This window comes from Leucoraja erinacea, chromosome 7 (genome assembly GCF_028641065.1).
Source record: "Leucoraja erinacea ecotype New England chromosome 7, Leri_hhj_1, whole genome shotgun sequence".
Lineage (NCBI taxonomy): Eukaryota > Metazoa > Chordata > Chondrichthyes > Rajiformes > Rajidae > Leucoraja > Leucoraja erinaceus.
In genome coordinates, this window is record NC_073383.1 from 39,363,894 (window position 1) to 39,424,841 (window position 60,948).

At 43.9% G+C, this 60,948-nt stretch overlaps 1 protein-coding gene across 10 annotated transcripts; it reads right to left on the reverse strand.

Moving 5' to 3' along the window:
• Positions 1-32,660: 32,660 nt before the first annotated feature.
• zdbf2 (zinc finger, DBF-type containing 2) lies at positions 32,661-52,493 on the reverse strand. 10 transcript variants are annotated; one of them, XM_055638322.1, is made up of 9 exons: positions 52,353-52,493; positions 48,723-48,802; positions 47,912-47,996; positions 46,936-47,020; positions 42,590-42,635; positions 41,021-41,120; positions 39,727-39,865; positions 36,085-36,212; positions 32,661-35,550 (listed from the first exon to the last, which is right to left on the reverse strand). In XM_055638322.1, the coding sequence occupies exons 5-9, from the start codon at positions 42,594-42,596 to the stop codon at positions 32,817-32,819; spliced, it is 3,108 nt and encodes a 1,035-aa protein (XP_055494297.1). In that variant the 5' UTR covers positions 42,597-42,635; positions 46,936-47,020; positions 47,912-47,996; positions 48,723-48,802; positions 52,353-52,493; the 3' UTR covers positions 32,661-32,816. The 10 variants fall into 10 exon arrangements, with proteins under 10 accessions (XP_055494297.1, XP_055494298.1, XP_055494296.1 ...); XM_055638323.1 differs by lacking the exon at positions 47,912-47,996; XM_055638321.1 differs by lacking the exon at positions 46,936-47,020.
• Positions 52,494-60,948: the final 8,455 nt, after the last annotated feature.

Below are 60,948 nucleotides of genomic sequence, written 5' to 3' on the forward strand. Positions count from 1 at the left end.
AGGTGCAGAGGAGAATAGTGTAACTTCCTAGCTAATATCTCAGTGTCTCCATTCAGATCCAGTAAACTCAACACAAATCAGATTACAAAAAACACCTTCCAATTGCCCTTGGTGGTTGGGTTGGCCAACAACACCAAGATAACACGTCTGTGGGGGAGGAGATGTCTGGTAGAGTCAACGCATCTTTTCCTGTTTCGTGATTTTAAAAGATTCTAATTCAATTTCTCTGATTTATGACCCCTCAGATCTTCACAGTTTCAAGACTCAAAGGCTCGACGTCCCCTGACAATTAGTGTCAAGGACCAGGAGACAGCATTCATCAAGAGGCTGCTAAACACCTGACTCAGCTAAACTCGCAGGCCTGAAATAATTACATTATAGAAATGTATTGAGAGAGGAGGATTCGGTGATAGGAAGAGTGATTCCGAGAATAAAAGCGATGCATTTAGTTGTAAGGGAGCGAGGATGTTTCCAAGAGGGAGAGGGTGGAAGATTGGAGAGAGGGAGAGAGTGCAGAGGGCTGGGGAAATACAAGGTACTCACTGCAGCAAGATAACTGAGCTGGAGAAAGCAACGGGAACAATGAAGGAATATCAAGACATAGACGACCCAAATAAACAGACAGAGAGATTTATATTGCCAGAAACCCTCAAGTTGGAAGTTGATTCAAAGAGTGGACAGAAAATTAAATTTGTATCCTTGCTGTGCCATTAATAACGTCCAGCCTTCATGCAAGATATCCATGCTGGTTTAACACTATCACTTGATGTAATATTTTACTGATGAAGTAAATAATTCATGCTCTGTCTGTTGCTTATAACCCACTTCACGTTTATGACCCCATAAACCTGGATCCCTGCATTGTGTTGATAGATTTTCTCTTCTCCATCCTATCTGCTACCTGATCAACCTTTGTGCCCAATACCTCTGAGTTAAAATTCTCAGGGTTCAAAACTTTCCCTGGTTGAAAACTGCATTTCCTAGATAAAGAGAAATAGACGAAGCATGTGTGTGTTGCGCAGCATAGTTTCAGTAATTGTCAAGAGTCAAGAGCGTTTAATTCTCATGTGCTCCTGATATGAAATGGAACAATTAAATTCTTACTTGTTGCAGCTTTATGGCCACATTATAAATTGTTAATTATTCTAAGTAAACTTGTCCATGATAGTGCAAAACCCAAAGCACGTTGTGCAACATTAGTAGCGCAAAATCCATAGCAGTTCAATGCTGAGGTAGGGTTGTGGCTAAGATTATGGAGAGTATTCAAGAGCCTGATAGTTGATGGGAAGATTCTGCTCTTGAATCAGGATATAACAGTTCATAGGCTCCTCTCCCTTCATCCTGAGGGTAGCAGCAATAAGAGAACATGACCAATTGGTGTGGGTCTTTGATGATATTAGCTGACTTTGTGAGGTAACACTTCCTGTAGATCCTTTCGATGGTGGGGAGGTCAATGCCAGTGATGGACTGGATAATGTCCACCGCTTTCTGCAGCCTCCTTCATTCTTGATCATTAATCCAGCCAAACAATAGGGAGAGTGGGATGAAGACAAGTCCAGAGCAGGAATAGCCCAGGCATCTCAATGTGGAAAGCAGCAGCTTGGCTGTGTAGATAATGAATGCCCTCACTAACTTCCTGGAAATGAGTTAAAATTACTAACTAACTCATGAATGGCCTCATTAACTTAACTTATTTGAATTGAGCTCATCAGCGGATTTCTTCTCAGAAATCACATGGCCATTTGAAACCGTGCGATTTCAACAGGCTTTAATTTCAGAAGAGGTCGAATGATCCCATCCTGCCGAAAAGAGGAATGTCCCTCCTTGTGCGTGCAAGAAACATTTTATAGGCTGGGTTGAGGGCTAGCTGATGAAAGGGTGATGTGGGGGAAGGGAACAGTGGAAGCTAAAGGCCGGGCATGGCATAGTGACAATTTAAAACCACTTTTAATGAAACATTTCCTTCTCTTTGTAAAATGGGTCCCTGATGGATGGCACTTTGACAATAGGCTGTGAAACAGCCTCTGTTACAAAATGCAATGTCAATTACCACATGGAGAAAATGAAGGTATAAAACACTTAGTAATTGAATCCATCCATCAGCCAATTCGTCAGATCCTCTGGAGCTGTTTGCCTTTCCAAATCTGCCAAGGACCAGTGACAGCAATCCCATTGCAACTTGCCTCCAGGAACTAAAGGCTAATCTCTGGGATCCTGCTCTAAACATACAATTAATCTGTTTTTTAATCCCCATGCCCTTTGATGTTGCGTTTATTAATTTTAAAAATGGAGGAGATGCTTTTGTGTGGTAAGGGCTGGTTGGCTCACAGACATGTTGGAGTTTGGGCAGTCATAATATAAATTTCCATGAATATCCTCCAAGAATATTGGTAATCCCACCCTAGAGGTAATAAAATGATTAGTATAGCAATGCTTGCCACCATTCATTATCACACTAGCTAAGTCATTACTAAATAAATATGCTTCACATGTAGATGGGTCAAGTGTTTGCCTATACCTTCCTTGCATCGCACCCACCCAGATCCATAATTTCCACCGGCCTATTTCAATGACATGCTCCTTAATGTGTTTGTGCTATAAGGTCAAAGAGTCATACAGTAAAGGATAGGAGCAGAATTAGGCCATTCGGCCCATCGTCGAATCATGACAGATCTATCTCTCCCTCCTAACCCCATTCTCCTGCCTTCTCCCCATAACCCCTGACACCCTTACTAATCATGAATCTATCTATTTCTGCCTTAAAGGAAGACTTGGTTTCTGTCGAGAATTTTGCAATCTCAGGAAATCCTGAAGCATTTGGACAGGATGTTCACAGCCTGTCTCTTCTACTGATGCTGAGCTTCTGAAATTCATATCTGCTGTTAACTTTATTACACTTCCCTCTACCCTCTTCCAACCCCTCTCAGTGTTCCATTGAAGAAATCCAACACAACTCTGGGTGATGTCCTAGAAGGGACTGCAGATGCAAGTTTAAACCGAAGATAGACACACTGGAGTAACTCAGCGGGACAGGCAGCATAGAAACATAGAAGCATCTCTGGAGAGAAGGAATAGGTCACATTTCGAGTCGAGACCCTTCTTCAGAAAAACTGGGTGAATTCTACTCTCTCTTGCCCTGGCTCCTGCCACCCTCCTCTTAAGCATGAGTTCATTCAAAATTGTGATGTTCTGGAGCCAGTTTACACCTGAATGTGCTGATATTTACCAGCAACAGGAGCTTTGTAAGATCTCTCACCCTGTCCTCAAGCTTTGAAAACAGTTGAATCTTGAGGGACATTCCTTCTTCCCAGATATATTCATAAGTGATAGGAGCAAAATTAGGTCATTCAACCCATCAAGTCCACTCCGCCATTCAATCATGACCGATCTATCTCTCCCTCCTAACCCCATTCTCCTGCCTTCTCCCCATAACCCCTGACACCTGTATATTTCACAGGTGTAAAGGAAGTACCGACTGTAGCCATTTCCAAATTTCCCCAAATCTTGCCATTTAATTGTTCCCACTGTGGAGAACATTGGAACAACCTCTGACAGGATTCTCTCAGCTTGCACATGGAACAGCTTGTAACATGTCAACTTCAGTTACAGGAATCAGACACTCATCCTGGCTAATTATTTTGCACAGGAGGATGAATCTTAGAATCTTGCTGTGGAAGGGTTTGTTGGGGTAGAAACACGGATAGAGTCGAGCTGAATGATTTTGGTGTTCACTTGTTTTGTTTTCAGTCTCCACCACATAGAAAACTCCATGTTGATAAAGGGCAGTTAAGCATATGCAATAACCTTAAATTATTTGGTTTAACATCTATTTCAAAATTTCTGATTATATGGTCATAAGTACCGTGCATAACTCAAACAAAAAAAGCTGTGATCATCTGTTCTTGTCCTGCTAAGGTATATTGAATCTAATAACAACACCTTCTTGTGATAGATTGCAAGTACTTTACTTTTTTTCATTATTGGATGGGAATTATTTGACAAAACTTTAACAAAAGTGTTACTTCTTAGGAGAATGTAATCGCATTAACGTCTCACATATCATTTAAATATGTAGGTAACTAAGAGGTTTGATAAATAAAAACAGGGTGGCGGATGTTGTCAATGTGGACTTCAGCAAGGCCTTTGACAAGGCCCCACAGGCCTAGAAGGTTACGTTGCATGGGATCAAAGGCAGAGCTAGCTTATTGGACACATACAATTGGTTTGATGGTAGGAAGCAGAGGGTGATGGTGGAAGGTTGTTTCTCAGACTGGAGGCCTGTAACCAGTGATGTGCCTCAGGGATCAGTGCTGGGTTCGTTCTTCATCATTTAATTGAACGATTTGGATGAGAATGTAGAGGGCATGGTTAGTATGTTTGTGATTACACTAAAGTAGGTCGTATCATAGACAATGGAGAAGGTTATCAACAATTGCAGTGGGATCTTGTTCCGGTGGGCTAATGGGCTGAGGAATGGCAAATGGCATTCAATTCAGATAAGTGTGCGGTGTTGCATGTTAGGAAGTTAAACCTGGGTAGGACTTTCACAGTGAGCAATAGAGCCCTGGAGAGTGTTGTAGTTCGTAGCTCCCTGAAACAGGCAGACGGGGAGATGAAGACATTTGGCATGCTGGCCTTCATCAATCAGGGTAATGAGTACAGGTATTGGGACACTATGTTGCAGATGTAGAAAATGATGGTGATGCCACACTTGGGTGCAATTGTGGTTATAGGATTGACGTCATTATACTGGAAAGAATGCAAAACAATTTATCAGGATGTTGCGAGGACTGTTGCGAGTTGTAGGGAGAGGTTGAGCGGGCAAGGATTTTATTTCTTGAAGTGTAGACTGATGTGTGAACTTTTAGAGGTGTACAACATCATGTGCCTAGATATGGTGAATTTTTGACAGATAAAGGGAATCAGTGGGTTAGGCAGCATCTGGGGAAGGAAATTGTCAGACAACATTTTGGGTTGGGACTCCTCTTTAGATTGAAAGGAGAGATAAGGGGTAGAAAGAGGTGAGGAGGTGTGAGGCAAGAGTTGGCAAGTGGCAGGAGGGTTTAATTGGCAGATAAGTCAGGTAGGGGAGAGAAGGGTGGAGATAGTAACCAAATCTGGGGGTGATATTACTGATTCACAGATCCAGAGACCGAGATTTGATCCTTACCTTGGGTGCTATCTATGTGGAGTTGTACGTTCTGCCTGTGATCGTGTGGATTTTCTCAGGGTGCTCCAGTTTTGTCCTACATCCCAAAGACATGCAGGTCAATAGGTTAATTGACCAGTTAATTCTTGCTGGTGTGCATGTGCATGGTGGAATCTGGGGCAGCTGCTATTACGTGGAAACTAGTAATTAATGGTCAATGCACACTTGATGTGCCAACGGGCCTGTTTCCATGCTGTAGCTCTCTATAACTGTGACCTAGGCTTGAAACATGTGGAATGTTAAGGGCCTGTCCCACTTACGTGTCCTTGGCATGCAAATTACATGACCTCGTGGTTGCGTTGAGGCGCACGGGCATCATATGGCCACGTGGGGCCGGTCCCACATAGAAGCATGAAGGGGTATGTAGTTGTGCGCGACATCGCGCGGGAAATTTTTGTAGTGAATTAAATCTTTGCGTGCCAACGGCCTGTCGCGGAACTGACGGCCCAAGTGGGACAGCCCCAAGAACCTGGCGCGACGCAATGTCTCATCTTCAACAGCAGCAGAAGCCGGCGCACGATCGCCGAGCTCGGCCTGGGGCTCACGGCCGTTGTGGTCCGGATCCACCCCCACTTCTACTCCCAGAGCGGGGCCAAGAAAATTGAAGATAGACACAAAATGCTGGAGTAATTCAGCGGGACCGGCAGCATCTCTGGAGAGAAGGAATGGATGACGTTTCGGGTGAAGACCCTTCTTTTCAGACTGAAGAAGAGTTTCGACACAAAACATCACCCATTGCTTCTCTCCAGAGATGCTGCCGGTCCCGATGAGTTACTCCAGCTTTGTGTCCATCTTCAAATGACGTCACGCGCTCCAGACGGCTGTGCGTACGCATGTAATCGTCCCCGACCTTCGCGGGACCGTCGCGGCTCAACACGACCACGAGGTCGCGTAATTTACGTGCCAAGGACATGTAAGTGGGACAGGCCTATTATACTCTCTCCTTTGTGTTGAGGATAAGAGGACACCTCTTCATTGGCATTTTTGATTACTTTTGTGCACTTGTGTAACTAGACAGCTGTTCCTTCTCTCCAGAGATGCTGCCTGTGTAGCTGAGTTACTCCAGCATTTTGTGTCTATCTTAGGTGTAAACCAGCATCTGCAGCTCCTTCCTACATCTAAATCTTTTTGTTTTCACACAGGCTCTCGACATTATGAAAGAAACTGATTTGTTAATCTTGCGTATAAAGTGCATGACTTTATATATGCGTATATATTGGCACATTTTGCCTACTCAGTTAATTTACCTATGGCCTTCCACTCAATGAAAGTATTTGGAACGATCTGCAACTCGGAATAACCAAAATTCCAGGGTGAAAGCTGAGGCTGTGGTACAGATCAACAGGAAACTATTTGGAAAATAAAGAATCAACTTGTCATCTCTAGTCTTTGCTGCCTAGCTCCAAATCAATTTAAAAATCTGGTCTGAAAATTAGTACCAATTCCTTATGCGTTTATTTGACAGTGGTCCCTTTTGTGGAACCTCAACAAATATCCACAGGAGATCCATGCAGTCCAATATCCACTGGTGTGTACCTGAGGAAGGATGTGCCGGCTCTGGAGAGGGTCCAGAGGAGGTTTACAAGAACGATTCCAGGAATAAGTGGGTTAGCATATGATGGGCGGTTGACAGCACGGGGCCTCTACTGACTGGAGTTTAGAAGGCTGAGGGGGGACCTCATTGAAATTTACAGAATAATGAAAGGCATAGAGTGGATGTGGAAAGGATGTTTCCGCTGGTGGGAGACTCTAGGACGGGAGGTCATAGCCTCAGAATTAATGGGCGCTCTTTTAGAAAGGAGGCGAGAAATATAGAAAATAGATGCAGGAGTAGGCCATTCGGCCCTTCAAGCCAGCACCACCATTCAATATGATCATGTCTGATCATCTAAAATCAGTACCTCGTTCCTGCTTTTTCCCCATATTCCTTGATTCCTTTAGCCCTAAGAGCTAAATCTAACTCTTGAAAACATCCAGTGAATTGGCCTCCATTGTGTTCTGTGGCAGAGAATTCCACAGATTCACAACTCTCCGGGTGAAAAAGTTTTTCCTCATCTCAGTCCAAAATGGCCTATCCCATATTTAAAAATAAATTGGATAGTTATATGGATGGGAAGGGAATGGAGGGTTATGGTCTCAGGTATATGGGACTAGGGGAGATTATGTGTTCGGCACGGACTAGAAGGGTCGAGATGGCCTGTTTCCGTGCTGTAATTGTTATATGGTTATATTCTTAAACTGTGACCCCTGGTTCTGGACTCCACCAACATTGGGAACATTTTTCCTGCATCTAGCCTGTCCAATCGCTTAAGAATGTTCTATGTTTCTATAAGATCCCCTCTCATCCTACCAAATTCCAGTGAATATAAGCCCAGTCGGTCCATTCTTTCATCATTTGTCAGTCCCGCCATCCCGGGAATTAACCTAGTGAACCTATGCTGCACTCCCTCAATAGCAATAATGTGCTTCCTCAAATTGCACCAAAACTACACACAATACTGCAGGTGTTGTCTCACCAGGACCCTGTACAATTGCAGTAGGAACTCCTATACTCAAATCCTCTCATTATGAAGGCCAATATGCCATTTGCTTTATTCACTGCCTGTTGTGCCTGCATGCTTACTTTCAGGACTAAACTTCTTCTTTAGTCAGAGGGTAGTTAAACTGTGGAACATTGCCACAGAGGGCTGTGAAGGCCAAGGCAGTGGATATTTTTAAGGCAGAGATAGACAAGTTCTTGATTAGAATGTGTGTCTAGTGTTATGGGGAGAAGGCAGGGAAAATGGGATTAGGAGGCAGTGATCAGCCATGATTGAATGGTGGAGTAGACTTGATGGGCCAAATGGCCTAATTCTACTCCTATAACTTGTATTCCTTATGAACATCACACTTCCATTGATCACCAACAATAACTGTTAGTTTCTTGTATATTCACTTGTTGTGTTGTTGTGCTGAGACTACAAATAAAGCAGCAGCATGTAAGAATTCCTTTGTTCCTGTCCCAGTTTATGTAATGATTAAGCACTCTTGATGTTTGACATTTGACTATATCTATACATAGTCTCCAGTTCGGTCCCTGACAACTTTGCTCAGATGGTCAATTGCTCTGTCCTGATGATAATTTACACTAACCACACTATGGCTGATGTTAAACTAATGATCTGTAGCTATCTGGCTTTACATTTCGCGATGGAATGTTGTCCAACATTTTATAAAAATGGTGCGATCGAATCTCAGAACCTTAGGCCAAAATTCAGACATTGGACAGAGGACTTCTCCAGTTGATGTTGAAGATCCCAATTATTACACTTAAAGCAAAGTTCAATGCTAATTTAATATTAGGGCGTAGATTCCTCCCTAAACCAGCAAGATGTGACCCAATCATTCTTCATTGATTGCTTGTGGGATCTTCTGCTGCCCATTTTGGTTCCTGCAAACTATGTAGATAAATCAATGTGTCTGAAGCTCTTTGGAACCTAACATAGAAACATAGAAAATAGGTGCAGGAGTAGGCCATTCGGCCCTTCGAGCCTGCACCGCCATTCAATATGATCATGGCTGATCATCCAACTCAGTATCCTGTACCTGCCTTCTCTCCATACCCCCTGATCCCTTAAGCCACAAGGGCCACATCTAACTCCATCTTAAATATAGCCAATGAACTGGCCTCAACTACCTTCTGCGGCAGAGAATTCCAGAGATTCACCACTCTCTGTGTGAAAAATGTTTTCCTTATCTTGGTCCTAAAAGATTTCCCCCTTATCCTTAAACTGTGACCCCTTGTTCTGGACTTCCCCAACATCGGGGACAATCTTCCTGCATCTAGCCTGTCCAACCCCTTAAGAATTTTGTAAGTTTCTATAAGATCCCCCCTCAATCTTCTAAATTCTAGCGAGTACAAGCCTAGTCTATCCAGTCTTTCTTCATATGAAAGTCCTGACATCCCAGGAATCAGTCTGGTGAACCTTCTCTGTACTCCCTCTATGGCAAGAATGTCTTTCCTCAGATTAGGAGACCAAAACTGTACGCAATACTCCAGGTGTGGTCTCACCAAGACCCTGTACAACTGCAGTAGAACCTCCCTGCTCCTATACTCAAATCCTTTTGCTGAGAACTTCACTCTGCCTTCTTTCCACCAACCAGATCGTAAATTAGTCATGGAAAGATCCAGCTCAGAAACAAGCCATTTGACCCATTCCGTATCTCTAAATCAAACTAAAAGATTCACCAAACTATCAACCACCCCTTTACACTAATCCTACATTAATCTCTTTTTTATTCTCCCCACATTCTGATCGACTCCCTCCAGATTTGGCCACTCACCTGCATATTGGACACGGTTTACTGTAGACAATTAACTTGCAGGTCTTTGGGATGTGGGAGGGAACTAGAGCACCTGGTGGGGGAACCCACACTGTCATGAGGAACATGCAAATTCCACAGCTAACAATGAAAGTGGGGATTAGTAACATAGAAAATAGGTGCAGGCGTAGCCCATTCGACCCTTTGAGCCAGCATTGCCATTCAATATGATCATTGATGATCATCCAGAATCAGTACCCCGTTCCTGCTTTCTCCCCATATCCCTTGATACCATTAGCCTTAAGAGCTATATCCAACTCTCTCTTGAATACATCTAGTGAATTGGCCTCCACTGTTTTCTGTGGCAGAGAATTCCACAGATTCACAACTCTCTGGGTGAAAGAGGATTGAACCTGGGTCCCTGGTGCTGTGAGAGAGCGGCTCTACTAGCTGCGCCACTGTATCTGTGAGAGAGCGGCTCTACTAGCTGCGCCACTGTATCGTAGTTATACGCTGGGTGTAATGAAGGTGTAGGGGAGGTTTTATGAAGATTGGTAACCAGATCTCATGGAATTGATGGGAAGAGGCTTTAATTGGACCATGACCTGAAAGAGAGAGGAGGAGACTCGAGGTACTGTTCAAGGGAATATAGTAAATACTAGGAAGGGGCCAAAAGTTAAAAGGGTTGTGGGAAAAAAAGGGAATAATTTTCTGAGAGATTTCATCGTTTTGCCATCTTTTTAGAGTGGCATGATGGCACAGTGGTAGAGTTGGTGCCTTACAGCGCCAGAGACCCAGGTTCGATCCTGACTACGGGTGCTGTCTGTACGGAGTTTGTATGTTCCCCTTCCCGTGACCACATGGGTTTTCCCTGGAGGCTCAGGTTTCCTCCCACACTCCAAAGACATACAGCTTTGTAAGTTAATTGGCTTTGGTAAAAATTGTAAATTGTCCCTAATGTGTAGGATAGTGCGGGATCGCTGGTCGGCGCAGACTTGTTGGACTGAAAGGTCTGTTTCCACGCTGTATCTCTAAATTAAACTAAGCTGACAAAAGCATCCTGGTCAAATGATCTCCTGCTGCAATGCATCACTCTGAGATTATGTCTACTGAAGTCTGTTTTTAGCAGCAATAAAAAATCTACAACCACCAGCCTGACTCTTGACCATCGAAGGTAAATTTGATTACACAGAAGGCCATTATCTGATTTCCTGTTATCGGAACCATGGCATTTTCCAAACCGCTTTTACATCAAGCTAACCCAATTATCCGGTTCCGTCTTATCCAAATTCATTAGACTCCAGCAAGGCTTGGACAGCAAAACAAATGTCTTGGCAGGAACGATGGCAGAGGGGAGTGACTCATCGACAGTCTGCTGCTCCCTCTGCTGGAGCAGGCGATGAAAGACCTTCTTCTAGATGGCGCCTTTCACAATTCAAAGCACGTCGCCACACATTTGCTTTCAATTGTTGTTATTGTTGTAATGAATGAAATACGGCATTTAATTTTCACACACATCAATGTTGCCAGAACGGCAATATTGCTTCCAAATGGTGCCCACCCCAGGTGACAATTTGTGTGCTAGCCACAGGAGCAGATCTACAAAATCATATCGCAATCGCTCCACACTCTGAATCTCTAATCTCTATTCTACAGTAAGGATAAAGGGAAAATCTTTAAAACCGAGATATACCCTGCAGAATGTGCTCGAACTCTTGTAATCACGTATTGTCTTTCTGCTGATGTGGCCCTTGGATAGGGGCATGGAGCAACAGGTACGGGAAGAGTTTTCCCATGTATATTGAATGGTGCAGGCTCAAAGGGCCGAATGCCAACCTAATTTCTAACAAAACTGTAAAATATGTTTAGTGTCTTTCTGAGGTCGCTAGCATGCAACAAAAGCTTTTCCCAGTATCTTGGTACATGTGACAATAAACAAAACTGTAATATTTTAGTGACTGAGGTCGCTAGAGAACTAAAATGTTGTGCAAAACCTTCCACTCCGGTTAATGGACCTGAGAGGACCCGATGGATAGGGAAGGATTGGAGAGATATGGGCCAGACGCAGGCAAGTGGGTGGAGTTCAAGCTAAGCTTGGTCAGCATGGACAAGATGGGATGAAGGGTTTGTTAGAAACATAGAAAATAGGTGCAGGAGGAGGCCATTCAGCCCTTTGAGCCAGCACCGCCATTCATTGTGATCATGGCTGATCATCCCCTATCATTAACCCGTGCCTGCCTTCTCCCCATATCCCTTGACTCCACTAGCCCCTAGAGCTCTATCTAACTCTCTCTTAAATCCATCCAGTGACTTGACCTCCACTGCCCTCTGTGGCAGGGAATTCCATAAATTCACAACTCTCTGGTGAAAACGTTTTTTCACACCTCAGTCTTAAATGACCTCCCCTTTATTCCAAGAACCTCATGATGTATTGCTCTGCGAGGGGCCAGATAGGGACTTGGCTTAATGCCTCTTTTACAAATCTGCACTGCCAATGGCGCAGAACCCCTCAGTGCTTCATTGAAGCCTGAGGTTTGAGGCCCAGGAATAGGTCTCCACTGTACACCAATGTGAGTGTAGACAAACACTGGAACCACCAAGGCTTGGATGACCATGGACCAAGTGCTGGTAAATAGATCAGTGTGGATGGGTGTTGGATGGCGGCAGGGATTCGGCTGCCCAAAGGATTAGTTACCACTTTGCAGGGTCTCAATAGACATTAGCCACTACACCAGAGCTAATGGCTGGAAACACGGGAGGGACATCTCAGTGTGGGACAGAATGTGTGGAGAACACTGGAGTCAAAGCCCCATTCTGACCTCAACTTAGGCAACTTGGTCCTTTATAAATAGGGGGGATGTTTGCAAAAATGGTGCAGACAAGTCGACTGACAACATCACTAGCCTGGAAGCTAACCAGTAACTTCACTGCTCCCTCTTCCTCCTGTCCACAGACAGAATGAATCAACCCTATACTGAGAACAAAACAGATGCAGGAAAATGCTGATTAATAACAGAAAATAACGGAAAGACTCAGGGCATAGAGCAGTTGCAAAGGGAGGGAGATAGAAAGAGAGGGAGAGGGGGACAAGGAGAGGGAGAGGGGGAGAGGGAGAGGGGGAGATGGAGGGGGAGGCAGGGATAGAGAGGAAGAGAAGAGGGAGCATATATATATATATATAGAGAGAGAGAGAGAGAAAGAAAGAAAGGAGAGAGAGAGAGAGAGAGAGGGAGAGAGAGTTAGCCAGCAGAAGTTTAACATACAGAAGTCATGTCTGGAGTGGAATGGATGAAATGTAAGACTTTAAACATGTCACTCGTGCATTTTTTACTTATAAACTGAATAGTTTTGGTGGGGAGCAGGATTCAGGTAAGGGGAAATTTAAGATATTAAAGAGAAAGGATACTCTGGGCTATCAAAATGGCTAATGTTAACCAGAGTCCATCGCTAACAATTGAAGAAAGCGAATGGTATGTTAACTTTCATAGCAAAAGGATTTGAGTATAGGAGCAGGGAGGTTCTACTGCAGTTGTACAGGGTCTTGGGGAGACCACACCTGGAGTATTGCGTACAGTTTTGGTCTCCAAATCTGAGGAAGGACATTATTGCCATAGAGGGAGCGCAGAGAAGGTTCACCAGACTGATTCCTGGGATGTCAGGACTGTCTTATGAAGAAAGACTGGATAGACTTGGTTTATACTCTCTAGAATTTAGGAGATTGAGAGGGGATCTTACAGAAACTTACAAAATTCTTAAGTGGTTGGACAGGCTAGATGCAGGAAGATTGTTCCCGATGTTGGGGAAGTCCAGGACAAGGGGTCACAGCTTAAGGATAAAGGGGAAATCCTTTAAATCCGAAATGAGAAAAGCTTTTTTCACACAGAGAGTGGTGAATCTCTGGAACTCTCTGCCACGGAGGGTAGTTGAGGCCAGTTCATTGGCTATATTTAAGAGGAAGTTAGATGTGGCCCTTGTGGCTAAAGGGATCAGAGGGTATGGAGAGAAGGCAGGTACAGGATACTGAGTTGGATGATCAGCCATGATCATATTGAATGGCGGTGCAGGCTCGAAGGACCGAATGGCCTACTCCTGCACCTAATTTCTATGTTTCTATGGAAGTGAGAGGATGAAAGTTATGTTAAAAAATTATGTTAAAAAAAAAACTGAAAGCACTTTATCTGAAAGCACACAGCAAGTGTAAACGATGAATTAATGGCATAAATAAATATAAATGGGGATGATTTAATAGCTATTACAGAAAAGCAGCTGCAATGTGATCAAGAAATTAAGCAAATGGTAATGGATAAAATGTAGCCTTGATTATAAAAGATGGCATAAAGGCAATAGAGAAAAGATAGGGCCAGACAGAGTCATGGCAGGTAGAGCCACTGCCCCAGGGACTTGGTTTTAATCCTGATGTCATGTCCTGTCTGTGTGTAGTTTGCAAGTCTTTCCGGCTACTCTGGTTTCCTCCGGCTGCTCGTTTCTTCCCACATCCCAAAGCCGCGCGGGTTTATAGATTTATTGGTCTCCACAAATTCCCTCTAGTGTGTTGGGAGTGGATGTGAAAGTGGAATAAGATAAAACAAAGTGGACGTGTGATCAAAGGTTGGCGTGAGCTCAGTGGGCCGAAGGGCCTGCTTTGATGCTGTATCTTTCAATCTTTCAATCAATCTTATCTTGGAATATCAAGACAAAAAATAGTCCTTGTAACAGGAAGGAGCAAGAAACATTTGTAAACCAGCATCTGCAGTTCCTTGTTTATACATTGGTTGGAATTGTCTTTAGGCCTCTGAGACTGTAGTGGTAATGTGGGACACAAGATTAATCAGAAAATTAGAGCAGCATGCAACAACGGGGATACGGAATTTAGCAGCAATAGCCTGGAAGTCAAATTTATTGAATGTTGAAAGGTTGATATCTTTTTAGAGGTTAATATGTTGAGGGAACAGAGCAGTTTGGTTCTATTATTGTGTAATGATAACTACAAGCTTGCAATTAAGGGATCCGTGGGGAAAGGTGAACACAACATAACAGAATTTTATAAGATTGAGAGTGATTTTGTTCAATCTTGAATCAGTTTTAAATCCAAATAAAGCAAATCTCAAAAAATTGAGGCATGCGTTGGCTGTGGCAGATCAGGAAAATATAGGTATTAATACGTATGACTGGTAGGGACCCTTATTCATGTTAAATGCACCGGCTAGCATTTAAAAAAAAAATAATAGTCAACAAAAAATATATGCCCTCTAAAGTACAACGGGAAAATAGGTTTGGCCATCCTTAATATGAGTATTTAGTATTAGATCAAAGGAAATTGGCAAAAGGCAGTAAATCTGAACATTGGGGAAATTACAAAATTCAACAATTAACTGGAAACGAAATTCAAGCTTAATTTTCATGAGTACATTAGACTGTAGAACCTTATGTTGTTCTGTTAAAAGGGAAATATTTGCTAAATTAACTTACATTTTCAGATAGAATAAATTGTACTGGGGAATAGGAAATGGCAGAAAAAAAATAAAATTAATATATTGCATCTGATTTCAGTGAAGAAAATATAGAAAGCCTCCTACAGAGAGTGGAGAGCAACAGGTCCAAGGATAATGAGAAGCTGAAATAAATTAGCTTTAGTTAAAAGGTGTGACTGAAAGTTGATATTCCTCCCATCCACACCATGAGAAAGTGATGTGTAGGAAGGAACCGCAGATGCTGGTTTAAACCGAAGATAGACACAAAATGCTGGAGTAATTCAGCGGGACAGGCAGCATCACTGAAGAGAAGGAATGGGTGACTAGAAAGTGATGATTTGCTCTCCATGATTTTGAAAGAGGTGACTTTAGGGATAGGGAATGCACTGAGAGTCGTCTTTCAAAATCCAACGATTCTGTAACAATTACTACAGAGCTTTACTCTCTCCCTCATTTCATCCGTTATCATCACACCCATTCTGCACCAGTCTGGTGATGTGGCCCTGGGAGCAGGGTACAAACACTCTGAGCCATCCAACTTGCAGTGAAGTGTTCAGCGACCAGTGGTGCAGCGGTAGAGTTGCTGCCTTGCAGCGCCAAAGATTCGGGTTCAATCCTGACTATGGGTGCTGTCTGTATGGAGTTTGTATGTTCTCTCTGTGACCGCATGAGTTTTCTCCGCGTGCTCCGGTCTCCTCACACACTCCAAAGACGTGGAGGTTTGTAGGTTAATTGGCTTTGGTAAAATTATAAATTGGCCCAAGTGTTTAGGATAATACTAGTGTATGGGGTGATCGCTGGTCGGCACAGTGGGCCGAAGGGCCTGTTTCTGCGCTGTACCTCTAAAGACCAGGGAGGGTGTGATGGATTAGGGTTGTGGCCACTGTTACGGGTAGCTCTTGGGTGCACAAGGGACAGGAAGGAGATTCTGAAGAATTATGGGATGAGACTCTTCCTGACAAATGGGGAAGTAGTTGCAGGTGAGACCTAGGAAATATGTCTAGGTCTTACCTGGAGCTATAGTGTCACCTTCCTGAATCCAGGACAGATAGTGATTTAGGCTAAAAGTGGCAGATTAACCTACCATTTGTCCTGTGCTCTCTCCTCCCCTCCCCATCATCATGCTTCCTTCATCATGACACACAAAGCAAAATACTGCCGATGCTGGAAACCTGACAAAATCCGCAAGTGGGGGAGCTGCTCAAGGGGACAGGCAGCAACTACGGAAGGAGAAACAGAGTTAGTGTGGTCAGCTTTTCATCCAAACTGGAATTCTGAGAAACAGAGAGGGGGAGAACATGGAGAACAATGGGAATATATGCAAGAGAGGGGAGTCCAGGAGAGACTGCCTGAAACGCAATGGTAGTGTTGGGAGAGGGGAGAGGTGGCCTGTTAATCACAGTTGACGTGCATCACAGTAGCTCCATTCCTCTTCCACCAGCTCCATGTCGATGGATTCCATGGAGGAAAAGCTGCTGTCTGCCTCCGTGCTTGGTGAAGGTACTGGGGAGAGTCTTGGGACCTCTTCGTAAGTGGATTGTGGCAGATGGAACCCAGATTTTGAACCCATTCTTCTCTATAGATCCATTTCTTATGCCCCCATCTATTGATCCTCATTGTCCTATTGACCCTTATCCCTCATTGTCACCTTCTCTGAGAACCCTCAGAACACCTGATGGGCACATGCCCAAACAACCCATGGGTCTTCACACCTCTGATGAAGGATCATCAACCTGAAACATTTATTTCTATTCTATCACCATGGTCTGCTCAGTGTTCCTGGTACTCTCTGTTTTTGTTTTAGGTTTCCAGAATTTGCAGCTCCTTTTCACATCGCCTTTAGAAAAGATCAGCTGTAAATAAAAACCCATCACCACCACCTTCTCTCAGCCAGCACCAGCAGCCCTTGTGCTTGTCACCCTGCTGTATAACGTTAACTCTATGACTACCTCACAGACATTCCCATTGCCCTCTCTACACCCCCAGCCTTCTCAGCAACATGTTTCATTTCATTCTCTGAATCTCAAATCTCTCCACAGATGCCGCTGATCTCCTGCCTCCACTGCTTTTGTAAGGGGCCTTCTCTGGATCAAAAGGATGGATGAGGTTTCGGGTCATGAGGGAAATATATAGGATTGAAGCACAGAGTCGTTTACCCATAGTAGGGGAATTAGGAACTAGAGGACAGATACAAAATGCTGTAACTCAAGCGGGATGGGCATCATCTCTGGAGAGAAGAAATGGGTGATGTTTCAGGTCGTGAACCTTCTTCAGACTGAATATAGGCTTAAAGCTTCTTAAATGCAACTATCATAACTACCTCACATCAGTGTACTTAAAATAACTGATCGTCTATTGAATATTTATTTGTTACGCTGTTGTACTAAGGTACAGCAGCAGCAAGTAAAATGGAATTGTTCTGGTCCCAGTGCATATGATAATTAAGTTGAGTTTATTGACATATGCACAAGTACAGTGAGGTACAGGTAAAATGAAAATCCCAATCCAGTCTGAAGAAAGGTCTCGACCCAAAACTTCACCCATTCCTTCTCTCCAGAGATGCTGCCTGTCCCGCTTACTCCAGCTTTTTGTGTCTATCTTCGGTTTAAACCAGCATCTGCAGCGGAAGTGAAGAAGGGAACGAAAATGTTGCCTTAAGCAGCACTACAGGCACATAGACTCAAACATTTTTTTACACATAAATTGCACATACAATTAAAAGCAAAAGATAGTGATTAACATGTGTGAAATCTCTCCAGATAAACCCACCGAGCCAGACCCTGGGAATAGGTTGTAGAGCAGTTGGATTCTATGGTGGAGTTGGGCGAGGAATGAGATTTTCTGGGTGACTGCATACAAAAAGGTCAGTGAACTCCCTCATAAACGCATGATCCCAGATAGCATGTTACTTCTGTTGAGCAAGACTTTCTCAGTTGCAATGGGCCAGATCACGTTGGATCTGTTCTGTCAATTCCCTTTCCACTTGCGGAGGGTCAGAGAGGCAGCAGCATTCTGAGCCTTTATTTCACTTGTTGAGTATTTAACTTTGAGTGTAGGATAATGTTAGGCTTTACAACAGGGCCACCATGTGGTGGTAAGAGATCCTAACAGCCAGCACAGAGGAATACCGGCACAATTCCTGTGCATCTTCAGAAAGACCAGAGAGACCACCCCCCCCCCCCCCCCCCCCCCGGACACTTATTATTTTTTATTCAAATCGTTTGCTATGTCGCTCTTCAAGAGAGATGCTAAATGCATTTCGTTGTCTCTGTACTGTACACTGACAATGACAATTAACATTGAATCTGAATCTGAGATGAAAGTGCCACTAGCTAACTGTTCCAGCAGCTTTTTAACCATGACCTCGCGTGCTGTCTGTGTGGAGCTTACATGCTCTCCCTATTTACCCCAGGTACTCCATTTTCCTCCCTTATCCCAAAGACATGCTGACAAGTTAACTGGCTTGTAAGTTACCCCAAGTGTAGGCAAGTGGCAAGAGAGTCAAATGGAAGCTGATGAGCATAGCAGAGAGAATAACTGGCAGGGTTATGGAGAATATCTTGGAATGATACAGCACAGGGTCAGTCCCTTTGATCCACCAAATCCGCGCTGGGCAGCAAACAACAATTTAGAAGGAAACAAGAGAGGAATGGGGATGATGGGATTGCATCTCTGGGAGCTGCCGTGAACTGAACGGGCTAAACGGCCTCATGTTATAATAAGTGAACAGAATCTGCTTACATATTCCATGTGGACACTCTTCTCATCAACACATTGAGGCCAACTTGTATTGCGTTACAGGAAGGATGCAGAGGTTTTGAAGAGGGTGCAGAGGAGCTTTATAAGAATGTTTCCTGGATCAGGGGGTAATGGTCACAAGGAGAGGTTGGATATGCTGGAATGGTTTTCTCTGGAACACCTGAGATTGAAGGAACACCTGACAAAGTATATAAAATTATTAGGCATAGATAGGGTAGACAATCAAAACATTTTTTTACCCCAAAGAGATTTTATGCGTAACATTAAGGGGAAAAGGATAACTAGAAAGATAATAGGACCCCATAGACATTAAAGTGGTCATTTCTGTATGGAGCTGCAGGAGATAGGCAAGGTCTTCAATGAGTATTTCTTCTCTATTTTTACCATGGAGAAAGACTGGGGAACATGGAACAGTTGATAGAGATATCTTGAGGGCAGCCAGTATTATGGTCAAGGAGGAGCTGGACATGCAAAGTTGTATGAAGGTAGATAAATCTTCCAGGCCTAATCAGATATGTCCAAGGGCACTGTGGGGGCTAGAGAAAATTTTGCAGAAGCCCTGGCTTAGTTCCATAAATCATCATTAGACAAAGAGGGGCGCCGGAAGACTGGAAGGTGGCTAATGTCGTGCCTCTATTTAAAACTGTAAGGGCTGTAAGGAAAATCCTGGAATTATAGATGAGTCAAGAGAATTCTGAGAGATAAGATATACTAGACCAAGTGTGGACCCATTGGGCCCGATCCCCCAACACAGTATTCCACCACTCACCCATAGCCCCCGATTGCGCAGGTGCGGCTGACGGGTTACCGTTGTAACACCAGAGATCCCCGTAGTGACGCAAGTCACTGCAACTCTCACCAAACTGTGCAGGCGCGTTCAGCCGGGAAGAGCCTGTGTACCACGTGTATATAGAGCGTATGAGGCTGCAGCCCCTGTTCCATTCTCTAAAGGAGCTGCTCCTTGTCTTCTGGTTGCATTTCTCACCCACCATCCTCATCTTTGGACACCCTGAGTGTAAGGGAGAGGGTAGGGCTGAAGATGTCCTGGTTGGGTTGCTCCTGGGCCTGGCCAAGCTGGCCATCCATGACTCACGGCGTCAGGCCTTTTCTGGGTTTACGTCCGCGCCGGGTGGTGTTAGAGAGGGACGATGCGCTGTCCACCGGTACCCTGGGGAATTCCCGGGATCGCTGGGCATCGCGGGGGCTGGAATGCATCCTGAACAAGGATTGTAACATAGCTGTATAGTAGTTTATTTAGTATATTTGTTTGTTGTCTATTATGCTGAGGGGTTCTAATTTTGTCTTATTGTACTGTAAATATTATTTTTAATAATTGATTTTTTTTTTAAATCTACACAGCCGCAGCCGACAAGTGGGAGCACGACTACGACATTTTTAAAGTTTAAAATGGCAATAACTTGTAAAATATAAGATCAATGTGAACACATCTGTTGTATATTAGAATATGATTAGCATATTTGAATCTTGCGCAATTGTACGCATGCGCGAGACTCAAGATGGCGATTTCAATACAAAGTATGTTAATAACCTGTGTGTTCTGAGTCTTATTTAAGCGTTTCCAGCACGAATACATAACAATTTGGCGACGAGAATGTCGATTCCTTTAGCAGGAACAGAATTGCGGTCGATTTGAGGTATTCTCAAGATCGAACAGAAAGTTAAAGAAGAGTATGTATTTGGAGCGCAAAAAGTTGGAACGGGAATGCACGATCGCCATGCAACAAGCAGTGCTGTAGTGGGGCAGCGCAGCTAGAAGCTAGAAGCTCACGAAAGCCTAGCCAGCAGAATAGGGACCTTGTTCGCTTACCTGAAACGTTTTCCAGTGCCGTGCAGCCCACGGACAAGCCAAGCAACCACCACCGACGACGAGAAGCCGAGTCTCTGAGAGCCAGCGCCGGCGATAACGTAAGGACACATCGGTAAATGGTGCGGATCTGATGAGGTCAACTTAACTGGCCGGAGGTCTACCGTGTCACTAGCCATACATCGCGTAACCAGCAAAGCCAGCCCGTGAAGCCAGCAAAGCCAGCCCGTGAAGCCAGCAAAGCCAGCCCGTGAGGACAGCCCGAGAGGTCAACAATGCACCGGAGTCCAGAGACAGTCAAGTCGGACCGGTGAATTCATCGCAGCAAAAGCTGGACTTTACGAATTTAAGTGGCCCGGAGAGGTAACAGCGGAACCTCCGGTCGGTCCTGGAAGAAAGGGGAACTAAATCCCCTTCCTAACAGAGAAGGGGAGGGTATATTGCCCGGGAGAGTAGGAATCCCAAGACCTAGTTGAGTAGGAAGGAACTGCAGATGCTGGTTTAACGAAGATAGTCACAAAATGTTGGAATAACTCAATGGGACAGGCAGCATCTCTGGAGAGAAGGAATTGGTGATGTTTCGGGTCGCGACTATTCTTCAGAGGTGATTGCGGGTTCGCCTACCTGGAAGAAACCGGACATTTTTTCCAGGATGTCGTCTGCACACCAAAGCTCGTGCTTGGCACCAAACTTGACACGCCAAAGCTCGCGTTTGGCGCCAAACGCACGTCGCCTCTGCTGCTCACGGATATAAGACTGTGAAAATGTCAGAAAGAGCTGCAGATTCCCGTATGGATAACAGTGAGAAGCAGAAAAATAAGCGTCTGTCATTATCGATAGCACAGAAAATAGAGTTATTGCAGAAGCTTGATCGTGGTGTATCTGTGCAGCGTCTTACTGAAGATTATGGTGTGGGAACTACCACCATATACGACCTAAAGAAACAGAAACATAAGCTGTTGAAGTTTTACAGTGACAGCGATGACCAGAAACTAATGAAAAATAGGAAAACGCTGCATAGGGCAAAAAACGAAGATCTTGACCATGTGATGATGGAGTGGGTTCGACAACGAAGAAGTAAGCGTATGCCACTGACTGGTTTGATGGTAATGAAACAAGCTAGAAAATACCATGAAGAACTGAACATTGGAGGCGAGTGTGAATATTCAGAAGGTTGGCTGCAGAAATTTAAGAAGTGTCATGGTATAAAATATCTGAAAATCTGTGGTGAAAAAGCTTCTGCTGATTATGATGCAGCTGAACGTTACATTGATGAATTTGCCAAGATGGTATCTGATGAAAAGCTTAGTCCGGAGCAAATATACAATGCTGATGAAACAGCTCTCTACTGGCGCTACGTCCCTAGAAAAACATTAACAACGGCTGATGAAAGAACACCATCAGGTTTCAAGGAATCTAAGGACAGGGTGACTGTTCTTGGGTGTGTAAATGCTGCAATCACACACATGTTAAAGTTGGCAGTGCTTGGAAAAAGCCAACGTTCAAGATGTTTTAAAGGTGTAACAAATCTACCTGTGCATTATTATGCAAACAAGAATGCATGGGTAACCAGAGAAATGTTTACCAATTGGTTCAATAACCATTTCGTACCAGCTGCACGAGCTCATTGTAGGGAAGCTGGACTGGTAGAAAACTGCAAAATTGTATTGCTCCTAGACAACTGTTCCGCACATCCCCCTGCTGAAGTTCTTGTGAAAAATAATGTTTTTGGCATTTATCTTCCCCCCAATGTGACATCTTTAATACAGCCTTGTGACCAAGGAATTTTGCGCTCAATGAAGACAAAGTATAAAGACTTTTTTCTGAACTGCATGCTTGCTGCAGTCAACAGAGGCGTAGATATCAAAGACTTCCTGAAAGAGTTCACTCTTAAGGATGCCATTTATGCACTTGTTAATGCTTGGAAAGATGGAACTAAATCAACATAAAAAAAATGCATGGCACGAACTTTGGCCTGCAATAATGTTCGATGAAAACGAGCCTGCAGATGAAGACGTTGAAGGATTCCGTGTCACTGACGAGAGGAAGATGATATCAGACCTCATTGCTTATGCCAAAAGTGTTGTAACAGAAAATGTAAAAACGTTAGAGTCAGCTGATATCGAAGAATGTTGACAATGACGCACCTGTTGTGCATTCCTTGAGTGATGGAGAAATTGCTGAAATGGTGTTAGATAACAATAAGCATGAGGATAGTACAGGTAGTGATGACGATGATGACATTGTGAACACAGGTGAAAAAATGCCCATAGATGATATGGTAAAACTGCGTGATCAGTTAATTGGTGGCATGGAACAACGTACATTTATCAGTGCCCATGAGATGATGGCAGTTTATTCAATCAAAGAGAGACTGCTTAGACAGAAACCTCTGTTAATGAGACAGATGACACTGGAGGAAGTCTTTAAGCCCGAGAACGATGGTCACGATGTGAAGCACGAAGACGATGGTCACCATAACAACGATGACGACATTGATGTTTCTCCAGGATCCTCAAAATAGTTGTTTTGTGCTTTTACTGCATGTAAGTTTTTTTTCATGTGATTACTTAGTTTAGCTTAGTTTGAGCCAGTTTATGTTTAAAGTTTTACTTAATGTTTTATCTCTTTTTTTATTATTTATTCGGGGAATTCAAGAATCCCCAAGCTAGGCCACCTAAGGCCATGTAGCCCCGCTAGGGTGACAAGAGAGCACTACCTCCCTTACCGAGTAACTGCCGGGATCGAGGCGCAAACTCGCTCCCGAGTAACTGCCGGGATCGAGGCGCAAACTCGCGACCTTGCGGCCACGAGCCGAGCACTCTACCACTGAGCCCCCTAAAAAACGTTAAAATCTACGCGAAAAATCTTCCATCCCGAATTCCGAAAAATTCCGAAAGCCGAGAAGTGTCTGGTCCCAAGGCTTTCGGATAAAAGGTTGTGTACCTGTATAAATCGATTATGACGTTAGTATATTATTATATTGGTATATTAGTATAAATCGATTAGTATAAGAGAATTATTGGTAGTGAATTTACTGGATAACTGCTGAGTGATTTTGTAAAGGAATTAAGTCCATTGCAGAGAACGTTGTGTAAGAGGACGGCACGTTGTGCACCTGAGTAGCAACAGTGTAACCATAGCTAATCTAATAGTTGGGAATGTGCCCCAGTTAGAATCTGGTTATACTTTTGAGGAATGGACTGAAGTCTTACAGGCTTGGTTCACTTCAAACGATATCACCACAGAAGAGAAGCAAAGAGCATTGTTCCTTACAGGTTTAGGAAGCAAGGGTTAACACACCCTATGGGCATTGCTGCAGCCAGCTAAGCCCGCTAGTAAAACGTACAAGGAATGTAAGGATGCGTTAATAGCTAATTTCTCGCCAAAACCAACTGAAATAGTGCAAAGATACCGATTCTATACATGCACACAAGCAAATGAAACAATCCCTCAGTTCCTAGCAAAGCTTCGACAGTTAAGTGATGGGTGTAATTTTAAGGAACTGGATAATATGCTAAAGGATAGGCTGATGGTAGGATGTGCAGATGTTAACATCCAGCGAAAACTGTTGGGTACACCAAAATTAACCTTTGAGAACGCAGTCAATATGGCGACAGTGATGGAGGTTGCTAAACAAGACGTAGAGCAGATCAAGAAGATCGGAAGGCCACAAGATGATGCTACCTCCGTCCATCAGCTTCAAAGGAAGGAGCCTGGACCAAAGAAGACATGGAGTCCATCAAGGGCATCCAGAGAAAAGGTTCAATTCTCCAAGAAGTGCTGGAGATGTGGCAGCAGCCATGAGCCAGCGACGTGTACATTTCGAGATGGAAGGTGCTTCAGATGCTTGGGAACGGGTCACACCAAAAGCCAGTGTGATGCTGTTAGAGCCCACCAGCGGAGGAGGGGACAATCCCAGAAAAAAGCAAACCACTTGGAGGAGGCCGCTTGGAATTCATCAACCATGAGCACCTTGGAAAATGAATCGATCAACAAGTTGACAAACTATGACCCGTATACAGCCACTTTGATAGTGAACGGCAGAGAGCTACAACTGGAAGTGGACACTGGAATTCTATGGACTCTCATACCAGAAGAAGTCTTCAGAAAACTCGGTCAGGACCCCAGACTAGATCCCAGCTGTCCGTTTTTTCACTTCTTTTTCTTAATTTTAGTTTGCTGAGGTTTTGTTTTTCAGAGTTCTAGTGTTTTTTATGTGGGGGTGGGGGGAGAGGGAGAAACTGCTTTTCAGGGTCCCTACCTGGTCGGAGAGATGGCTTTTCTCCGGGCAGCATCTTCGACCCGTCCTCGCAGCCTACCAGCGGCCCTGGAGCGGCGTTTCCTGAGGGGACGCCGTGCTGGAACTCTGGTGTGCTGGGGCTGCCGACAAAAACATTGCGAAGCTGCGGGTTTGTGGAGCGGCCAGCTGCAGGCGGCGGCACTGAACTTTACATCGGGAGCCTGGGATCTCTTGCCGAGATCGCCAGTGGTGGAGCTCCATCCAGCACGGCCTGTCGGCTTCGGTAAGGAAGCGACCGTTCCAGGTTTCCCAAGTCGCTGTGAGGATTCTCCCAACGTCAGAGCACCATCATCTGGCGAGAACGGCCTGGAACATCGGGCCTCCGTAAAGGCGACTGCGGAGGCCTAAATAGGCCCGACTATGGGTGGACATGGGGATGGGGACTGGACTTTGTGCCTTCCCTCATAATGGGAACCATTGTGGGGGATATTTTTTATGTTTAAATTTCTTTATTACTGTTATGTTGTATTCTTTTTTTTTTATGTGCTGCAATGGCAATACGCATTTCACTACACCAATTGGTGTATGTGACTAATAAAGAACCTTTGAGCAGGCATTCCAGAGATCCAAGCATCTTCTGTAGAGTGATAGTGTGCTGACGCATTACAATCCAGCCAAAACAATCCTGCTCCAAACATATTCAAACCCCTATGGCTTAGATGCTGTGATAAGCCATGTGGATTCAGATGGACAAGAAAGGCCGATAGCTTTTGCCTCACGCACTCTCAAGCCCAGCGACTACGCACAAAATGAAAAGGATGGTTTATCCATTATCTTTGGACTGAAGTAGTTCCACAAGCAATTACATGGGAGGTCTTTCACCATTGTGACTGATCACAAGCCTCTGATGGGACTCTTTGGAGACCACAAGCCTGCCAGCCCAATGGCCTCTGCTCACGTAGCAAGATGGCATATGATCCTGTCTGCCTACAGTTATAAGATTGTCCATCGAGAAGGCAAGTAGGCAAGAAACACCAGAATGCAGATGTGTAGCCGCGCTTGCCTATCCATGAAGAGGACTTTTCATGGAATCACCCTGAGCTCGCGGAGCTTGATGAAGCACCAGAGGAATGCATCACTTGCTCACCGATCTGGACACACACCCTGTTGATGCACAGGAAGTGAAGAGAGCTACCAAGAACGACAGAGTTCTTTCCAAGGTGAGGAACCACATCATGGAAGGATGGCCAAGAGCAAGGAATCTTCCAGCAGAAGTAAAGCCCTTTGCCAGCAAGAAAGAAGAGCTGTCAGTTGAGGATGACATAATCCTGTGGGGACCACGAGTGGTTATTCCAGATAATCTGGAGATGAGGACTAGAATCCTTGAAGAACTTCATAGCACGCACCCTGGTATCGTGAAAATTAAGGCATTGGCCAGATCATACGTCTGGTGGCCAGGAATCAACAACAACAAGTAAGAAGTTGTCCAAGCTGTCAACAGAGTCAACATAGTCCTGTTGCAACCCAAATCCATCCATGGGAGTTTCCTGAGAGACCGTGAAGTAGAATTCACTGTGACTATGCCAGCCTCAACAAGGAGTATTTGCTGATTGTGGTCGATGCTCACAGCAAATGGGTTGAAGCCATTTGGGTGATACACGCAACATCAGCAGCAACAGTGATTTCCCTGAGACGGTTGTTTACATATCATGGGTTACCAGAAACGATGGTAACAGACAACGCCACGCAGTTTGTGTCTGAAGAATTAGCCAGGTTGCCCAGCAGCAACAACATATGCTACATTCAAACATCACCCAAACACCTGTCCAGCAACAGACAAGCCGAAAGAGGTGTGCAAAGGGTGAAAGCAGGTGTGAAGAAAGGGAAAGGATCAGACCTGGAACTAAAGCTACAGAAGTTCTTGTTGACTTACCGAGTCACACCTCAAGAAACGACTGGAAAGTCACCCAGTAAACTGATGTTCAGACAAAAGATCCGCACTAAACTAGACAGTCTGTGCGCCGATCTGAGCAAATCTGTCCGAAGGAAGCAAGCTTCGATGAAACAGGCAGCAGATCGAGGAAGCAAGGAACGAGTCTTTGAGGTGAATTATCATGTAATGGTCAAGAATCATGTCAGGTCCTACTTGGTTTTACAGAATGATAGCAGAAGTCATCAGTGAAGTCATGTACAACGTAAAGTTGAGTGAGGGAAGAGATGTGCGTAGTCATGTAGATCAAATGAGAGCATACTTGCCAAAAGGTGACGAACACACCAACTTCCAGCAAAGAGAAGTGGTTCAACCAAGCGAGGGGCCACAGATAGTTCTGCCTACTCCAACAGCAGGTGTAGATTCTGAAGGAACTTCAGAGAGTGACGAACCTCTAGCCCCTAGTGATAACACAACATCACAACCAGAGCCTGATATCTCAGGTCATACGCAAAGTCCAACACAGACAGAGAGACGCATGTCTAATAGAACTAAAAGAACACATAAAAGATATGAGGATTTTGTGCTTTATAAGTGAAAACACATAAAGTAATGTGTCATTTATTTGGTTTGCCACACCACGTTTATGGAAGATAGGTGGAATATTATTAAAAAATCATGTGCCAAGTTTACTTTATGCATGTATATTACGGTTATGATGATCTAATTGTAAGTCAACTTTAATAATACGACTTGGAGAGCAATGTATTATTCAATTATATTTTGGAAAAGATCATATACCGCAAAAGTAAAATTGTGTTACCTGCCTCCAAGTTAAAGGGGGAGGAGTGTTGTGTATAAGAATATGATTAGCATATTTGAATGTCTTGCGCAATTGTACGCAGGCACGAGATACTCAAGATGGCGATTTCAATATATGCTAATTACCTGTGTGTTCCGAGTCTTATTTAAGTCCGTTTCCAGCGCGATTACATAACACCATCTCCCTCTCCCTCTAGTCTCCTATTCGCCTCCTCCATTATACTCCCTCCCTCCCCTCCTTTCTCTTCCCCCTCCCCTCCTCTATTACCTCACCATCCCTCTTCCTACCCCCTATTCTCCATTTCCCCTCATGCCCCAGCAGTCGCTCCCGCACTTCACCCTCCCTCTCCTCCTCCCGTGCCTCACTCGCACCCTCCCTCTCCATTCCCCTACCCTGTCACTCCCTCCCTCTCCTTTCCTCTACCCTGTCACTCCATCCCTCCATAACACCTCTCCCCTCCCTACCCCCTCCTCTCCCTTTATCCCCCTCCTGCCCACTCACTCCCCCCTATCCTATCCTCCCCACTTTCTCCTCACACTCCCTCCATACCCCCTCCTCTCCCTCTATCCCCCTGCATCCCCATTCCTCACCTCCCCATTCCACCCCCTCTCCCTCCTCACTGCACTCCTCTCCATCTATCCCCCACTCTCCCTCCTCCTCCCCTAATTTCCCCTCCTTCTCCGTCCCTACCTCCCTCTATCCCCCTGCTCCCCCCATCCCGCAATGAAAATGCCGATGTATAAAAAATAATGAAACCTCCCCCCGACCCCTGACGGGCAAGTTGGGCTGAAGGACCAGTTTCCATGTTGTATGACTACAACTAAGTATACATATCCACAAGATCATACCGAGGGCAACCCAGTGGTGCAGCTAATAAAGCCTCTGCCTCACAGCTCCAATAACCTGGGTTTGATCCTAATCTTTGTGTTGTCTTCATGGTTTGTTTAGTTCTGGCCTGGTTTCCTTGGTTGCTCCTGTTTCTTTCCACACCCCCAAAGACATCCGCTTGCTAAGTTAATTGGCCATTGTAAAATTGCCCCAGGTGTATAAGTTTGGGGTAGAATGATGGAAGCAGGTTGAGATAAACCAGGCTTGGGTAAGATCAATGTAAAACCTGTCAGTGTGCACTTGGAGGCTGAACGACCAGTTTCCGTTCTGTAGCCCTCTGCGATCTGAGAAAGGCAGAAACAGATCATGTTCTCCTTCGCTCTGTCTCACTGCTTCATTGAAACCTGCATATGGAAATTTAACTAATTTGTTCAATGCGTACATTTTAGTTACCAGAGTTACGGTCACTAATTTCTTTGCAAAATATCAACTTTTGCTTTGAGTTCAATGTTGTTTTGATGGGTATTGTTTGCTAAATATCCAATTTCTATCCATACAAACATTGCAAAATCTGTTAATCCAGCACTCAAGATTTGTTGGTGCCACTCTATGTATTTTCCAGAATATTGGATGTCACTATATTAATTCTCCAACACACTTTACATTCTTTAAAAAATATTACAGTTGAATTATAATTGGTCCCATGAAACTGGCATGTTTAAACAGAGCACAGGAAACAGAAGTAGCGGCATCAAAACTAACCATGGGACAGGCCCTGGTGAATAGAACTATCACCCAGTACACCAGTTGTCAAACCTTCGGGATTTTGCAGTCTCACTGCAGATTACCGTACTATATGTAAATATATATTTTTAGATACAATTTATCTGGAAGTGCATGTACCTTCATTTATGGAAGACAGAGCTATTTATCTTGTTTGGCAAGAGTCAGTGTGAAAAAAATGTGGAGGCCTTTAGCAGACTGCAAACAGCCAGGCTTCAGCTGATATCTGATTGCTAATAGAAACATAGACAATAGGTGCAGGAGTAGGCCATTTGGCCCTTTGAGCCTGCACCGCCATTCAATATGATCATCCAACTCAGCATCCTGTACCTGCCTTCTCGCCGTACCCCCTGATCCCTTTAGCCACAAGGGCCACATCTAACTCCCTCTTAAATATAGCCAATGAACTGGCCTCAACTACATTTTAGTTATCAGAGTTACGGTCACTAATTTCTTTGCAAAATATCAACTTTTGCTTTGAGTTCAGTTGTTTTAATGGGTATTGTTTGCTAAATACCCAATTTCTATCCATACAAATATTGCAAAATCTGTTAATCCAGCACTCAAGATTTGTTGGTGCCACTCAATGTAATCTGCAGTCAGAGCTGATGGAATGCCTCATGTAGCTGGCTCATCTGCCCTTCTTCCATAAATACCTTGCCATGGTGTGGGTGCACAACGTGTAACTTGCTCTTTGACTTTCACCAACATTCAGCATTCAACAAGTGCACATATGGATAATTGTCACGCTCTTCTGCTGCTCCCACAGCAGCAGAAATACAACGAGACTCCCGATTCGCTCCAGCAAGTATCTCCACAGCCGCTGACTTAGTCTCCTGCCAGGTACTCACCACTGTGTTTGGCTTATGAGCACTGATGACCCATTCTACCCAGCCTTTGCACTAACGCTTGATGCACAGGGAGTGAAAAGCTGAGGAGTGCTCTTTGAGTATCCCTCTCCTGCCAAGGTATCACAGCTTGGTGCCCCTAACCATCTCCCACCAGCGAAAGGGCTGAACTGAATCAAGCTGTGAAATCTGGCTCAGGAAGCTGAAGGGAAACTTCAAAAGATCTAATGGAGGGGGATCACCAGCTAGTCACATTCAACCTGGGAGTGAGCCTACATCTGCAGGGAATAGATACAAGGCCAGGCAGAATTCAGGCCGACTTCTTGCTGCACAATGAATAGCTGAGAAATTCACAAGGAAAATCTCAGGTGATTGGGAGAATTGCCACGTGGAGCATAAATACTGACAAACATGGCCCATTTCTGTGCTGGACAATCCATGTAAGGCAAATATGACAATTTAGCACCCTTGGGTCTTTGCTGATGCCAGACCTTTTGACATTAATTAGAAGAATAAGTAGGAAACGGAGATCAATGTGGAGAATATTAATTTGCAAGGACAGTTTGAGATCAAGTAGGTGGCGATGTAGGGGCGCTTTAAAAGGATTAGGTGGTTAAATTCCCAGGACCTAATGGAACCTATCACAGGTTATTAAGAGAGGCAAGAGATTACAGGGGCTTTGATGAAGATCTTTGAATTTTTTCCAACCACAAACGTGGTCCCAGAGGACCGGCGAGCAGCTAATGTTGTTCCTTGAAGATGGGAAATAGAGAGAATCCAGGCATTTACAGGACAATCAGTAGTAGGGAAGCTCTTGGAGAGGATTCTCAATGATTTACTCCCATTTGGCAGAAATATTGGCTAATTAGGTGTGTTTGGCTTTGTACATGTAATTCTACGCCTATAACGGGAACTTTAAGGCAGAGATAAACAAATTCTTGATCGGAACAGATGTCAAGGGTTATGGGGAGAAAGCAGGAAAATGGGATTAGGAGGCAGAGATCAGCCATAATTGAATGGCGGCGTAGACTTGATAAGCCAAATGGGCTAATTTTACTATAACTTGTGAATTTGTGGTCATGTCTTACTAACTTCATCAAGTTTTTTTTAGAAGGGGTGACTAAGATGACTGATGAAGGTAGGGCAGTGTAACCTAAAACAGCGCATCCATGTTCTTCAGAGAAGCTGCCTGACCCGCTGAGTTACTCCAGAACTTTGTGTCTACTTTTAGTAAGACAATTGATAAATCCCCCATGGTAGGCTTATCCATTAGATTAATATGCATGGGATTCACAGTGACTTGGTCATATGGATTCAGAATTGGCTTACTCAAAGTAGACAGAGGGTTGGGGTGGAAAGGTGTTATTCTGGCTGGTGGTCTATGACGAGTGGAGTTTGCCAGTTGAAATTGTGTTGGAACTTGTTTTTTTAGATAGATATCTATATATTTATCTATATCTATATCTATATCTATCAAGGTCAAGTGCAGAGGAAAAGTAGAGAATAAATGGCAAGACTCGTAACAGCATTGATGTACAGAGGAATCTTGGGGTCCAAACCCATAGCTCCCTGAATGTGGCAACACAAGAGTGAGTGATAGAGAAGGTGTATGTATACAATGCTTGCCTTCACTGATCAAGGCTTTATAAGAGTCTGGAAGTCATGTTACTTTAGCTTTATACACTTTGGTAAGGCCACATTTTGAGCAGTGCATGCAGTTCTGATCTACCCATTACAGAAAGGACATGGAGGATTTGTAAAGGGTGTACCAGAACCTTAACAGAATGGTGCCTTGATTAGGGGGTATTGACTACAAGGAAAGGGTAAACAAAAATGTGGATTGTTTTCTCTGGAACATTGGAGGTTGAGGGGAAACCTGATGGAAGTATATAAAATGATGAGAGGCACTGATACAATAGACAGTTAGAGCTTTTTCCCTGGGTGGAAATGTCAAAGGCCAGAGGCCACAGCTTTATGGTGAAAGGGACAAAATTTAAAGGGGATGTGCAGGGCAATTTATTTTGCACGTTAGAATGGTGGGTGCCTGGTATGTGTTGCCAGGGGTGGTAGTGGTGGAGGCAGATGCAATTAAGAGGCTTTTGGGTAGGCACATGGATATGCAGAGAATGGAGGGATATGAATCATGCACAGGCAGATGAGATCAGTTTATCTTGGCATCACGTTTGCTGGACATTGGGGGCAAAACGGCCGGTTGCTCTGCTATACTGCTCTAAATTTGTTCTAATTCTCAATCACATTTTCATTACATGTCAATACATTTGTTTTTTCCTCGTGCACCTGAAGAGTTTAATGGGAGTAGGAACAATAGAAGTACTCTGGATCCTGGCAACTGACCCACCTTTATCCATGACCCCATCTCAGGAACTAGTGGCATAGATGACCCACAGTCCGTACCCTGGTCTCTGTTGCAAACCAACCCTGGCTCTGGCAGCACACCCTGCTTGAACTTCGTACCATCCCACATGCCGAATGCCAAATGTCTGACGCAAATGCTGGACTTTTATACGTCGGGTTAGCAGGTTTCAACTGAAGATGGTGCAAGTGCGAAAGAAAACTGGTTGTGACTATAAGGTGCTACTTGTTGTCTATTTTGTCTCAAAAGAACAACAGAAAAAAAGAAACCACTCAGGCTCTTTATAAAAAATACAGTTGCAACCTCTGTTTCAACTGCAAATTCCCTGAAATAATACAAAAGAAAGAAAAGGAACTGAGGAGCCGGACGAGGGGGGTGGGAGGTGGGGGCTGTGACGGTTCAACCACCCCCGCGAGGGGCTTCACTTCCTCTTGCGTAGGCCTTGTCGTCGGCCCCGTCGCTTGGCGCCCTTCTCCCCGCTCCTGGTTTCTCTCCTCAGCACCTTTTCCCCGGAGGAGCCGCCCTTGTCGGCGGGCCGACGGATGCCAGATCGGAGCCGTGGGCGGCCCGGTGAGGAGGCGGGGGCCGAGGGCCCCATGTCTGACTGCAACGTGGTTCCCCTCGGGTTGCTGAGCTGCAGCTCATCCCGGGTAGAGGCCGGGCCCGGGGCCTCGCGGTCAGGGTGCCGGCGGCTCCGCGGGCCAGCGTACACCTGCAGTCGGCCGAAGGGGGAGTCGGGCCCGTCCCTCCTCAACGGCGACAGGACCAGGTTCTTCTGCAAGGGCAGCGGGGGTCCATCCGACCTGGAGTCGCTGCCAGGGGCTTCCCCCAGGGCCCAGTCACGGGGCTTGAGCAGGCCTGCCGGCCAGGAGCTCGAGGCCACGTTGCTGCAGGCCTGCATGAGGCTGCAGGCTCCGCCGGTCTTCGGGTGGATCTTGGTCATGGCGCCCCGGTGCTCGTCGGCCGTCGACCCTACGTTGATGTCCGGGCTGAGGCTCCTGAAGAGCTGGCGCACATGGTGGGACTGGCCCAGGCTGGCCGGCAGCGTCTTGAGGATCCTGTTGGTGGTCGGGTCATAGTACCTGACCGGCGACTTCTTGTACTTGTACTTGGCTGGGTTGGCACCGTCCTGCCACGTCCTGGAACTCCGCTTCCCTTCCAAGGAGGCAGCACGCACCGTGGACTCAAAGTCAGGCGAGGACAGGACATAGATGACCGTCCTGGGCTGGACTGGGCTCATGATCCTGCTGTAGGACCTGGGCAACCTCAGGGAGCACAGCCTGGTCTTCATACTGGGCGTTTCCGCCTGGTCTGGCCCGCTCCAAAAGTTCTCAGGCTCTTGGTCCATCCTTCTAGACTTCTTTTTGACCACAGGATAGCCGGCCTCGCTGGTCTGGGTAGCATGGCTCACCTTCACCACCTGGCATCTGGACGCCATGCGGTATTGCCTCAAGGCCGGCTTCTTGCCCAGTGCCGACTGGCCCAGAGTTGGTGGTAGCTCAGTTTCCTCATTCCCCTCCTGTAAGTGAGGCAACGCTTCAGTGACAGGGACGGAGCGACTGCTGTCAGCTGACTCCTTGCACGTACCTTTGGATGTTTCCATCACCTTGTCCCGGTGCTTCTTCTGTTTCCTTCCATGGTTGGCCAAGGACTCGCTGTCAAAGTAACATAAGTATCGTCCTTCCTTAAACTCTTTCACGAGCGCCTCCACTTTCAGATCATCCTCTGTCATGATCTCGGACCAAGTCTTTCCAGCAAAAGATGGTGGTACGTAGGGCAAAGACTGCAGCCGTTGCTCTGTCTCGACGTGCTGCGTTTTCTCTTCGACGTACTCCGCTTTCACGCTGCTTTCCGCCGGGCCAGCATTTTCAACTTCCATTTTGTCGCACTCTTCCGTTTGTAATCGAAGAACTGAACTCAACCGAGTCTTGTAGTCGGGGTCCTCAAGCGAGATTCGTGCATCCGTAATCAACTCCAGGTCCTTCACCGGAATCCTCGAACAGCACTTCTCCACCTTCACAGAGGCGTTCCATTCAGAGCTGCTGCTGGACTCCAGCTGTCCCAGCTGACTGCCCAGGGAACAGGTACTACCCCCCAAACTCGCTACGTCCTCCCCTGTGCCCTGGCGCTGTCCTCCAGATTTGGTCTCGCAGGACAGAGTTAAAGACAGCATCTTCTTGAAGCAAGATGCCGTCTCTTGTAGCGTCTGTCTGCTGCAGGTCATTTCGCAGCTGCTTGATGGTGTGCCGTGATCTCTTTCGGGAGGCCATTTTGTTCTCTGCAGGCCCCTCCCCACCGTTTTCCTTCGGCATTGAAGCTGACAACACATTGAATTCTCACTGTCGCTGTCTTTCAGCCGTGATGCCTGCCTGCTGCAGTATTTTTGAATGACCGTCTCAATGGTCTCCGTGACCAAGTCCTCCATGCGTTCGGCCACTTTGGTTTCTTTGAGCGTAGCCGGACAAGGGGTAGTGTTCCTGCTGTGTGGCTTGCACTCCTCCAGTTGGCTTGGGCCTCCAGAACAGTGTGGGCCACTGGGCCCCATGTGGTCCCCGAGTTGAGGGAGAGGGGGTCCTGCAATTGTACCCTGAGAATTAATGTGGTGCAATTTGGAAAACTTAAAAACAGGCCCTGATGAAACGTTAGGAAAATTCATTTGAGACATAGGATTCCAATGTTCATGATCCTCACTTCCAGGAGAGCCAGTGGCTTTGAGTTTATTGCAATCCTTTATTCCTCTCCTTGACATTGGTTTATATATGCCCAAAGCAATGCGACTTCCGTGCCTATCCACTTTACTGCAAGATAGGATGCCCTCTCTCGCAGTTAAAAACGCAGTCCTGCATAACTCTTTATAGGAAGAGGAGCCGACTTCAGCCTGTTCTACAGAAGCTGGCTCTTTAATTGCGGTGTCCTTTCTGCTCACTGGATCTCCAACAGGCAGCGAAGATGTGTTGCTGTCTTTGGTCTGATTGCAACTAACGACACTCTTTCCAACCAGCACGTGCGCCGATTGGACAGAGTCATTGTCCGTACTGGGCAACTCCTCTCTGGTCCCGATAGTCTCCTTTTCATCTTGGTAGGCGTGTATATCTGCAAGCTCCTTTTTGGGAATAAGAGGCGCACTGATTGATGGTAGGTCCATGTATGTTGGCCTGAGCAAAATAAAACAAAATGTTAGTATATTGGGAAAGGTGAATACTTGTTTTTTTTAAATTGTATTTTTTGATACTGTCGGAATAGTCCACTATTCTTGGAAGTTCTGACAGAAGATGGGAAGTTTGGCAATGGTATTATAATTTCATGACCCATCAAAATACCCCAGGGCTTTTACACAGGCATCAGGGGAACAGTTTCATTTTCATTTTCCTTTCCTTTGTTTGCACTACCTGTTGTACTCATATACAGTATGATTGTACTAGTGTATGGTATGATCTGCCCGGATGGCAAGCAAAATAAAGCCTTTTTGCTGCATCTCAGTACACATGACAATAAAAACAATATCAACATGATATTCAAATTCTAAATATTTTAAATGTAACCCTAAGATTGCTTTGCAGTTCTACTTCCATCCTTCTACTTAATCTGCAACGTTAAACAGGTGCAGATTGGCTGAAATAACAGTGGACATTAACTGGCAATGAGTTACGAGACTGCGGATCACTGGGTTGAAGAGTGCCTTCCTTCACCTGTTGTCTTTGTAGCGGGAGGGATGGTACTGTATCACATCTTGCAGGAAGCGCTCCATGAGGCTTTTTGCCACCACCTGACATCGGGACTCACCGGCGGATTGCTTGTGCCGAGTGGTCTGCAGGTGCTGAATCAAAAAGAAAAGTGCAGTCAGTACAAGTTGACCTATGCTGGACTCGTTTCACTGTATCCTGCTTCCCTACTCCCCCTTAATTATCAACAATGCCCTTCCTCCTCTGGTGATTCTCCAGGTATGGTAGTGGACCAAACACTCCAAGCCCAATGAGCTGCTGGACAGAGCTTCCTGGGTTATTTCACTCTCCTACATATCCCACTACCGTTTTCTGGCTCTTTAATAGAGCCTGATCCCACTACCTTTTTCTGGCTCATAATGCTGCAATTTTCCTAAGAAATATTGCTGCAAACAGGACTTGCTGGTGGAGGCCATCAGCTGCTCTGTATTGATAAACTGAAAATCCCATAACCATCCTGTAATGAGTCAAGTCAAACACTCGTCAAGATACAACACATATTTATTAAATCTACATACAGCAAGGATCTGCAGTCATCACATCTCCGAACTGCTATTCATTCTAACTAGCGTAAGCAGGTTCTTGATAATATGAAGAACATAGTAGGTGGAGTCACTACTGACAAACACTATAATTGGCTAGTATGAAATAGCTAATCTGCATCCTTCCTTCTAGAAACAAAAGAAGTATCGGTGGCTAATCAATATAGGAGGGATATTAATAATACATTTGCAGAATTACACAAAATCGCCATATCTAACGGGTGGCCTGCAAACCGTTCCGGCCCGTGTGCGGTACGAGTCCGCCTCACCTCCTTTAATTGGAGAAGAAACCGGGGAGGGAAATGGGGAAACGACCGGTGTCCCGACAGGCAGGGAGGGTGACGAGATAGGCGAGCTAGACGCCAAACGCCACGGGGAGACTGCAGTGGGAACAATAGGTGGCAGTTGGAACGCGGGACCGACTGTGGGAGGGCATACGAAATGCGAGACATCAGGATACGGAGTCACAGGATGCTGTTCCTTCACCGGAAGGATATGTTGACGGTTGCGTCTGTAGATGGCTCCATCCGCTTCCACCACCTAAGAGCGCGGCTCTGTGGCAGGGCCATAGATGTGTCCCAGACGTGCATAGCCCTTGTTTGTCTGGAGACGGACCACTTGTCCATGTGAGAGTGGCTTGCTGGACTTGTCAAAGAAGCGTTCTTGCGTGTCATGTTTGGATTGTCGTTGCTTCTGAACCGCAGTCAGGGAACGAACATGTGGCTGCAGAAGCTGGTGGGACACAGGCTGAGGAGCACGGGTTTGGCAAGACATCAGTCGTTGGGCTGGGGAACCCAGTATGGGATCCCGCGTAATGTTCCTTAGGTTGAGCAAGTCCAGGTACACGTCTGATTTGGCAAGGTATGACCGCTCCACGAGTTGTTTTGCACTCCGGACCGCGCGTTCGGCGAGTCCGTTGGACTGTGGGAATTCGGGGCTGCTGGTAATATGTCAAAAGTCCCATCGTTGTGCAAAGTTTTTAAAAGCTTGGCTGGTGAACTGTCTGCCGTTGTCGGACTGGATACGTGCAGGGGAGCCGTGCAGGAGAGGTGGCGCTGCAACTTTTCGATTACTGCTTCAGAAGTAGTGATTTGAAGTAAGTCGATTTCGAACCAGCCAGAGTAAGAGTCTACAAGGACCAGATAGTGTTTCCCATGCCATTCGAAGATGTCAGTGGCTAACGTGGATCATGGGAGAGAGGGTAGGCTGCTTTTGCTGATGTGGCGTCAGGCTTTAGCAGACGGCGCAAACTTGGGTCTTTTCTCATATGTATATGGTCATTCCAGGCCAGTAAAACATGCTTTGCGCCCTTTGGAGGGTTGCCTCCACGCTATGGTAGCCCCTGTGGATGTCGTCAAAGTATTTATCCCGGAGGGCTGCTGGGACCACTGCCTTGTGGCCCTTGACAATAATTCCGTCCAGTAATACTAGCTCATCGCGAACCAGGAAGTATGGGTGTATCTGGAGCGGGGTGTTGTGTTGCTTACATACATCTCCTGTATTAACATTAATACAGGAGATGTTATTAATGTCTCCCATAGTCAATGTTAGGTACGTGATTAATTAGTCATTGTCAGTGTACAGTACAGAGACAACGAAATTAGCATATGTAATTAGTAGATGTGATATCTTGTGATGTCTTGTGCAAGTACGCATGTGCGGGGAGACTCAAGGTGGCATCCTGGAATAAAGAAGCTTGTTAGATTACTCCCGTGTCCGAGCCTTATTAAAGTCTGTTCAAAGCATCCAAATACACAACAGTCAGGATTGAATCTGGCGCTGTGAGGCAGCAGCTCTACTGCATACATAATATGAATATAATACTATAATTAATATAAAAGTATAGCAATGTTATAAAATTTTGGGATTTTAAATATCATCTGCAATTTTCAGATAAAGCATAAAAAGAAGTTTAATTTGACACCTAATTCACTTTCATATCTTCAGTATTAAAATAATTATGGCAATTTTCATACTCGGAAATTAGCATCTTGTTCCCTATTGCTTTTCCATTGACTTAACACAAAAGCTGTGATCGAGGACAGTCAAAAGCCCATAACTTTCTTAAAAATGAAGAGAACTGAAATAAATTTTCAGTTATTATAGATTGAAGCATTCTGAAACAAATATGAAACAATCTTACTTGGATGACCTGAAATTAAAGCATATAATTAGTTAGTTATCCAATTATAGCTAATTACAAAATTCAATTACTAGATCTAAACATCTATCCATTTCTTAAGAAAAGATTAACATTCACACAAGAATTCACAATATAACATGATTTTTAAATCTCATTGTCATGAATTTATAGGCCAAATGGAAGGAATTTAGTGTTTAATTCCTGTAAATTAATGGCCATTTAAATCATCTTGCGTGGGTTTTTGTGGAACGAGATCATTTGGAACGTTGTGGGTGAATTTAAACCCCATATCTGCAGGAACAATACTGCCGGTTCGTATGGAGCCTAAATCACCTTCTCGCAATGTAAAATGTGGATTAAGGTAATCCTAAGAAGCACGTTTATATGTAAAATAAACGGCTTTCCTTTAGCTGCCCCGTACCTGAAATCCGTCCCCCCGTTGTCGGCGTTCACGGCATTAGAAGCGGCTTTTTATTTTACTCCAGCGCTGAAATGGTCCAGCGATTTAAAAAAAAAAAAAAAAAAAATTCACAGAACGGCCGTCGGAAAAAATCTTCAGTGTTAGCTAGCTCCCTGAGAAAATATATCCAGGACAGGTGGTCGAAAAACGCATTTTAACCCCCCCCCCCCCCCCCTCAAAGGCGCCAAAGTCGCGCACACGGCCAGTGACAGAACTGCAGCGCCGTTGAAGGTAAGTTTTGTAACATACCTATGTATTATATTCTTTTGAAAACGTTAACTGTTGCATTCGCTTCCAGCACCATTTGGGCCATGCATTCTACATCATAACAGAGCATGAAACAAAATCTCTTCTTCCACCCTCCCCTCATTCTCTTAACAATTATTCGAAATTGTTCCGCTAAACTATACCAAAGGCTAACACTCACTAAACCCCTCTCTTTAATATAATCTAAGCAGTATTACCCCAGTTATCCCATCTCTGGGAGGCTCTAATGATTCATCGTTAAAGTGCTCCGTAATTTCTCGACGGTTGGTCAATTTGACAATTTCAGGTAAAGCATTTTGGAATTGTGGCACTGTACTTGACCTGGGATCTGCAGGCCTACGGAAAGAAAATGGAATAATATTGGCCAGTGTTCACCACCTTGTCTTTTACCCAGTGAGTCCTGGTGATGCGTGTGCCAGGGTCAGCTCAGCCCTGGTGACCCTCCCACATTGGACCATCAGCATCACTCATTAGGCCGCAGCAGTAGACGCCTCCCGTACACGAGCCGAGGCGGGACCCTCGCGGGGCAGAGCTTGCGGCCGACAGAGTCCACGGCCGAAAGGGAGATCGCGGAGTAGTTAAGGCCGGGAACCTCGTGGGTCGAATGTGCCCACGGGCTTGAGTCCGCAGTGATAGTGGAGAGGTCGGTGCAGCGGCCGACTGACAGATGAGGACGGACCACGTGGAAGTGAGGACGCCACTGCCAAGGGGAAAAAAACAAAACAAAGGAGGACACAGTGGGGAGACCGCCATGAGGGAGGGGGAGGGGGACAAAGACAAAGGGAGACCTGGCGCGGGGGTACTTTGTAAGTACCCTCTATGTGGTGACTGTATTTATAGTCACCACATGCAATTCTATGCAAGCAAAGAATTTCGTCACATGTGACAATAAAGTATTCATTCAGTCATTCATAGCTTCCCCCATTGGTAAGCATCAACTGAGGTAAGGTTCAATTGCCTCATGGGCATGAGAAAAATGCCACACAGAACACGAGGAAGAATTCCTGTGCTCCAAGCTCGAACAACTTGACTTTGGCTTATGACGAAGACTTGGGCTTGCGCCACATACTTCATCACTAATTAACTTGCCGCTCTGTAGTCTACTGTATAACCTATGGATGCCCCTATGCTTAACCCCTACTCTTCATTGTCGTACTGTAGTAGATGTGGCATGGTTCCACAAATATCAATCTGACAAATGATTAATTAAACCAGTCCTAGCAGTACCTTTTGTGCATAAACATTGTCTGATACCGGGAGAACCAAGACGATAAACATAACCACCAACAGTGAAACAGAACTGGACAGAAACAGTCCAGATTAGGCAACAAAGTTTCTAAAGTGGAGCTTGAATCTACAAACTTTCTGACTTAAGTCACGTTGATTATGAACACGTATTAATGCACTAGATAGATATTTTACATGAATACCACCAGCCGTGTGACCTAGTTTTTGATAGCAGTCGTTACCGAGGTCATAAGCCACCCTCACCTGTTCAAGGCAGGTGTACAGTTCCTGGCAGCAGCCGCAATAGCCTCGTTTGCTCTGCATTGGGAAGGTGTCGACATTTGGCTGTTCTGCATATGTTCCGCTGTAAAGGTGAAAAGAAAAACACGGATGAAATTGGACATATTAAAACTTGCAACAAGCCAGTGTTTGATGTAAACTGTTAAATCAGCGATTCCCAAATTCCAGGTGAAAACCTTTTACATATCTAATACGAGGAGCGAAAGAGGAATGTGAAGAGGGGCAGGGGTAGGAAAGATCGTCACAGTCAGGGTAGGGAAGTCTAAAACAGAGGGTGGTGAGTATACAGAACACGCTGCCAGAGGTGGTAGTAGAGGCAGTTACAAACAGTTTAAACGTTTTTTGGACAGCGATATGGATAGGAAATGAATAGAGGGATAACAGCCAAATACAGGGAAATAGGATTAGCATAAATAGGCATCTTGGTATGGGCCAGAGGGCCAAGTGCCATCCTATACAACTCTATGACTCAATGTTAGATTACGGGATGGTGGGAAAGAGTAGGTAGACTACGATGGGATCCCAATTCCTCCCGATTGCCCGTCCTTGATCTGACCTGTTGACAGTAGGTGACTGGGACAGGTGAAGCTCATCTCTAACATGAGCTGCTTTGCAATTTGCTGGGCAGGAGAGATCAGCTAATGGGGTTGAGAGAGGGAAAGGTTGGTGATTACCTAAGAAAATGATTTAAAAAGACAACTTTAAAACATTTTTTTAAAAATCGAGAAAGTACAGATATTGGAAACGTGAAAAAAGAGAAAATGCTGGAGACACTTCGTACGACGGACAACATTCCATGTTGTTAAAATATAGGTCAACATATTTGTACACTGTTCTACACCTTCTACATAACTCAAGCTTGTTATGCTTGGCTTCTGAAGGCTGTGGGAAAATTCCTTTTTGACTTATGATGTGACATTTTGTCACATCATAAGTAGCATGGTAACAGGTAGCATGCATAAGATGCCAAACCAAGGGCAGTTCAAGGTTTAACATAAGTGCTTGGCTAGATTAATACTGCTCAGTGTCACTGCTTATAATAATGCCAGAGCCAGTAAACAAGGACAAGCCAGAATGGAAGGACATTAGAATGGAAGGATAGTAAGTAACTAATGCATTGTTGAGTCCTTTTAAATGTCATCACTCCTTAATAAGACGTTTCAGTCTCTGCCATTTAATAATCCCGTTCTTCTGCCATTGCATGGCCCTTTCCCTCAATGTCACTTGTTTCCTTTCTGGCTCAACTTGTTTTTCCATGTTTTGCTTTATTGAAGAACATTATTTCAAATATTTGTGGGCCACTTGCTCACGATGCTTCAAACTTTAATATACTAAAAATGGAGATTTTACTTCTCTTCCTCAAGTAACCAGTTGCTGTTTTAAAAAAAAATATATATATATATATATATATATATATATATATATATATATATATATATATAAAATGGCATTCTAATTGTCCTCGTTGTGTTGCAAACATGCATTACTTCCCAATTAATCCCAAACACTTAACTTTACATTTGCCCAAATTACCTGGCATTGTCAGTCATCTCTGTGAAGCTCTCACTCGTCTGTGCATCTGTCATAAATCAAGAGGAATTAATTATTATTTAATCCTGATGCTGCCAAGAAGTTACAGATTATAAATTCAAATAATGTCTTTGAAATTCTCTCATGCTCATTATAATTTTTCTAATCAACGGATGCACTTTATAGGAGTATCCGCAGTGCACATGCAATGTACCTGCAAATTATTCAATTGCAGAGTAAACCTACAATTGAATCGCCTTTCACAACATGAATTGTGTTATGTTGAGTTTGTTGATGAACTAAACAAATATTTTGCGTTGGTTTTCATCCAGAGTATATGTAGCACCCCAGAAAGAGGTATAAAATGGAAATTGTAAGGGAAGAACGTACTTAGTAGTTTACCACCAGCAGCCTGGAGTTGCAGACCGATTTATCTCTGGGTCCTGAGGACCTCAACTTAGCTCTTAAAAAGTGGCTGGCGGGATCTTGATACAGTCATTGGTTTTAATTTTCCAAATTTCCTGTGAATTTTCCAGTACATGGGAAAGTAGCAAATGTAATTATTTTATCTAAAAGGGGGTCACAGAAAGCAAGGGCATTTAGCATACCATCTGTCATTGAGAAAATGTTAGGAACTGTTATCAAATATAATAGCTGGACACTCAGCAGAGTTTTGCAAAAGGGAAGCCACTTTATTGGGGATGACCAATTAATTGGAGCTATGTGAGGAACCATTGTGCTACTGATCAATGAGAACTGGTGGACTTTCCACATTTAGATTTCCAGAAGGCACCCTCAAATTAGGAGACCAAAACTGTACATACTCCAGATGTGGTCTCACCAGAGCCCTATACAACTGCAGAAGAACCTCTCTACTCAGATACTGAAATCCTCTTGTTATGAAGGCCAACATTCCATTAGCTTTCTTCACTGCCTGCTGTACCTGTAAACCAACTTTCAGTGACCGGTGTACAAGGACGCCCAGGTCTCGCTGCACCTCACCCTTACCTAACCTAACCCCATTGAGATAATAATCTGCTCCCTTGTTTTTGCCGCCAAAGTGGATAACCTCACATTTATCTATATTATACTGCATCTACCACGCATCTGCCCACTCACTCAACCTGTCCAGGTCACACAGCAACCTCCTAACATCCTCTTCACAGTTCACACCCAGCTTTGTGTCATCTGCAAACTTGCCAGTGTTGCTCCTAATTCCCTCTTCCAAATCATTAATATATATGGTATAAGTTGCAGCCCCAACACCGAGCCTTGGGGCATTCCACTCGCCACAGCCTGCCATTCTGAAAAGGACCCGTTCACTCCTACTCTTTGCTTCCGGTGTGCCAAGCAGTTTTCTATCCACGTCAACACCCTACCCCCAATACCATGTGCTCTAATTTTAGTCACCAGTCTCCCGTGCGGGACCTTATTAATGGCTTTCTGAAAGTCTAGATACACTACATCCACTGGCTCCCATTCATCCATTTTACTCGTCACATCCTCAAAACATTCCAGATTAGTCAAGTATGATTTTCCTTTCATAAATCCATGTTGACTTGGACTAATCATTTTACTGCTATCCAAATGCCCCATTATTACCTCTTTAATAATTGACTCCAGCACTTTTCCCACCACTGAAGTCAGGCTAACTGGTCTGTAATTCCCCATTTTCTCTCTCGCTCCTTTCTTGAAAAGTGGGATTACATTAGCTATCCTCCAATCCACAGGAACTGATCCTGAATCTATTGAACATTGGAATATGATCACCAATGCATCCACTATTTCTCTGAGCCACCTCCCTGAGGACCCTGGGATGCAGACCATCAGGCCCAGGGGATTTATCATCCTTCAGCCCCATTAGCCTACCCAATACTATCTCTCACCTAATGAAAATTTCTTTCAGTTCCTCTACCCCCTTTGATCCTCTGTCCTCCAGTACATCTGGGAGATTGTTTTGTGTCTTCCCTAGTGAAGACAAATCCGAAGTACCTATTCAACTTTTCTGCCATTTCCTTGTTGCCCATAATAATTTCACCCGTGTCTGCCATCAAGGGACCCACATTTGACTTTGCTACTCTTTTTCCCTTAACATATCCAAAGAAGCTTTTACTGTCCTTCTTTATATTCCTGGCCAGGAATTATATTTATGTTTCCTTCTGTTGTCCTATCCCAATCCTCTTGCTTCCGGCTACTCTTTGCTGTGTTATAATTCTTTTCTTTTAGTTTTATTCTATCCCTAACTTCTCTTGTCAGCCACGGTTGCCTCCTACTCCCCTTAGAATCTTTCTTCCTTTTTGGAATGAAATGATCCTGCGTCTTCCGGATTATGCCCAGAAATTCCTGCCATTGCTGTTCCACCGTCATTCCTGCTAGGATCCCTCTACAGTTTACCTTGGCCAGCTCCCCTCGCATGCCTTCATAGTCCCCTTTGTTCAACTGCATCACTAACACGTCCGATTTAACCTTCTCCTTCTCAAATTACAGATTAAAACTAATCATATTATGATCACTACCACCAAGCGGTTCCTTTACCTCTAGTTCTCTTATCATATCTGGCTCATTGGACAACACTAAATCCAGAATTGTTTTTTCTCTGGTCGGCTCCATTACAAGCTGCTCTAAGAATCCATCTCGGAGGCATTCTACAAACTCTCTTTCTTGGGGTCCTGAATGAACTTGATTTTCCCAGTCTACCTGTATATTGAAATCCCCCATCACCATAGTGGTGTTACCTTTGTTACATGCCAGTTTTAACTCCTGCTGCAGCTTACACCCTCCATCCGGGCTACTATTTGAGGGTCGGTAGATAACACCAATTATGCCCCTGTCCCACTTAGGAAACCTGAACGGAAACCTCTGGAGACTTTGCGCCCCACCCAAGGTTTCCGTGTGGTTCCCGGAGGTTTTTGTCGGCCTCCCTACCTGCTTCCACTACCTGCAACCTCCGGCCACCACCTGCAACCTCCGGGAACCACACGGAAACCTTGGGTGGGGCACAAAGTTTCCAGAGGTTTCCGTTCAGGTTTCCTAAGTGGGACAGGGGCTTAAGTGTCTTCTTGCCTTTACAACTCAACTCAATCCACAGTGACTATACCTCGTCAGTCCCTATGTCTTCCCTCACAAGGGACTAAATTCCATCCCTCACCAGCAGAGCTACACCCCCTCCTCTGCCCACCTGCCTGTCCTTTCTATAGGATGTATAACCCTGAATATTAAGTTCACAGGCCCGATCCTCCTGCATCCACGTCTCAGTAATCCCCACAATGTCCCTACCAACCTCTAACTGAGCCTCAAGCTCATCTACTTTACTTCTTATACTTCGCGCATTCATATACAATACTTTTAATTCCTTACGCATCCCACCTTTCACATCAACCCTATTATACTTGGCCATACTCTCCTATCCCTTTGTGAGCTTCCTTTCCCGTTAATTCTGGGGTCATTAACCATCCCTTTACTTTCTTTCCCTTTAACTCCGTCCTCGACTATCCCATTTGACACCCCACCCCCCTTATTCAGTTTAAAACCACCCGTGTAGCAGTGGCAAACCTGCCTGCCAGAATGCTGGTCCCCCACCTGTTAAGATGCAATCCGTCCCTTATGTACAGTTCCCCCTTACTCCAAAACAGATCCCAGTGATCTAAGAATCTAAATCCTTGCACCCTGCACAAGTTCCTCAGCCACACATTCAGGTCCCGTATCTCTCTGTTCCTGCTCTCGCCAGCACGAGGAACTGGAAGCAAACTGGAGATAACAACCCTGGAGGTCCTGTATTTAAATTCTTGGGTAGACAAGAATGAGCAATTGTCATTCCAATCAAAGTATTATTGTATTAAACGGTGGAACAAGTTCTTGATCAAAGGATCAAGTTCTGAATCCGTATTTGTATGTTTTAAGTCAACAAATATTCACACTTTTGAAACACAAGGAAACTTCTGTCACTGAAATCTCTCTGAAGCATGGCCACTGTTGTCACAAACACTTGATCTGTGCACAACAAATGTCCACAGCCCATGGTGTCAAAGACTACTCTGTGTTTATAAAATGGGGATGCACATGCGATTAAAACTGAAAGAAGGACAAGAGGGGGGGGTGGACAATACTTGTTCTTCCCCCAGTTACATGGGATTACATACAGTGAACACATCACTCGTCCAGATCAGTGAATTTGTCTCAAAGCTTTAAAAAAAACCCCGACAATTACTGACTTAAGGATGCGTGAATCAATCTGTAAATATTTTAAATGTTACTAAAGCTAATATTTGGTGGATCTCCAATTATCTGCGGGGTTAAATTGAGATCCTGCAGACACCCCACATGCATAGACCCCACAGGTAGGTCCCAACCTGGATAGCATGCTTATGGATGAACCAGTTCCAATGATACAGCAGCACCGAGATCATGTCAAGGATTGTGATTCACGTTGCCCTTCTGTGTACACAATTAATGATAATTAACATACATTCCTACATACAGAATGACAGCATCTCTGTTGACGCAATGCTGTCTATCTCTAGGGAGTCAAGCATTCATTAAATAAACTTCAAAAGAAAAACAGCATTCCTAACATTAAACACACCAGAAACCTTATACCCTGAACGGGGGGGGGGGGGGGGGGGGGGGGGGGGGGGGGGGGGGAGAAAGCAACCACATGCATGAACGGGAAGTTTTCAAAAGTCAAGATCATGCTGCATTGTTGTCACACGAGGCACATCATTAGGTGTTGACAAAAGATAGCTAATGACCTCCCCAGTGGAGCTCACTCAAGGGCTGCTCTCCATCATTGCAAAGCAATCTACTTAACTGTGCTCATAAAGAAACACTGTTTTAGAGTACAGAGTCATAGAGGGATACAGTGTGGAAACAGGCCCTTCGGCCCAACTTGCCTACACCAGCCAACATGTCCCAGCTACACTAGTCCCACCTGCCCGCATTTGGTCCATATCCCTCCAAAACTGTCCTATCCATGTACTTGTCTAACGGTTTCTTAAATATTGGGATAGCCCCTACCACAGCTACCAGAGCTTTCTGGTCCAATATAAAAGGACATGTTTCCACAGGGTCTTTCGGAATATTTGGCTGCATCAAAATGCTCTTCACCAAGTCAGTACAGGTAGTTATGCGATAACATAATAGATAATAATCACGTTATAAAAACAGCACGTCAATAGGAAATAGGGGTTAGAGGCTAGAGTGTTTCAAATTCACAGTAGCAACTTACTTTTCTCCTTGCTGGAATTTAAAATGTTTTTTTCTAAATAATTATAAGTTTGCTTTTATTACTGCTAGCTAAAAAAAAAAAAAAAAGAGGTTGTATATTACCTTGTCCAATAGTGTATCATTGTACTAGTGTCAATAGAAGCGATTGCTTGTCAATTTCTATGGTCATCTGTGGTGAAACTGCAGACTGTTGTTAAGAGACAAGTGTCCAATTACTATAAGAAGGTTTGCATGGAAACAGTTTATTTTTCCCAAACTGTTCTTTTTCAAAGCAGCTTTTTCCCCCACTTGTCAATTTCCAGAAAAACTTTTATGATGTTTAGTAGAGAGTAGAGTGTTTAATTTAATTTGTTCATGATATGTATTTTTATTTCTATTTATTTGTTGTTATTTGTACTGCACGCTGAATGGACACTGGTTGAACAACGTTTTTTTGTTTCCTCTGGGTATGCGAGTACTCAGGAAAATGACAATAAAGATATACTGATATACTGATACAGCAGCCAATTTGAACATTTTACTTATGTATCTATAAGGACACGATAGTCTTTCATTATGGCTTTTGATTTATCAATCAAAACTCTCTGCCTTAAGTCTCCGAGAGGATTTGGACCCAGGACCTTCGAACTCAGGCAAAACGATTGCTACAAACTGACCTGATACAGAATAAGCAAAAACTCACCATAGTGACCTCGCACCATTGCTCAGACAATCACCAGAGAAGACACAAGTGTTAACAGAGCACAGTGCTAGTATTTGCTTTCCATATTGTAAGAAAGGTTGGAAACTTTCAAATAAATATTAGAAATGTAAGGCGTAACTGATGTGGAACAGTTTCTGATGCAGGAATAGCTAAATAATTAAATTACTCAAATCTCCTGTACTCCATCAATTTGCCTTTTTTTTGCCTTACCTCCTCTATCCAAAGCAAATGATTCATAGGCTTGGCTCCATTGGTGCCTCACCCCAAGGAGACATACTTCAAGTATTGGCCTGGATAATAAATATCAAAAGATTATTCAACAATAAAAGCCCATCCGAATAAAACTACCTTAAGTCCTCACAAGAAACGCTCATGGATGCCAACAGCAATGAGATCTTTCAGGTAGGAACTGGACTAATTTCATTTACCCAACTAGGGATATTTAAATTTTACTGCAGTGCCCGTTCAGATGAGATTACTTTCTTTCAACCAGATCCAAAATATAACCCACAGCTTTTATATTTCTGCAAGTTAGTATCATGCAATGTCACAATGGAAGGGAGGGAGGAGGGGAAGCAGAAGGAATTTCAAAGGGAAATCTAAAACATGAGAGCCCGAGTATCTGAAGCTACAGCACAGTGAAGAAAAAGAAGAATCGCGTGATGCCAAAAGTGGAGACTACGTGGTGTTTTGGGGCCTCAGGCTACAGAGATAGGAAAAGGCATGCCCACTGAGTTTGAGCTGCTGCTGGACTCTCAAAGAACAGTGAGCAAAAGTCAATTTGAAAAGGGTCAGCAAGTGACAGAGCAAATGTGTAGTGAGCATATTGAAAATCTTTCCATCAGGTTTATACATCAAGGCTGGGATCACTTTGAGCAGACTCAATTTTCTTACCTGCTGCAAGACCCAATTTTGAAATTTGATTATAGGCATTTCCAGCCCACACGCATAACAATTGATGAAGAAAACCCGCATTACATAATAGACAAAGGGAATGTTCACAATATAAACATTCTGATGAGGCACCGTGCCACACAGTAAATACAGGGGACATTCAGCAAAGTTACAAAGTTATTAATTTCATCGTACTTTCATAACGGTTTCCCTTGGAGCCTTCTAATTTTCTGTCCTTTTAAAGGTTGTAACATAAAATCCTTTAAAAGTTATAATTTGATCTCCTTTTGAATACTGCGGACTACATCAGCATCGTCCTTTGCCATTTACCTTTAATACGAGCTGCCTGCCTACTGACCTCTTCACCGACGGTGGAAGCAATTCCCAATTACTCCATCAATACGGATGCTCCCATTAAACAGATGAAATCAAGGGTAATTGATATGGGAGAGGGTGTGGGTGAAAGGGGTGGGCTATAGAATAGTGAACTGCAATTCACTGCCCATTAGTAGAAACAAAGTAAATCACAACTTTCAAAGGGGAATTGGGGGATAGATGTTGTTGGTGTAAAAACATTTTGAGCTGTGGGGGAAATAAAAAATAAAATAAAAAATGGATATTGGCTGATTTTGCTCTCCATGGATTCCACATGTTGAATGGCCTCCCCTATTGTTGCAATGATTCTCAATATAAAAAGGAATATATTCCCACAAAACTAAAGCCTATGACTCCAATCTCATTCCTGGTAAATCTCTTCTGAACTCTTACTTTATGAAACACAGAAGGATATACAGTACTGGGTCTGACCATTGATCTATAAAGTTGGGCAAGAACAAGATTCAAGCGAGAAGAAACCTAAAATCATGGCTATGATATGTTTAAATCCGAACATTAGTAAAGTAAACTAAATCATATTAAAAAAAATATATATACTGTTATGATCATGCTGCAGGCTTTTAAACTTGAATAGCAAAACTTGAATTGGAATACAAACTTGCACTAGGCAAAGAGGTAGTATTGGAACAGGCATAAAACATCTGTACACATATCGGCACCTTAGACACATTTAATAGTTTCTATATAGCCACCAAGAGCTTTTAATACCAATTACAGATTACAATTTCAACAGAGAGTTTAGTGATGTATTGCATATAATCTGAACTAAGACAGTGGCAAACAAGAGACCGTAGATGCTGAAAAGTAGAAATAAAACAGTGATGGAAGCACTTGGAAAGAAAGACAGAGTCTCTCTCCAAAGCAACTGCCTGACCCAAATATTTCCAACATGCATCAATTTTATTTGCATGGTTAACATGTCAATGCCCCCACAAGCCTCGTCCAACTATTCAGAGACCAGGGGATTTCTCAGCAGTCTTGGAAAATGTATTCCAATACCACCACTTACAAACAGGGGGCCAGTTATAGTGCTTTAAAAAAAAACTACTGAACAACAACAAACAAGTCCCCTATTGTTAGTCCACACTTTATGGAATCTTCTGTACAAAATTGGTTCTGTATTTCCTCTAACTATGGTCCACTGACTATGAAACGTCTGAAGAAGGGTCTTGACCCGAAACATCACCAATTCCTTCTCTCCATAGATGCTGCCTCACCCGCTGAGTTTCTCCAGCTTTTTTTGTCTACCTTCGATTTTTCCAGTATCTGCAGTTCTTTCTTAAACATGAAACATTTGGAGCTGTGAGATGCTAAAAAAAAAAGATCTTAACCCTCAAAAAAAATATGGAGCACTTAAACAGTTATGTTAACAATCTACTTCAGTGTCCACTGCCTTCCTAAACTGGTTAGGGTTGACCCAAGATGGTGATCTGTATGGGCACTACGTGACCATTTGAACAGAGCATTAAAACTGTGGCTCAGCCATCTATAGGTAGAACACGATTCAAGTTACTAAGAACTCAGTTTCAAAATAATAAACAAAAGGTGACATTCCAACAAATTACACATCATCGGTCCACTACCGGATTTTTCTGTATGATGTTGATCAAGAGGTTAAAATACAAACGAACGTTAAGCATAGGACTACTAATTTGGGAGTAGTAAGGGAGCAATTCTAATGGATAGTCCTAACAGTGCAAAACACCTAGAGCTACCAGCTGATCCCTGATACTTTTGCAAAATTGTATGCGGTACGATAATTTGCCACTTCAAAGTATCCACAAAATTAAATTCAAAAGCAATAGTTTCCAGTATGTGCTTATTTTAAGAGGACTTAAAATCTACAACTAAAATCGAGTGGAACATCGTCCAGTTGCAATTGATCAGCACATTTGAAAGACTGGAGTTTCAGTATATACGGAGCAATCGCCGTAAATATATATATATTCAGTTTCAAGGCAGGAAGATTTACGGCGATTGCTCCGTGTGCACTATTGACAAATGGTGCACTTCAGCAATGGCACCCGCTTTATTTTGACTATTATTCAGAAACTTGCCTTGTTTTGCGAATTTTAAAAAAAACACGTGTTTAAGGAGTACGTGGTGCAACTCATGTTCACCGCCAGTAACGCTCTTCCACCTTCAAACCCACTGACAGTTGTACATTTTATATATGGATTTGGAATTCCCTGAGGCTGGGGTGGGGGCGGGGGTGTTAGTGAATGAAGATTAAGTTTATAGTGTGTACGTCAAAACCATCGAATTAGATTCAATCCCCGGCAGCGTGAGTGCATTATTCAACAACATTCGGTGCATTGGTTTCCCCTCAGTGGTCATACACCCCCAGCAACCAGTAAAAATAACAAACTCAGATAAGCTGCTCTCCCGCGGGGAGGGGAACTGACACCATGCAAGTTGTAACATCGAAGCAACATTGGACAGTGTCAGTAAACGCGCTGGGAATCCTCCCTCCCTTCCCTGCGGTCTCGCAATCGGTTCCCACGGACGCTGCCCCCCGGGTTTACACTGACCCGACCCCCCTCCCCTTACCGTGCATTTTCCAGCGCGCTGAATGTGCTTCCACCCTGACGGTCAGAGTTCAGCTCCTTCCCTCACTACTTCCTGGCCACTTTTAAAGGGGGCAACGATCGGTTTTATTTACGGGCTGCCGACGCCAAACCGTGGCCGCGCCCACCTTTAAAGGGAACGTCGAGCAGCAGTTTCTTCGGGTCTGAAAGCGGGAGTGGGGTAAACGTCGGATAAAACAAAGGCAAAGAATAAATGCCGATGGTGCAAAGGTTTAGCAAAAAGCAAAAAGCAAATGCTGCAAGCACTCCAGCCAGTCAGTAATTGTGGAGAGCAAAAAACAACAAGCGGCAGTGAGTCTCCACAGATGCTGCCTGACCAGCTGAGTCCTCTGGCACGTTGCTGTCACACTAGATCCCAGCACTCTATTTTATTTAGCAATGTTACAAATTTTTGAGATTTTAAAAATCTGCCTGGAATTTATCCCCTCAGATAAAGCATAAAAAGAAGTTCAATTTGACACCTAATTCACTTTCATATCTTCAGTATTAAAAAAAGTTATGGCCATTCTCGTACTCGGAAATCAGCATCTTTTTCCCTATTGGGAGGTTTCACGGCAGTCGGGTCATGACCCATGACCCGTACTGTAGCTACGCTACTCTAAGTGGAGTACACGCGATGAACTGCAGGTAGGCACTTACCATTGTTTCCAGCATAGCGGGCCCGTTAAAACCCGCCGAAATTGTCAATTATTGAGCTGTAAATAATTATGGAAATCGGGATAAGCGCGAGACATTTAGCCTACTTCAGAATTCCAAAAGTGAGGAGAAATTACGGTAGATAGAAGCGAGAGCTGAAGGGACAACAACAGCCAAAGTGCTTGGCGAACCTTGGCCGTATGCTCGCTGCATTTCATCAACTAAGGCATTATTTGTGTTTTTTCTTGATTCCTTTGGAATTCTAAAAAGTTTCAGAAGTGATAAATCTGGCTGTAAAATTTTAAAATCGCCCATGGTTCTCAAGTGGGTTTTTACATACAAAAAGAAAACGCTTCTGAAGCAAAATTTACACCCAGATTTATCACTTCTGAGTCTTTTTAGGTACCAAAGGTATCAAGAAAAAAAACAAATAATGCCTTAGTTGATGAAATGCAGTGAGCAAACGCGATAATTCCAACTATTTTCAATTTCGATATCTGCACAGCCAATGTTAGCCAAGCACTTTAACTGGTGTTGTCTTCATTTACCTTCATTTCACTTCACTTTTGGAATTCTGAAGTTGGGTACATGTCTCTCACACTTACCCCAATTTTTTACAGCGCAAAAATTCAACATTTTGGCGGTTTTTAACAGGTAGGAAAGTACGCGTTTCTTGCATTAATAACATATACCGGAAGTTACGGATGTCCTCCAGATGGATTGAGCGGCTCCGTGCGTCAAGCCCTATGACCCAGTGACCTTACGTGCAACCCCCCTATTAAAAAAGTTATGGCCATTTTCATAGCATCTTGTTCCCTATTGCTTTTCCATTGACAACCCAAAAGCTGTGATCAAGGACAGTCAAAAGCCCATAACTTTCTTAAACATTAAGAGAACTGAATGAAATTTTCAGTTATTATAGATTGAAGCATTCTGAAACAAATATGAATCAATCTTACTTGGATGACGTGAAATTAAAGCATATAATTAGTTAGTTACCTAATTGTAGCTAATTACAAAATTTAATTACTAGATCTAAACATCTATCCATTTCTTAAGAAAAGATTAACATTTTTAAATAGCCTATGTGTCCAAATAACATTCACACAAGAATTCACAATATAACATGATTTTTAAATCTCATTGTCATGAATTTATAGGCCAAATGGAAGGAATTTAGTGTTTAATTCCCGTAAATTAATGGCCATTTTAACCATCTTGCGAGTAGGAAATTGTGGAATGCGATCGATTGGAACGTTGCGGTTTGCGGTGAATTTAAACCCCATATCAGCAGGAAAAACACTGCCGGTTCGTATGGGGCCTAAATCACCTTTTCGCAACGTAAAATTTGGATTAAGGTAATCCTAAGAAGCACAGTTATATGTAAAATAAACGGCTTACCTTTAGCTGTCCCGTACGTGAGATCCGTCCCGTTGTCGGCGTTGACGGCATTAGAAGCTGATTTTTATTTTACTGCAGCTGAAATTGTCTCGCGGTTTTAAAAAAAAATTCACAAAACGGCAGTCGGAACAATTCTTCAGCATTAGCTAGCAGCCTGAGAAAATATATCTCGGACAGGCAGGAAAAACCGCATTTTAACCCTGCTCCCCCCTCAAAGGCGCCAAAGTCGTGCACACGGCCAGTGGCAGAACTGCAGCTGAAGGTAAGTTTTGTAACATACCTATTTTATTGCCCTCTGAGGGTCGGAGATGAAGAAAAGTTCAATCTAGATCAGCGGTGGCGATAAGGTGACTGTGCTTTCTCTTTCATTTCAGTCTATTGGAAGACCAAACAGTCGGGAGGGGTTAGATCCGGAGAGATGAGGCAAGCATTAAAGTTCCTTTACTCGCACCCCTTCTTCCAAGACTTCGTATGCTTCCACTCTGCACCCCCACGGTTATCACTGTGTGGTTTCCTGGGGCATCTTTGACTAGTCTTATCAAAACAAGGAAATATTATTTTGCTCTAGCACACTAAATGAAGTATGACGTTTGTTTATATCAATTGCTTTGTTTAAATCAATTGAAAATAATAAATAGATTGGGACGACAGAACGATACGAGATTGGATTTATATTATTCACTGCGCTGTACTGCATTGAAATTTTAACTGATTAGCAAACGAACCTGGTCAATTTAAAAGGGGAGTTGGCACTATCCAAGAATAATGTTACTCACAAAGTAAAGGATCGTTGATGGACATTGAAGAATGCTGCCCAAAGCACCTTAACCGCCCATCTTACACTCCCGCAGCAAGTGGAACATTTTAGAAATTTTCGATTGATCGAGTTACATAATGGCATTACTAGAAGGAATAGAGGAAATAAAGTCATACGGCACGGAAACAGATCCTTTTGCTCAACTTGCCCATGCCAACCAACTAAGCTAGTCCCATTAGCCTGCATTTGGCCTATATCCCTCTAAACCTTCCCCATCCATGTACCTATCCAAGTGTCTTCTAAATGTTCTTATTTGTACCTACCTCAACCTTTTCCTCTGGCTATTTGTTCCATATACCCACCCCCTCTGTGTGAAAATAATTTCCCTTCTGGTTCCTATTAAATCTTTCCTCCCTCAAATTAAACATATGGCCTCAAATTCTTGATTCCCCTACTGAGAAAAAGACTGTACATTCACCCTATCTATTCACCTCATGATTTTATACACCTTTATAAGATCATTACTCAGCCTCCGACACTCCAAGGAGTAAAGTCCTAACCTGCCCTACATTTTCATTTTGCTCAGGGCATGGAGCCCGGGAAAAATCATTGTAAACCTCCTCTGCACTCTTTGCAGCTTAATGGCAACTTTCCTATAGCAGGGTAACCAAAATTGAACACGATACTTCCAAGTGGAGGATGGCCGTATTCCAAAAGACCACCTCTATGGAGAGCTGACACCTGGGAGGAAAACCATCGGCCGCCCATAGCTACGTTACAAGGATGTCTGCAAGAGAGATATGAAGGCGCTCAACATCGATGTGGAGTCCTGGGAGAGCCTTGCAGCTGACCGCACGTGGTGGCGAGGTACCCTGAACCAACATCTCAAAACGGGGGAAGAAAAACTGTTGAACGCAGCGGCAGACAAGCGGGCACAAAGAAAGGAGCGCAGCAACTTCAACAAACCAGAGACCACACACAAATGTGACCTTTGCGACAGAGACTCACTCCCGCATTGGTCTCTTCAGCCACAAGCGACGCTGCTCCAGCCGAGGTTTGGAGCAAGCAGCCAACAACTAGGATGCATCACCCATGGTCAGTCATGACCGAGGGGGGCCTACATAATCCACTTCCAAGTTGGCATCACCATCATCTTAGAAACATAGAAAATTAGGTGCAGGAGTGGGTTATTCGGCCATGGCTGACCATCTAAAATCAATACCCCGTTCCTGCTTTTTCCCATATCCCTTGATTCCTTAAGCCCAACGAACTAAATCTAACTCCCTCTTGAAAACATCCAGCGAATTGTCCTCCACTGCCTTCTGTGGCAGAGAATTCCACAGATTCACAAATCTCTTGGTGAAAAAGTTTTTCTTCATCTCAGTCATAAATGGCCGACCCCTTATTCTTAAACTGGCCCCTGATTCAAGTCAAGTCAAGTCAAGTCAAGTTTATTTGTCACATACACATATGAGATGTGCAGTGAAATGAAAGTGGCAATGCTCGCGGACTTTTGTGCAAAAAGACAAACAACCAAACAAACTATAAACACAATCATAAAACACACATATACCTTTACATAATAAATAATGGAAGGAAAAACGTTCAGTAGAGTAGAGTAGATGTTCGGGACTCCCCCAACATCGGAACATTTTTCCTGCATCTAGCCTGCCCAACCCTTTAAGAATTTTGTATGTTTCTATATCTCCTCTCATCCTTCTAAATTCCAGTGAATACAAGCCCAGTCGACCCATTCTTTCATCGTATGTTAGTCCCGCAATCCCGGGAATTAACTTGGTGAACCAACGCAGCACTCCCTCAGTAGCAATAATATCCTTCCTTGAATTAGGAGACCAAAATTACACATACTATTCCAGGTACGGTCTCACCTGGGCCCGGTACAACTGCAGTAGGACCTCTTTGCTCCTAAACTTAAATCCACTTGCAATAAAGGCCAACATGCCATTAGCTTTCTTTATTGCCTGCTGTACTTGCATGCTTACTTTCAGTGCTTGATGTACAAGCACACCCAGGTCTTATTGCACCTCCCCTTCCTAATCTGATAATAATCTGCCTTCCTGTTCTTGCCACCAAAGTGGATAACCTCCCATTTATTCACATCATACTGCATCTGCCATGCATCTGCCCACTCACCCAATCTATCCAAGTAACACTGCAGCCTCATAGCATCCTCCTCGTCTTCTCCAACTATAACATAAAATTCCAACATCTATCGGCTGATGAAGGGCAAAGTGCCATTAACCTTCTTCACTATCTTATCTACCTACACTGCCACTTTTGGAGAACTACAGTATGTACTCCTAGATCCCTCAGCTCTACAACACTCCCAAGGGATTTACCATTCACTTTGTGGGTCCCGTCCTGGTGCTGAATAATTTTCTGATCCCACTCTGATGAGAACGGCCAACAAGCAGAATTGCTGATATGGCAAAAATTCTCCGAGCAGCAACTTGACAAATCAGTGAAGTCCTTTCTTCAAAACCAAATCAACGTGTACTGAACGTGCAATAAAAATTATAACTTTAATTCAACACTGAATCATTTTAAAACACTTTATTTGCCTTCCTATCTCAAAATACTGCAATGGTTTTCAAAATGACGGACAGAAAATTAAAAAAAAGGATTATTGATTTGTACAGATCAAACTCTGCCGCTGGTGCATGAAAATGTTGCATAGCGAGGCACACCAATGCGTCTACCTCCTTAAAAGGCTTTGGAAATTCGGCATGTCCCCAACAACTCTCACCAACTACACAGATGCGCCGTAGAAAGCATTTTATCAGGTTGCATCACAGCATGGTTTGGGAACAGCTCCATCCAAGACCGCAGGAAATTGCACAGAATTGCGGATGCAGCCCAGATCATCACATAAACCAACCTCCCTTCTATTGATTCCAGTGACAGTGTGAGATAAATGATCTCACACTGCCTCGACAAGGCCACCAGCATATTCAAGGACGAATCGCACCCCAGCCACTCCCTCTTCTCCGCTCTCCAATCGGGCAAAAGGTATAGACATGTGAAAACGGACACCTCTCCATTCTGGGAGTTTTTCCCCAGCTGTTATCAGTCAACTGAACCATCCAACCAACAACCAGAGAGCAGTCCTGAGCTACTATCTACCTCATTGAAGACCCTTTGACTTTCTTTGATCGAACTTTACTAGACTTTATCGTGCACGAAACGTTATTCCCCTTATATATCTGCACACTGTGGATGGTTTGATTGTAATCATGGAGTTTTTCTGCTATCTGGTTTGCACACAGAAATAGCTTTTCACTGTACCTCGGTACACATGACAATAAACGCAACTTAACTGGAGACATTTACTACAAAATCAAGAACTGACCGGACCAAGAAAAGGACACTGCAGATCTGCAACATCAGTATTGATGTGGATAGAGAACTGGCTGGCAGACAGGAAGCAAAGAGTAGGAGTAAACGGGTCCTTTTCACAATGGCAGGCAGTGACTAGTGGGGTACCACAAGGCTCAGTTCTGGGACCCCAGCTATTTACGATATATATTAATGATTTGGACGAGGGAATTGAATGCAACATCTCCAAGTTTGCGGATGACACGAAGCTGGGGGGCAGTGTTAGCTGTGAGGAGGATGCTAGGAGGCTGCAAGGTGACTTTGATAGGCTGGGCGAGTGGGCAAATGCATGGCAGATGCAGTATAATGTGGATAAATGTGAGGTTATCCACTTTGGTGGCAAAAACAGGAAAGTAGATTATTATCTGAATGGGGGCCGATTAGGAAAGGGGGAGATGCAACGAGACCTGGGTGTCATGGTACACCAGTCATTAAAAGTAGGCATGCAGGCAGTGAAAAAGGCGAATGGTATGTTAGCATTCATAGCAAAAAGATTTGAGTATAGGAGCAGGGAGGTTCTACTGCAGTTGTACAGGGTCTTGGTGAGACCACACCTGGAGTATTGCGTACAGTTTTGGTCTCCTAATCTGAGGAAATACATTCTTGCCATAGAGGGAGTATAGAGAAGGTTCACCAGACTGATTCCTGGGATGTCAGGACTTTCATATGAAGAAAGACTGGATAGACTCGGTTTGTACTCGCTAGAATTTAGAAGGTTGAGGGGGGATCTTATAGAAACGTACAAAATTCTTAAGGGGTTGGACAGGCTAGATGCAGGAAGATTGTTCCCGATGTTGGGGAAGTCCAGAACAAGGGGTCACAGTTTAAGGATAAAGGGGAAATCTTTTAGGACCGATATGAGGAAAACCTTTTTCACACAGAGAGTGGTGAATCTCTGGAATTCTCTGCCGCCGAAGGTAGTTGAGGCCAGTTCATTGGCTATATTTAAGAGGGAGTTAGATATGGCCCTTGTGGCTAAAGGGATCAGGGGGTATGGAGAGAAGGCAGGAACAGGATACTGAGTTGGATGATCAGCCATGATCATTTGAATGGCGGTGCAGGCTCGAAGGGCCGAATGACCTACTCCTGCACCTATTTTCTATGTTTCTATGACTGCTGTTACAATTTATGATTGCTTAACTTGTAGGAACGGATTAAGGTCCACCCATCTTTAAAAAAAATGTAAGTTTAAATGACCTGCTCATGTAATACTTCAGAAACTCAGGGAGAAGAGCTTGATAAACGGAATCACTATTTCAGTACCACTATCTCAAAGCTTCCAGGATTTACTGGACCAATTTAGCCAACATATTTCTTTATGTTCAAAGAACGTAACATTTTCATCAAAATTATTATTAACAAGGACACTGCAGATCTGCAACATAATCCGCCCTCTGCAGCTAATGGAACCTCCAATATCATAAGAAAAAGGTAATTCACGAATGCAGCTCTCCCAGACTGGGAGGGTAACTCTAATTTGTGTTCTCGAATCCATGGAATGCAATTTGACCAGATGACCGACATAATGGTTGAAATAGACAAAACAGGGCCATAGCTAACATCTGAAAGCGGCCCAATTAAATTGCAAGTTTTTGTGCACATTCAAAGTCAATTTTCAAAGTTTTTGGTAGTAAATGGCCAAAACCATTGACATAGAACTTGATCAAAGATGCTGGTAAAGTTGTCTCTTGATTAGTCTACCTCTCAATTCCAATTTCTTTAATTGTTCAGACATTTGCTTAATGACCACAATGAGAAAAATGTGCTGATTGTTTAAAAGTTCAGTCATATATAAAAAATAGGTCAGAAATAGGTATATTTTGCTCATTAAAAAGCCAATCACCTGACAACCAGGTACATCCAAATGTTCTGTAATATCAGATACTTATGCCCGGACATTACTTTTAAATTGTTTTTGGAAGAAAGGATTATTCAGGAAGAGGGAAATAGAAAAATAATCCTTTGGGAACACCTGGTCAGGAATATCAAAGAATGTGCTTTTCTGCTCAAAGATAGCTCCAAATATTTTAATTTGCCAGCTTCTTTCCAATAAAGGCATATACCCTTGTTGGATGGATTTTTACCTCATGGGTATGACCGTATCATCAGCCAATTCTTATTTGTATTCTGATTCCAGGAGTACCTGCTAAACAAGTAGCTTTTTTTTCTCAGGCAGCGGAATGTTATTAAGAATAACTTTAATTCATCAAGCTTTGACAAATTTAGGTTTAAAAAAAAATCTATGAAGAGTACTTGGAGATGTGATCAAATGTCATCACTGAATTATTGGGCAAAAGGCATTTCAATGCCTCTGCTTCCTCAGCAGTTTCAGATTTAGCATGTTGCCAAATACCCTTGAACTTCTACA

Bases quoted from the DNA above. Each gene is read 5' to 3' on its own strand.
- zdbf2 (XM_055638319.1), bottom strand. The intron at 39,866-41,020 runs GTGAGGGTGGCT...TTCTTTCCGTAG, and splicing joins TGTACACCTGCCTTGAACAG to GCCTGCAGATCCCAGGTCAA. The intron at 35,551-36,084 runs GTGAAGGAAGGC...TATTTTGCTCAG, and splicing joins TCCCGCTACAAAGACAACAG to GCCAACATACATGGACCTAC.